This window comes from Zonotrichia leucophrys, chromosome 24 (genome assembly GCF_028769735.1).
Source record: "Zonotrichia leucophrys gambelii isolate GWCS_2022_RI chromosome 24, RI_Zleu_2.0, whole genome shotgun sequence".
Classification (NCBI taxonomy): domain Eukaryota; kingdom Metazoa; phylum Chordata; class Aves; order Passeriformes; family Passerellidae; genus Zonotrichia; species Zonotrichia leucophrys.
The window spans coordinates 315,860-386,272 of NC_088193.1; the positions used below are offsets into that span (position 1 = coordinate 315,860).

The 70,413-nt window shown below is 55.6% G+C and overlaps 1 protein-coding gene across 4 annotated transcripts; it reads right to left on the reverse strand.

The window, feature by feature from the left end:
- Positions 1 to 486: 486 nt before the first annotated feature.
- On the reverse strand, positions 487 to 54,773 carry ZBTB16 (zinc finger and BTB domain containing 16). 4 transcript variants are annotated; one of them, XM_064732098.1, is made up of 7 exons: positions 54,716 to 54,773; positions 52,663 to 54,004; positions 27,858 to 27,955; positions 19,042 to 19,128; positions 5,778 to 5,948; positions 3,492 to 3,659; positions 487 to 3,254 (listed from the first exon to the last, which is right to left on the reverse strand). In XM_064732098.1, exons 2-7 carry the CDS (start codon positions 53,928 to 53,930, stop codon positions 3,025 to 3,027), a joined length of 2,022 nt encoding a protein of 673 aa, XP_064588168.1. In that variant the 5' UTR covers positions 53,931 to 54,004; positions 54,716 to 54,773; the 3' UTR covers positions 487 to 3,024. The 4 variants fall into 4 exon arrangements, with proteins under 4 accessions (XP_064588168.1, XP_064588169.1, XP_064588166.1 ...); XM_064732099.1 differs by having other exon boundaries at positions 52,663 to 54,000; positions 54,716 to 54,749; XM_064732096.1 differs by lacking the exon at positions 54,716 to 54,773 and adding an exon at positions 54,487 to 54,554 and having other exon boundaries at positions 52,663 to 54,000.
- Between the last annotated feature and the right edge of the window lie 15,640 nt (positions 54,774 to 70,413).

A 70,413-nucleotide genomic window follows, 5' to 3' on the forward strand; every position in this document is an offset into this window, starting at 1 on the left:
GTTTAAATGAACGAGTTCACTTTCATTGAGGCAAACTTGCTCTGCTCCCTGGTGAGCCGCATGGGCAGGCAGCAGCACAGGCAGCGTGCTGGGGATGCTCCCTGCCCACGGGGGCACTGACATTCCAGGGAGACCCCCGGCCCGCTGGGGTTGGTTTAGGGATAGGACCTCCTCAATTTCCCCTTCAGAGCAGGCACCTCCAAACTCACCACTGTGGGCACCCCCATGGCTCACCCCAAGCTGGTGGGACGCATCCTTCCTCCACCTCCTCCTATTCCTCCTCCTCCTCCTCCTCTTGATGGGCACAGGAATGGGAGACAGCAGGCTGAGACAACGGAATTAACTTTATTGGTTGTTCTTTTGTTTTCTAACTGCAGATTCAAGGTATACAACTGAACATTGCTATTTTCCTTATGAGACTTATAAATAAAAATACAAAAAATGTTCACTACAAAAAAATCTACCGTTAGTAGGATGTAAAAAATATTCTCTTTGCTATAGAAGGCACGAACTTCACTTAGTGACACATGGAGAGAAAAAAACCTGCAGCAGTATATTCTTCTTTTTTTTGTCTTTTTTTTTCCTCTGTCAGAAACACTGAAGTCTTACAAAGAAATGCATCTGAATCTACACAGGACGAAGGCAGATGCGGAGAGCTGCAACTAGGAGACACCACAACTGTTTTTTTTTTTTTTTCTTTTTCTTTATTTTTCAGGAAACTTTTAGCTAACGGCATCTGTGGCTAGAGGACAGAAAGAGGACTCGCAAGCAGAACCGCAGGGGAGCAAACGGTGAGACAGGAAAAGTCGTACAAAAAATAGGAGCCGATAGATACTCTGAGAAAACCAAAGGGGAACTTGGGCACCTTCTGGGCCCGGGCTCAGAGAGGTGCTGAGGTAGACGGAACGAGGACAGCGACGGACCCGAACCACGAGCGAAAACACAGAGCAACGGGACGGGCAGGCGGGCGCTCACGACACTGACACCAAGCCAGGGGAGAGGGAGCCCGGGACCACGGGGCCCCGTGCGGCGCTTGGTCCTCACTGCTATGATACACATATATATACTTACATATATATATATGGAGGGGTGGCAGGGGCTGCGCCACAGCCAACGGTGCGGGGACGTGCGCCCGGGATACAGCAGCATCATTCCAATGCTGACCCCAACACTGTTGCAGTGGGGGCTGTGTCTCTGAGGGAGAGGGATGGTGGGATGGAAGGGGAGGTTAAAGCAAAAAAAAAAGCCACATGAGCTTGGCCACGTGCTCCATGGCACCATGGCACCCGTGTCTGGCAGCGCCAGGACACCACGGGGACCTGCCATGCACACGTCAGAAATTGCAGCAACTTTCTGTGTGAAAGAACTGTTTTCTTTTTTTTTAAAGTATTTTTCCATTTTTTTTCTTAGGCACAACAATGAAACGAGCCGTTCTCCACAGTCACATCCCGGATTGTACAGCAGCGGTGCCCTCCCTGCGCAGAGCAGCAGCTGTGCCACGCGCAGGGGCACACGCACGTGCAAAGCCGGACTGGGGCGCCAGGCAGGACGCTGCTCCCACAGCCCTATCCCTGCTTGGCACCAGGAGAGGTGGGAAGGGCACCCCAAACACAGAGGGGCCATCAGTGTCCCTCCAAACTGTCCAGACACTGTCCCACCACCCCCACCCCCAGCTCCTTTTCCCCCCTTTTCACCCAAACGCAGCAAAATGACAAAAAAAGAACCGTGGGATGGAACCACCAAGCCCGCGGCTGCGCAGGAGAAACACAACAAAAACAAACACAAGAGGTAGCTTCAGAACCAACACCCCCAGCCCCATGGGGCCAGGCAAAAAATACCAGTTTTGGTAAGGATAATGCACAACAGGAGTCTGGCAGGGACACCAGTGCCCCACCACCTCTCCACCACCAATGCTGGGCACGTGGCTGGTGCACCCCAGCCATGCCAACCCCTGTCCCTCCCAAATCAATAAAAGCTCATGAGGTCACAAAAAAATGAGGTAATTTCAAGTAAAATGTGCTAAATGCGGAAATATTCCAAAAGAAAGTTCAAAAAAACCCAAACAAAAAGCAAAAAAAGCGGCGAGCAAAGCCGCCTGCCACGGGGCACCCCTTACTTGTGGGCTCCTGTGGCTGAGGGCTGGGCAAAAAACCCCACACTTGGCACCTTCTAGGTGCCCCAAATCAGCAGAAGAAAAGAGGATCCCTGCATTCAGAGTGATGCCACATACTAACAGCTCCAACACTGGCACTGACTGCATATCACCAAACCAACTGCATCTCCCCATGAGGGGCTTCACCCTTGCCCCGGGAAGGCAGGGAAGGAGGGAGAAATGCATAGAGACATCTTTGGTCATGGGGAGAGCAGCAGCATCCTGTGCCCCTGAGCCCACCTGGACACCAGGCAACAGCTCAATGCAGCCTGGCTCCCAGCTGGCTCCCTGTCCCAAACACCCTCCTCTGGCCAGGATGCCCCCAGGACACTCTTGCCAAACCACTTGTGGCTCACAGGGCACTGTGCTCTCCTGCCTGCGATGCTGCAGCCTGGGAGCATGAGAACCTGCCAGAATGGGGCCCAAGCCCACATGGGAGCTCAGGGCCTCTGCAGGGCATCCACGGCAGGGTCTATGCAGTGACAGGACACCAGGAGTGAAAGCCTTCCCAGAGCACTAGCTGTACACACACTTTCAGGGAAGCGCCTCTTTCCTACATGGTCTTCCCAGCAGCACCAGTGGCCAATGCCAAAGGTGACGGGGGGCCTGGCTGGGGGTTCAAAGGGTGAAATCTGCCCTGCAGCAAGGGTGAAAGGGCAGCAGGCGCATGAGCAGCTGGGACAGCAGTTTGGACGGGGCGGGAGAAGGGGCCGGTGTGTCGCTCGGTCCGGCGTGAGCTGCAGGATCCTTCCGGCGAGAAGAAACGAATGAGAACTGAAAACAAACAAGGCCATGGATGCTGCGGGTTTGGTGGGATTTTTTTTTTGCCCAGTCATCTGCCACTTGGCCCTGCTGCCCCTCTGCCTCCTCCCTTAGACGTAGCAGAGGTAGAGATAGGTCTTCTCTATCCGCCAGTCAGTGGGGATCTCCTCTGGTTTGTGGCCCTTCATGTGCTTCTGCATGGCGGAGAGGCTGGGGCAGTACTCCAGGCAGATGGTGCACTGGTAAGGGGAAGCGCCATTGTGGGTCCGAAGGTGTTTGATCATGGCCGAGTAGTCCCGGGAGCGCTGGTGGCACAGCTTGCACTCGAAGGGCTTCTCACCTGTGGGATACAGGGTGTCAGTGCTAACCAACTGCCCAGCATCAATGCTGCCGCAGTGGGCACAGCTGATAACCCAGGAACGAGCAGCAGAACCCATGTGACTACTGATCCCTGTTTACAATAGTGACATGCCGGCTCATCGCGGGTTTGTTAGCCCTGGCTGCCACCCTGGTCCACATGCCAGCCCTTCCACCAGTCTGTCCTTGCCAGCCTCGCCACAGACACCCCAGCATGTACCTGTGTGGACTCGGTAGTGGGTCTCCAGCTGGTGCTTGAGGCTGAACTTCTTGCCGCAGCCGTTGCACTCATAGGGCTTCTCCCCGGTGTGGATGCGCTTGTGGCCCTTCAGCGTGCTCTCGTCCCGGAAGCAGCTGCCGCAGAACTCGCACTCGTAGGGGTGGTCACCTGCAAGCACATGCCGGGGTCAGGGCTGCCGTGACTGCTGTGCCACACCAAAACCAGCTCCAAAGCCTTTTTACTCCGGGCAGCCATCCTGAGGACAGAGCGTCCCAGTCTCCCCAGTGCAGTGTGCTGGTCCCTCCGTGCACAGACCCTCCTGTACAGAGGAGATGCTCGGGTCTCAGGCACGGTAGAGACTGGAGCGTGCTGCAACCCTCCCACCACCAATTTCCAGGTTTTTCACCCAGCAGCACCAGCCCTGGGCATCTCCCACACTCTAGACCAGGCGGCTGATAAATGAACTCTGGTTTGGCACCAAAGGCAGAATGATTTGAAGGAAAGGTGAGGGCTCCAGCTACTTATTTATTACAGCCGCGAAGGCAAGGACAATAAAGATAGATTGATCGTCCGAGACTTTGTTCATGAATATTTAAATATTACTGATTTGTCTTGTCACTGTAATTACAATTTCTCTGTGCCGCATATCCTACAAGCACAGTTTATGGTAAAGAATGGCGAACTGTATTTCACTTGTCCTGCTGCAGATGTGCGGAGCTGCCAAGCGTGTAATGTTCCCCGCATTTCATACATTTTCTTCAGCTGTGAAGGCTTAAGTCATCCACAATGACCTACGTTTTTTCATTATCCCCGTGTCAAACTGCACTCGTGCCTGGGCATAAATTGTCCTTCTCGTTATATACTCACATGCCTGTGCTTTCGCTTCCTCTTTAAAATGATATTTTACTCTCTCCCCATTTGCCGCAGCCCAGCTCTGCGGCCCCTCGCCCCTCCCGCAGCTGCTGCCTGGGCACCTGGGGGGAGGAGGATGCTCGGATGCAGCTCAGAGCCCCCCTCCAAAGGCAAGGCAGGCGGTGCCTGTGGCCGTTGTTGACTTTCCCCTCCTGTGCCCAGCTCCAAACTGCCACTTTGGCTTTTGATCCTACAGTCAAAGACAGATTTTTCAGTCAGAGGCAGACCGCATTTCTATCCGCCCACTTTTCAGGGGAGCCTGAGCCCCTGGAGCACCCTGGCCATGGGACAAGAGGGAGCATCGTGCAGCTGTGCAGGACGGCACCACACGGCACGATTAAACGCTCCTAAAGCGCCGATGATCCCAGTGTTTTTTCACAGCCGGGAGCTACTAAAGCAGCAGAGGTTGGGGTGGGACACGCGCAGCCCGACCCGCAGCCCAGGTCACCGGATTACTGGCTATAAATAGCTCCAGCACTCAGCATTAACATGCTTATCATCGACACAGGATTCCCATTTCCACATTGGGACCCCTAGCCCACGTGTGGGTCTGGCAGCTGCCAGCCACAGGCTGCGCACAGCGACCCTCTGTGACACCACCTGCACAACCCCCAGCAGCCACCTTTACATCCCTTTTGGAGATTGTGTGCATGGCCCCTGCCTGACAAGAGAAAGAAAAGGAGCATCCCTCCTCAGGATACATTTTGTTCCCTGTCAGCAACAACAGTGGTGTCAAGGAGGGCACATGAGCCTTGCACTTGTGCGGGCAAAGGATGGGTGAGTAGTGCTTCACGCAGGCCGCTGTGAAGATCCGTGGCACTGGCTGTGATCCTGCACGGTCCTGCTCATCCCCCAGGAGCCAGCTCTTTCAGGGCTGTTTTGTGACTGGCCCCGAGTGACGGTGCTGGCGATGTGGCCAGGACCACGGAGCTGCCCAGGGATGCTGTCGGAGGAGCTGAGGACACGGCGCGGGCGCTTTGAGGACACGGCGTAAGGCGGCCAAGCCGGGCTCTCCCGCTCGGCAATCCTGCAGCCCAGCCCTGCCCCAGTGGGGCCACGGCAGCACCAGCTACACGTAGCGCAGGTCGCCCTAATCCCATTAGGGCTGAGCACCAGCTGATTATGTGCATCTACCGCCGTAAGCTGATGAGGCGGATATGATCGCACACCCCCTAAGAAGGTCACGTGCCACCTCAGACCAGATCAACTTATTACACACAGCTTTTTTTTTTTTCTGTTTTGTTTTTCAAATCCAAGCCACTTCAGGCACCTCCATGCTTTTTAAACACAAACCACCTCTCTTCCCCCTATTTCCTTTCCAGGCGTGGGGAAGGAGCGCGTCCCGGCTGCCCCAGCCCGAGTCCCCTGCCGTACCTGTGTGGGAGCGCAGGTGCCTCTTGAGCGCGGTGTGGCTGGGGAAGGTGCGGTTGCACTCGCTGCAGATGTAGCTGCGCACCCCGGCGTGCACCTCCATGTGCTGCTGCAGGGCGCTCTGCGTCTGGAACCGCTTGCCGCACAGCAGGCAGAAAACAGCCATGTCGGTACCTGTGCGAGAGGAGAGACCCTGCTTAGGCACTGCCTGGCACCCCTGGCCCACCACCCCACTGTGGGGGGGTCCCACTCCCCCGTGGCAGCAGGGATGCTCGGGCAGCAGAAGGGACCCCAAGAGCTGCAGGGCTTTGGCTGCCATTGGGAGTCCCTGGCCACCGCGAGCCTGCTGACACTGGCCCAATGAGGGAAAGAGCCGAAGAGGAGAAGTTGCTCGCGTTGCACTGGAGGCAGCTGGGAGCCCTGGCGATGCTGAGGGACGCCCAAACACAAGGCAGCTGTTGGGTGACCGCAGCATCCCCACACACCTCTGAGAGCTGCTGAGCTCAGACCTTGTGATGCCCAAGGGAAAGGGAACCCCAAAAAGCACCCCATGACGCTGCCCTGGGGAGCAGGCAGGATGTGAGAGGGGGACGTGCCCACCCCTTGTGCTGCACGTGGCCCTGAGCCCCAAGGCAGATCCAAGCTCCATACCATCACTCTTGGGTACAAACCTGGCTGCAGCAATGCAATAGGGACAAAACCCCAAGCCAGGTGCTTGTACCCCGTCCATAAACACCTCAGACCTCTAGCCCTAAACAGTTTGTTTTCGCTTATGCATAGCTGATTGTTCAGAACTGTGAGTCACTGCAAATTGTATTACACAGGGAGATTAAGCAAATAAATGCTCGCTTTTTGGAGACATTAAAATGTGAGGACTATGGAAATAAAATTAGCTAGAAAATTGTATTAGCAATTCATTAGCAGCACAAGATGTTCAAGGTAACCAACAAATCTGTGCAGCCTTCAGGAACAGCAGGGGCAGAGGGCTGCTTGCCACACTACCAAAACCAACCCCAGGGACACCACCAGGACCGCAGCACCACGGGGCAGGGACACGATGGGCAGCAGCACTGTCAGCGGCACGCAGGCAGGGGACAGGGAAGGACGCTCCTGGGCAGACCCACACCTCCAGCTTGGGAGCCACGGGCAACGGGCATCCCGGAGGGCATCCTGGTTCACACATCACCTGCTCTGGCATCGTGCCATCACCCACCCAGGTGTGGTGGCACCTCGTGGTCAGCTCTGTCCTGCTGGGGACGCAGAGGCTGCCTGGGGAGATGCTCAATCTCAGCCTTGCACTGGGCTACCCTAAAATGCTCTGAAATCTGAAAAAATCCCCAGTGAAATGGGAATAAAAGCAGCCAGAGAGGTGGCCCCGCATGGGAGCTGCCTTTCTCCCTCAGCAGGGATTTATCCCGGGGGGTTGTGGGCTCATGTGCCCCCCACGCAGCTGCGGACAAAACGCTCCCGAGACAAAAAAAAAAAAAAAAAAAAAAAAAATTAAAAAAAGAAAAAAGAAAAAAAAAAGCAAAAAAAAAAAAAAAAGCAGGCAGCCCCGAACGGGCAGCGCGCAGCAAATCCCAAGAGGTATGTGGCCCCGCGGCCCTCGGCGGCCCCGGCGGTGACAGCAGGACGGGTCAAAGGTCCCCGGGGCTGAGCCCCCAGCGCCGCGGCCAGCTGCGGAGCGGAGGCCCCGGCCGGCGGGACGCCGGCCCCGATAAATCTGCCGCCAGCAGCCCCCGCTGGGGCCGGGGACAATGGGCTCCCGTGGGGGCGGAGGGCAGGACAATGCCGCCGGGCCGGCGCGCGGGGCCGTAACAAATCCTCCCTGGCACCGCAGGGCCCTCATTTGTGAAACTAATTGGCCCCCGCTTGAAAAAAAATAAAAATGGGCTGACTCCAGCAGCCACAGCGATGGGGACGAGCTGCGTCGTGCACGCATGGGGGACAGGGCTGCTCGCTGGAGCCGGGCATCCCCCAGGTGCTGCTTCCTGAGACCTGCAAAAGGCCAGGTTGATTTCTCCTCTTCTTTTTCTTCCTCAAGTAATGTATCAGTAAATAAACACCCCGGCCTGGGAGGTCAGCGTGTACTGGCAGGGCCTGCGAAGACGCACGTTTCCAGTTGAGCTCTGAGAGCAGAGCATCTGCGAGACACAAAGGCTGACACCGGCCGGGCGCAGAGGTGGAGCACTGGGAGGTGGCCCCGCATCCCAGCACCGAGCCCCGCGGTGGCACACGGGGCTCAGGCAGCGCTTGTTCCCTGCCCTGAGGCTCCGCAGGTGACTTTCTCCAGCAGCCGAGGGGCGCGGCAGGCACCACTGCTGGGTACCGTCCCCCTGCCGGCCTCCAAGGTGCTTGGCTTTCTTTAGGCTACATGCCAACTGTGTCACACCTCTGGAGGAAGGATGGGGAGTGGGGAAAAACGGCAAAACTCTTGAGAGGGTGCCACACTGCGTGCCACAGGACTCAGCCCTGCGTCCTGTCGTGAGTGCATGCCTGGGCTCCAGCCACAGAAGCCCCGAGCCAGCCCTCAGCCATTGGAAGAAAAATCACCCCTGATAAAGAAATGCTGCCGCCCCAAATCAGTGAGAGACGGATTTATTCATTTCCCTGACATTTTAATGGTTTCTCCCCTTTTTGCAGGAAGATGATTACAAATTAAGCAGCATTTAAACGCTTTTTACTGTCAACAATTAAAAGGGGTGAAGGCGGGCGAGCAATTCATTCCCCGGGAAACGCGCTGGCTCTCGGCGGGCGCCGAGGGCCCGTCCCTCTACTGTACACAGCACAATGGCCCCGAGCACGCCATTAATTTTGCAGGACGTTCAAAAGCAAATTAAAATATAAAAAGCCCCTGGGCACAAAGATAGATACCGAGGGAGGGGGCGGCGTAGGTCAAGCTCGCAGAATTGAAGTCTTAGCAACTGGGAAGGTTTAGGCACAGCCCCGCACGCTGCGTTCAGCTGCCACCTCTGCCCACCATCCCCAGTTTCTGTGTCCCTGCCAGAGCCAGTGCTGTGCCAGCAGCTGAAAGCCACCAGTGGGGCAGCTGTTAGCACTGCCACAGGGTTCCAAGGTGGAAGCTGGAGTGATTTGGGCATTAGACGCTCTCTTGGTAAGCGTGCTGGCCACATCTCGCAGGGTCTTTGGGTCAAAGTGGTCCCAAAACTGATTTTTAGTGGGGGATGCTTGATGGAGGGAGGGAAAACCCTATGGCTGCAAGGCCGGAGATGCACATCCCTGCTCTCCAGCAGCTCGGTCCCAAAGCAGCGCAGCCGGCAGGGACGTGATGACGAGCAGGACGTGTCACACACATACCGTGTGACAGCGCGCCCCGTCCGACCGAGCCACAGCGAGGGATGCTGCAGCGCCGCCCCCACCGCCGCCTCTGCGGAGCAGGAATCCGCCTAAAAACCGGCGTGGCTCGGCTCAGGGAGACACGGCGGGGTGGGTCTGCCTCGCACCGGGCCCTGGTGGAGTTTATGGATGCGGGAGGTGCACTGCAGGAGAAAGGCGACACGTCCCCTTTAAAAGGAAATATAATTTACAGTGTGCAGCCAGGCGGGCCATAGTTTCAATCTCGTTTACTATAGAGAAAACTCTGCTAGCTGTTCTCTATCCCACAAATCCGATTTAATCAGACAAGCCAGCCAGCGTGGCTTGAAGTAAAAACGGATAATTAGTAAACAGAGAGCTACTTCAGTGCTTCATTGGCATTCGAGCCGGGCTAGTGTGTCGCATTTAAAATGCAGTCTGATGAAGTTTACAAAATCAAACCATTTGTTACTCCTATTGAAGAGGCTTCAGGCCACTTGCAATTAAATTGGAATTAGTGCTTAGAATGAGATACAGCAAATTCATACTAAAAAGGGATCTGACTTTCAGACATTTGACTTCAAGTTTTTCCCCCGTGCTGGAGCACGCGTGCGTGTGCTGGCCCCCCAGAGCCCCTGGCAGCAGTGCCAAGCCCAGACCTGCTGTGTGCCTGGGAATGGGGTGACTCGGGGATGCTGTGGCAGCAGCGCAGGGGGGACAAAGGGAGTGATGCCACCATGCTGGTGAAGCCATCATCCCCACTGAGCCCCAGCAGGGTGGCAGCACGGGGCTGGCAGTCCCCAGGCTCGTGGCACCATCGAGATTGCAAACCAAACTGCCCCTCCCTGAGTCCTCTTCATAACGCTGCCATCTTTCCCTGCCTGCCCTCAGACCCATGTTATCAGACTTGAAAAATGAGCAGATCCATCCACTGCTGAAATAATCAGGAGCACGGAATGAAAGGCTGTGGAGGGGCACACTGGGAAGGCTCTAGCATTATCACGGGCATGAGCATGCTCATGTCTAAGGATGCTGACAGAGCCTGTTGCTGCCTCATGCACCCTGAAACCTCCAAACCCTCACCTCAGGTCCTATAATTCAGGATCTTTCACAAGGCTGCCTCCGTCACTGTGTACCTCACATGGTTCATGTGCCAGAGGTGACCTGACACTGCTGCTGTCCTTACAACAAAGGCGAGCGGCTCCGAAACATCCTGGCCATGCAAAGCAGGTGCCCAAAGGCTGTTGGCACTCGTGAGATGAGATTTCAGGGACATCTGATGGTTTTTGTCAGCATGTCAAAGGCTCTCTACCAGCCCCTACCTCCCAGCCAACGCTGCTGGCTGCTGCTGCAGGGGAGCTGCAGGAACAGCAGCACTGGGGACGAGGGTGCCACTGGCAGTGGGGGCCACAGAGGGGCACAGAACCCTCCCTTGAGGGGGCCAGAGAGTGGCACAGAACCCTCCCCCCAGCCCTGCCCACAGGAAGGCTGGCAGAGGCAACAGGGCTGCAAGGGGCCCATTGCCTGGAGCATCCTCTCACAGCTCCAGCACCCAAGCTCAGGCAGAGCTGGCCTGAAGGACAGCCTGAAGGTGCCCAGCTCAGCTTTCCACAAGGGACCCTGGGAACACGGTGCACATCCTGCTGTCACTGAGTTGAAAAGCAGGCACCAGCACAGGCCAGGGTAGCACCAGCACTGAGGCTGCAGGACTCACGGGATGTTGCCCCAGGATGATGGTGGATGCATGTGCAGGGTAAGAAAATCAGCCCAGTTTTGGATTCTGTTTTCAGGATGATTATGAAACCCAAAGTGGTGTTTTTGGTGGCAGTACCGAAGTGCACCCACAGGCAGGTGCAAAGGAGCCCTCCCTGAATGCTGCTGTTGGGACACAACACCTGCAGATGCCAGCCTGGATGTAGGGGTGTTGTGCAGAGCCGTGTTGTGTGGTGCCACCCACTCCAGTGCTATTTGAGAGGTGATGGCATTCATTACTGTGCTGAGTCAAACAGCCCCTACAACCTTCATGGGTCACTGGAGAAAGGGGGGAAAACCCCCATAAGATAATCACAGGAAATGTGTGCATTTTGTACCAGAGTCACCAAATCATCCCAGTTTCAAAGCCTGCCTCTGGACTCCACAGCTCAGCCAGCTCAGCTTCTGTGCTAATTAACATCTTTATGGAAGGCAACCTCTCCCAAGGGGGCATTTGTTTGATTATTATTATTTACTTAGAGATAGCACAGCTTTCTTCCCAACTTTAACCGACTACGGAAAATTAATTCTTAAAAAGCAGTTGACGCTGCCTGCTCTCCTGCCCCTGCTGGTTTTCCTCCTGGGCTGGATGTGGACACTCCACTGCAACAGGAGGCCAGGCCAAGCTTCTGGCACTGCCTGCTGCCTCCATGCCAGCTCACCCTTTCACAAACACTGAGGAAAACTGGCGTTTCAGAGCAGTCATACAACATTGACCTTGCAAGCACAGGGGATTAACAAACCCCCCAAAAGAAATGCCTCAGTTTTTGCTCCTGCAGTGATGCACAGGGCTGCTTCCCACCCAGCCACACTCCTGTTCTCTCCACAGCCCAGGCAGGATGCACATGGAGGACGTACGGGGTGCTGGTGCCCGCAGCAGCCTGGGCAAGGCGTGCCAGGCCCTGAGCTGCAGCTCTGGCACGGGCAGCTCATGCCTGCTGGGGGTGATTTATTCCAGGGGCCATCTGGACCTGGGGGACAATGTGGTCCCGTATCCTTGTGAACTGGCTCATTAGTCACACCCTCGTAGCTTGACCTCTCTCTTCCTTTGAGCAGGGTGGGACAAGAGCATCCCCCTCTCGCCTCCCTTTTGGTGGCCCGTTGCTCCCCCATGCCCAGTTGTGCCCTCCCCACCACCCTCCATCTCCATCACTGTCCCCATTGCCATCATCACCACCTTCCCTCACCGCGTTTGCTGCCATTGCTCAGGCACAGTCATTACAGGGGCACGTGCGGGGAGGGAAGGAGCCCGGCGACGATTAGTGGCGGTGGCTTTATGGCAACAGGCACACAACTCATTCGTTTCATGTTTTGCAGAATATAAAAGCGCCGAAACATCTTAATTTTAAATTCTTATCATTGAATTTACTGCTTTTCTCTCGCAATGATTTGTGTTGCTTTTTAATTTTTACAGTCTCTACAGAAGCCAGATGCTACTGCCTAGGGCCAAAATAATAAAAACCCGCTGCAGTCGCGAGTTACAGAACAAAAAGGAAACGCGCGGCTGACAGAAGTTAATATCTCAATTTAACAGTGCTGCTCCGCTAATGATCCTTTGATATGTGTTTATTTAGAAAGGTCTGATCTTGACCTTGAAAGCAAACTAAACCGCAAAGTCTTTATGAGAGGAGAGAAAGACTTTATTTATAGACTGGCTTTGCGTCAATCACGGCGGCAGCTGGACCCGCGCGGGCGAAGCTCCGCGCTGCCTGTGGGCCCAAACGGGGCCTGCAGCGGGAAAGCGCTTCTGGGAGGGTGTGGGATCAGCTGCCCTGGGGGACAGCAGCGCGTCCCCATCTCCAGGGCAGGGTGCTGAGCGCACCATGGAGGTGCAACCCAAGGGATACGGGCAGCCCCAGGCCTGTGCGGGATGCTCTTGGGGGACAGCACTGGTCCAGACACACCCCTGTCCCCAGAACAAGCCACCCGGGAGCGCTGCATGCCTAACCCCTTCTTCCAGCACTGGAAAGTGCTGCCTCTGCTCCCTGGGCTACTCTCTGAATGGGGTCCCCAGGCTTGGGAGGAAGGGATGTGTTCAGCATCACCCCAGCCCACACTGACAGAGCCTTAGCAGTGTTTCCTCTTCTTCCCGAAGAAACTGAGTGCTATGCAAGCCTGGCAGAGGGAGCTTTTAAGGGCCAATCCTTTTTATTGCATTTCCACCTCCTGGCTGGGGGAGGTGGGAAGCTCCTGAGCTTTTAATGCTTCTAGCCTGGGATTGCACTGTGGACACTTCACACCTATGGTGTGCTGTGCTCTCCAGCCCAATTTCCATTTTTTCAGGCCAAAACAGTTGTTTGAAGCCATTTGCAGTCCCTAAAGCCTTCTGGCCAAAGCTGGAGGCACATACTCCCAGCAAAGTAGTAACCCCAAAGCCTTTTTATTGTACTGAATATCTATCAAAATATATCAACACATATTAAACCCATTCGTTCAAGTAGACTCATGATCATCCTTGGCAAAAACCATCACTCAGTTGTTCCAGCCCTAAAGGTACCGATAGAAAAATGCCCCCTTTCCTGGCAAAACACATCACCTGGCCAAATGCAGTAACCTGGTATCTGAACATCTATGTGCAACACCTCCCTTTTGTGCTGCTTTCCCCTAAGCTCACACCATTCTGGAGAATGCCAGATTCAACCTTGCTATTCCCAAGGAAGCTGTGCACTGGGACACCTCTGCCCTTCCTGAGAACCAGTTTCTCTGGGGCAAATCACGGTGGCATTTCTGGCCACTGCGTCAGATGGAAGCTGTCACACATTCTTGTCATCACTGCACCAGCTTCACAGATTTCCTCTTCCCAGTTGGAAATTGGACTGAAATCAGCTGACAAAACAATCTGACTTTCTGCTGAAAACCCTGAGCTCTCCCCCACTACTTCTGAACTATTGTTTAACTGAAACTGCTCCATCTCCCAAAAAAAGAGTTTTGGTGAGGAGACCAAGGGGTCTTTCCATGGAGACCACTATCACCATCACCACTGCCATCATCCCACCTGGCAGAGGGCACCACCTGCCCACTGCCAGTCCATTCCACTCGCGCATCTCTCCTGCTCAAGGTGGCACCATTCTGGCACCCTCCAGTCCCACGGAGCTGTCACGAAGCCCTGCGTCACACCCCAACAACAAAATGACCTTTTTGGTGCTGAGGCGGCTGCCTGGCAGAGCCTGGCCACTGGAGCGACCGGCTGCCGTGAGGCACAAAGCCGGGACTCGCAGCATCTGCTTATTATTCCTGCACCCCCATCATTAAAAAAAGAGAAAAGATGAAAAGGCCCCATCGGCAAAGCCGGGGAGATGTGGAGCGGCACCGAGCGCGGCCTGGCCCCCAGTTGTTGGGGGTTTTTGTACAGCGGGGAGACGCGAATCCTGGGGGACAAAAGTAACTGCTAAGGTAAGTTAAACCTTGTCGAGATGAACTTTCCTGCTACTTTTAATTAAAAGTTCTTTGGAATTAAAAAGGACACTATTCAGGAAAGGCTGAAAAAAAAAATTCATTGACACCAGCCCGCCCCCCTCCCCTTTTTCCCAAGGAAAAGAAAAAGCTGTTTTTGTGTGTCTGCTCACCCAGCCCGCACTGTACAAAAGGAAGCGGATTTGCAGCAAGACACATGAGATGACCCCCTGACCCCGAGCCGCTGAAAAGTCCTCAATGGCATAAATACCAGATAATCAATCACATACCAGGAGGGCCGGTCCCCCTGCCCTCGCCCCCGCCGCCGGGTTTATGAGAGATGCACTGTAAACGGACACCGGCTCCTGACGGGAGGCCCCTCTCGGCATTCCTCTGCTGGACCAGGAGACCCCGGCCGCCTCTCAGACCGTGCTTCATCCCGCTTTTATAAAGCCCAGCATGGAAATGCCGAGCATCCTCAAGCTTGCCATAGCTGATCCCTTGTGCTCCAGAGCAAAGGGGGACAGAGACCCCTCTCTGTGCTCTGGAGAGATGGCCAAGCATCCTCTGTGCCACCACAGGTCAGCACACGGCCAGCACTGAGTTGGGCATGCAGAAACCAGGGAGAAACCAGCCCCATTTACAGAAGGCTTTTCTTTTTGGGAGGCTGGCTTTGTGAAGCCTTCGTGGGTTCTAGCAGTGAGTACCATGTCATGCTGTGTTCCCCTATGGGGCTCTGACCAGCACCCTGAATGCCAGCAAAGGAAGGCAGCCAAGCCAAGGCCCTCCGGTGCTCCAGGGCAACAATAGATGTTAAAGCTTTCAAGGGAGGGAGGGAAAAATCTTGCAGTGATACTGCACTGGTTTGGTTAAATGGGGAGCCACTTGGCAACTAAATTTGATAATGCTTTTGTCCATGGGTCAGAGGTTAAATATGTTCACACTAATCCCCTTCATCTAGAATTAAAGGACAAGAAAGATTTCTCCGTAGCTTAGTGAGAGGGCTTTTCTCATCGTGCTTTAAATAGTATTTGCACAGGAAAATTAAAGGCAGACCATTGGCCCCGATGCCATCGTGGCTGCACGGCTCCGCCACGCTCCCACCTCCTCGCTGCTTTTGGTGAATCCACCAGCTTGCACGATGCCTGGCCTCATCACATTTCCCCATGTGTGCACCCAGGAGCACAGGGAACTCTTGCTGCCATTTGCTGTCAAAGTGGCAAGGGCAGCCGTGGTTTGGGAGGCAGGGAGATTCCCGGCTGCAGGAATGCGCGCCAGGACTCAGATTTCAAGTGCTGTCACAGGACATTACTGTCAGACAAAGGGGCTCTGTGCTGCACCCCTAGGACCCACTGCCCCCAGACCCTCTGTGAGCTGGGGCCGGCACCTGAGCGTCCAGAATCCACTCTTGCACCAAGAGAAAATGTGCGAAGCATCGACTGTCCACGCACACGGCATCGCCAGCACACCCTCCCCCGCCGGGGCTGCGCAGGGATAATTACCTCTAAGCATACTTAATGCTACAGTGCGTTATCTCTAGCTATGGAGAAAAAGCACGATCCAGAGGCATTTCCCCCCAAAGTCTCATTGGGTTGCTCTCAGAAAACCCTCCTGAGTCCTGCGAAACAGTAACAGAAAGGCACAGGCAGCCCAGGAAGATGCCAGGCTGGTTTTGGTAAGGAAGTGTGCCAGCTGCTTGTGCTGGCTGCTTGTGCCATTGCTTTGATCAAACTGTGGAAGAGGATGCAGCAGGACAAGCCACAAACAACATCTCCCAAATCTGCTGCTGGAGCAGGGACATTGCAGATGGCTGTTGGTGGCCAGTGGCACCACTGAGACAAGCCCCAGCCACTGGCAGAGTCATGCCAGCATCCCAGTGAAGCGCTGGCCTGACCATTAATCATGGTGCCACACCGAGTGCGAGGCAAACAGAATTTGTTTTTCAGTGTGATTTATAGCTCACATCACCAAACTCACGTGTTATGTTCCACTTGCTCAAAATCTGTCATTTCCACACTGGAAGTAGCAGTGTGCCATACATCTGCAGCATCACTGCAAGGTTTTGGGCTGGAACCATTTTGAGACAGAGAAAGCAAAGCAAATGTGAGGAGATAAGACAAATATGTAATAAATTTGACTCGATGTACATTTGCCAAGAACAGGGGTGGTGCGTGCCCGTGTGACAGCTCCGGCGCAATGCCCCCTCCACCTCCTCCGGGCTCCCACGCATTCCTTGGCAAACCCAAGACAGTTATGGGGTTGCTGGGATGCTCTTCTATGGAAAAACACCAAGAGCACTGGCATAAAAAGCAAAAATAATTTAAAAATTTTTAAAAATCCCCGTGCGGTCGTTGAGCAACGCTTGCCATGGGAGACAGCGCGGGGGCATCCTGCCACCTCTGCTCCCGGGTTCTGCTCTCACGCGCCAGATCTTTCTCCCTTTGTACCTCCGCTTATACTGCACGACTGTTTTGAATCTCTAAAATAATGTGACAAGTTAATGATGGCACAATTATCTAAATGTTTAACAGACATGTTATCTAAGTGAATCGGATTGAGATTCCATCCCGCTGACAATAAACATCAATGGGAGAGCAGAAAGTGATAGGCAAATTATCGCCAACCCTGCAATTTCAATGCTATTAAATTTGGAGGAATAACAGCCCTGAGGCCTGTAAACTCTGAATAAAATAGACCCTTGTGTTTGGCCAACTATTAAATCAAAACGCTACCAACATCCCAGCAAAAGAAAAAACCAGGGGGGAAGAAAAGGGGGGGAGATATAGAGCTTTTCAATTTTCAGTTACATGTTGGTTTTATTAATTATTTTCTGCTACCGGTGTCTCAGGACAGAGGATACGAGGGATATGAGGATGAGAGTATGGGATGTAGGAAGGGAATGCATCCAGGGGATGGGGGCAAGGGAGTGTGAAGGGTCCTGCTCCATCCTTAGTGGCGCGGCCGGGGGCATGCCAACCCCACAAATCAAAAACTCCAACTACTTGCTGATGCAAACGTGCTCTATAGTGGGTGTTGCTCATGCCCACGCGAAACTGGGTCAGGAGTAAATCTGCGCTGTCCTGCTGACTGACACCGGCTGCCGTGCGCTAACTGCCTTGGCACACGGGAGGAAACTCGAGACGAGTCACCTCTGATATTTATAAACGTCGGCACGAGCCCAAAGCCCGTTAGCACCAGCACCGCTCGTGTGCGCATCCCGACTCCCAGCGGTGCTGCCTGGGGCTACTCAGGCTGCCATCTCAATGCATTCTGTTTTTTCCTCTACATTTGAGGAGAAGGGTAAGGAATTTTCCATGCTCTCTTCCCCAGCACCAAGCCTGTGCTTCTGGAAGATGAGCCAAAACAGTTGCTGCTTTTCCTATTGCAGCGGGACGGGGGCCAAGGACAGTGCACACCCGGAGAGGGCGTCTCAGCCCCGTGTCTATGGGGCTGCACACAGCCCTGCCAGCGCCGTGCTTACAAGTAGGAACTGTTTTTTAAATTTATTCTTGTTTTTTGCCTTGCCTCAGGAAGTGGGGTGTTAGTTTTCTGCTGTGGAGATGAGCAGTGCTTGATGCAGCACATGTACAACAGCCTGGCTTTGTGTTACCATCATTCAAAGCAGCTGGAGGCAATAATGACAAGCTCCCCTTGGGTCACTGTGTCCCCCTGCTCTGGTTGCCCATTGATCTTTGAGCTTTGGCACAACCCAGCCCCAAGGATTCACCAGCCAAAGCAGGTTCAATCCCTACAGGAATGTCAGGGTTGTTAGCCAAACTGCTCTGCATCTGCAGGATGGTTTGGGGTGCAGGCATCATTCAGCTCCATGGCTGGGCTCCCACTTGTGAGCCCATGATGCTCAGTGGGTCTGGGAAATAGAAGGAAAGGGGGAGCTAGCTGCGATTTGCTTTTTACTTGGCCACTTTGACCCCCCTGCCTGGGCTTGGGCTGCTCAGCCCTGTGCAGCCAGTCCCTCACTGTGCTGGCTGCCCTTCACAGCCTGTCTCCTCAGCCCACGCATAGAGGGCTTCAAAACAGACCTGGAATGGCCAAACCCAGCCTCCAGCTGTAAGGGCATGGACAGGGAGGGCAAGTACTTTAAGATTTATGGAGTGGTGTTTGGCCAGCACAGCTCCATGACCTGGTGGCAGCCGGTGACACAGCACTTTGCATCCGTCCTCACACCCCCAGCGTGAAGTCGGGCGGGTTCTCTGTGCCAGCCCCGAGCACAAACTCACTGCCAGTGGCATTTCTATCAGGGCTTTCAGCACTGAAAGATGAGCCTGTGCTCAGTTAAACTGCTCCCAATATAGCACAGGAGGAGCAGGCGCTCTGTCCTGCTCCAGTCTGGATTTGGAGGGTGAAGGGCTCCACCTGGGTCTGCCCGGCTGTGAATTCCCCCAGGCAAACCTTTCCCAAGCACGGCAGCTTTTGCAAGAGGCTGAAGAGATCCTTGTGTTCCTGATGGTGGCATCACTGAGGGGTTGGGAAGTGCCAGAGCAGAAACATGGCAGAAACCAACTTCTGGGAGGTGTTTGGACGGGAACAAGCTTTGCTTGCAAAGGGGGCAAACGACCTCACATTTGTTCTGTCATTGTTGCCTATGTTAATGCTGAGCAGTGCTGTAACAGCACTGCACCAACTGGTGCCTTAGGCTGTGCTTTAGTGTAGGAGGAGCTGGGGCTGCCTGGGCAGCACAGAGGCAGGAACTGCAGAAGGTCCAGCTCTCTGTTGGGCAAAGGGTGACAAAGGCAGCCCAAATGTTAGAGCCTGCACCTAAGTGAAGGTGGAAGGGGAGGCCACGTACCAGTGTGCGTCTGCCGGTGCGTCTCCAGGGCGTCTTCCTTCGAGAACTGGGCGCCACACTGATCGCAGACCAGGGCCTTGGCACCCGCTGGGGAGAGAGAGGGACAGCAGCGTTACTCCAGGGACAGAAGGATGCACACCTGAGCATGCACCTGCACATTAACCCTCCCGTGCATGGAGGGGTTTCATGTTCAGTGTCCCCTGTGCAGCCAGCTAAAGCAGTGCCTCATTCAGCCCTGTGCTCCTGTTCCTTGCACATCACAGCAAAATACAGAGCTGCTTGCCAGGAAAAGATTATTATTATTTTTTAAAATCATTACAATATCAATGCATTTCATTAGCACTGCAACTTATCCAATTGCAATTGGTTTCCTGTTCCTTCCCATCGTGGCTGGTGTTGCTGGTACCCAAAGATGCACCTGATGAGGGATGTGGCTGGAATGCAACAACTGAGCAAGAAGCTCAGAGGCATCTCAGACTATTGGAAAGAGATGTGGGATTTGGGGCAATTCTTAGAAAATTACAATCAATGTGCTGCTGGTTTGGGCAAGGAAAAACCCAGGATGCCCAGCAGCAGATAAGTAGCTTCTAGAAGAAACCAGATTAATGACACACCATATCCAACAGCATTGTGGGACAAAGCCACGGCCCCATTTCAAGGTTTGATTCATCTGTTGTGAGGAACTAAATGTTCCAGAGCAGGACTCAAGGTGAGGGCACTGCCTCGCAGAATGCTGTGCTGCCCATTTTCAGGGGTCCACACTGCCTCTGCCCTCTCCTTCCTACCCCACCGAGCCCTCCAGCCCACAGTCAGGGTGGGGTCTGGGGAAAGGTGGGCAGAGAAGGCGACAGGGAGAGAGGCATCACAAGATGCATTGGAAAGAGAATTCCTTTGCCTTTAAATTGTCTCGGTAACGGCTGGCTCGCAGGCAGAAATATTTGGCAGCGGTGAAATTAAAAGTGATAAATTTTCTCGCCAAGAGCTGATCGATAATAGAGGTCTCATCTGTTAATCAATATGACAGTCTGCCTGTTTACTGTGCATATGTTGTTCCCCGCCGCCCTCGCTGCGATGTCAAGTTTGCATTCAAAACAACCCGAGTGCACCTGGGCCGCTGGCGGCTCCCAAGGGGCAAACACACCCAAACTTTGGGGTGCTCCGGAGTGGCTCCCTCGCACTTGCCAGGGGACCACGCCAGCAGGGATGTGGGGCGCTGGGATGCGGCGCTGCCGGGGGTGCCCTCTCCAGGCACAGCAGGGAGAGGAGGAGTGCGGAGCGTGTCCCTGAAGGTGCGGGATGGGGAGAAGCGAGGGGCCGGATCGATAGGGCAGCAGCCGGGCCGCCCTCCGCCCGGCACTCGGCGCGGGCAGCGCGCAGCCCGCAGTTGCCAAGGCAATGGCTCTCCATGGCTCTCCATCGCCACTCAAAGCTCCGCCGGCCCCAGCGCCGCGATCCACGAGGATGTGGCAGCCCGCGATCCGTGAGGATGCAACAACCGCGGCAGCAACAGGTTCTGCCCGGGCAGGGCGGCTGCTGGTGCGCGCCCCTCCGAGCAGCTGTGCCCCTCCTGGGCTGTGCCCTGCGGGCTGTGCCCTGCGGGCTGTGCCCTCCGGGCTGTGCCCTGCGGGCTGTGCCCTGCGGGCTGTGCCCTGCGGGCTGTGCCCCTCCGGGCTGTGCCCTCCGGGCTGTGCCCCTGCGGGCTGTGCCCCTGCGGGCTGTGCCCTGCGGGCTGTGCCACTCTGGGCCGTGCCCTGCGGGCTGTGCCACTCTGGGCTGTGCCCTGCGGGCTGTGCCCTCCGGGCTGTGCCTCCGGGCTGTGCCCCTGCGGGCTGTGCCCCTGCGGGCTGTGCCCCTCCTGGGCTGTGCCCTCCGGGCTGTGCCCCTTCGGGCTGTGCCACTCCGGGCTGTGCCCTGCGGGCTGTGCCACTCTGGGCTGTGCCCCTGCGGGCTGTGCCCCTCCGGGCTGTGCCCTCCGGGCTGTGCCACTCCGGGCTGTGCCCCTGCGGGCTGTGCCCCTCCGGGCACTCCGCGCTTCGAGGGGCTCGCTGCACCCGCGGGCTGAGACCGAGCACGGTCCTGCTCAACACGGGGCTTGCTTTGCCTGCCCCCATTTCCACATGGGATTAGCGGGAGCAGGGACGTGCCAGTGCCCTCCGCAAGCCGTGGCCAGAGGGGCCGGGGGAGGCACAGCCCGGCGAGGCAAAGGCAGCCAGCATCTGGCTGGGGGGCGGGCGGACGGGGGGAGGAAAAATTCCTGGCGAGGCGAAAATAAACAGGGCGAACGCAGGGAGGAGCCGGGCGCACTGGCTTACATAAGGAAGCACAGTGTGTACCAAAACAGCGGACCCAAAAAAAGCCGGAGCTGTCAGAACAATGAGTACAGACGCGGGGCATTTACAGCAGGCGCTGCCGTACAGTTTTATTTACAGTACCTCTTATCAGCGCGGGAACAGCACGCCGCCTGCCAATTTCCAAAGGCCAGGACTGCGTGTTCTTTCCCTCAAGTAGATGTGTACTCCAGGCGGGGGGAGGTTGTTTTTTTTTCTCTTTTTTTTTTTTTTTTTTTTTTTCTTTTCTCATCAGCAAAACAAAAAACTGATACGGAGCCAGAATTCCTGTAATGTACACACGCCGGCGGGGAGGGGGAGGAGGAGGAGGGCGGCGATTGAATATGTAAATAGTTCAAGGTTAATTTTACTATGTGAGTCACTGGGAAAATGTCATCCAACATCTGAGCTTATTATAACAGGGCTCAGAAAAAAAACCACCACGGCTTGCTGTTTGTTATGAAAGGGAGCAGGACACGTTGGAAAGCGGAGCTCATGGCAGGGCTCTCTTCTCCCCCCCTCCTTTCTCCCTGCTTTAAACAGAAACCATCGGCGCAGGTTTGGGCAGGGTATATTTAGCCAGCGCCTCGTATCGCCTACAACGCACAGATATCTGCAGATGATCTTATCGATGGGCTGGGACAGGACTCCGCGTGCTGCCAAGTATCGGCCGTGTTTCGGCGCGAGCCTTGCTGCTGGCACCAGCCCCCTGCCGTACATTTATATCCGCACAAGCAAATTTACAGCCCCTGCCTAATAAAGGTCGCTGGTGCAAACGGGCGAGGAGCTGCTGCTGCTCCATCCTGCGCGGTCACTGCCGCCCCATGCGCCCCCAAGCAAGGCTGAAGCTGCCCAGGTCTGCAGGCCCACCAAAGCCACAAGGAGGGACAGAACTCAGGCTGGACTTCATGATCTTGGAGCTCTTTTTGAGCCTCTATTATTTAATTTCCCCTCCAAGAAATGTGAGGGAGCAGGCTGCCGGGCTGCACGGTGGCTCTTGGGAGTGGGATGCCCCATGGACCAGGACTTGGGCAGGGGCTGCAGCTCCCTCCCAACCAGCCAGGCCTAGCTCGCTGCGCTGGATGACAAAGTTCATCTTGTTATCCACCATCATCCCAACAGTCCCTCCCAATGCCCATCATTTAATTACTTTACTGGAGAGGAGGAACTTCCGTGGGGCTATGGAAGAGGCATGCTGAGCTCTAGCTCAGGAAAAGAGAAGGAATAAAGCAAAAAGAGGGACTGCTAGCACCTCTGGAGGAGGAGGAAGATGGCTAAGGGAGGAGGAAGATGGGAAATTGGTGAGGAGAGGGGTGGGGGAGGATCCAGCCTTCCCCACTGCTGGCTTGGCACAATGGCCCCATCAGTAGAATGTGACATCCCCTCCCTCAGCAGAAGCGATTAATAAAAATTTGGGATTGTATATTATTAACAGGCTGTAATTGGTGAGAAGATGGAGATGTGAGGGGGGAAATATGGATTAAAAAAAATCGGCAAGAAAATTTATGCACTGCCGTTGCTTTACTACCTAATTAATTCAGTAATTTCAAAAACAATTTTATTTATGTTCCGTTTACCACATCAGAAGTGCAAAGAAAAAAGCACCAAACCACAGTGATGCTAAAATAATACCTCAAGGCATCTATTTTTAATCAGTGAAAAAAAAGGGAAAAAAAGAGGAGAGCCAGCCCAGCTTCTATACAATCTCTGCTGGGCAGACCACCAACTCGGGGAGCGCAGCAGCCGAGCCCTCTGCGAGTGCCTTCCTGGCTGCCGAAAACAGAGCTTGTCAAAAAAAAAAAAACAAATCCATAATGGCCTGAGGCTCCTCTCCAATCTATTTTCTGCTCAGCTGGTTTTAAATGAAGTTATTATGAGTCATTAAAACACCCGCAAGCCTGTGGAAGTCAGCCAATTACAATTTTAAATTTAGCCTGTTCTCTATCCCATTCTCTTGTTTTCTTCTTTTGCCCACATCAAGCCGCTTTCGGATCTTTATTATTGCCATTATTATTATTATTATTATCGTTATTGTTATTTCCCTTCTCCCCTGTTTCACCCAAGTGGAAGAGACAAGTCATGAAAATCTCTGTGCTAAAAAAATACTGTAGAGAAACCCAAGAAGGGCTTAAAAAAGACAGAGCTGCAGAGCAGGCCTGGAGAGTCAACCTCAGCTCCTGCTTCCCAAAGTGCCACGGAAAGGTGATAACTAATATCAGAAAAAGTGAGGTGTGGGCAGCACAGAGTGAGGAGGGACCTTAGCTGGAGTGCTGGAAACTCGTCTGAGAAGGATGCTGTGGCATGGGCTGCCCTGGGGAGCCTTGGGAAAGCACCCGGAGGGATGGAGCAGGGGCTTGGGGCTGGCTGAGGTGGTGGCCAGCAGCAACACCATCACCAGCCTTGGCCAGGCAGTGCCACCAACTCCTGCGCCTCACAGGGACTGCTGGAGCAGGGAGCATTTTCATTTAAAAAAATAATAATAAAAATTATTAATGATGATAATTGACTTGGGATCCCAAAGTGGCAGGTTTTTACACAACCCCCTTTCCTGCTGCCCCTGCCATTGCCACTCTTTCCAGCAGCATCCTCTCCACAGGGAAAAAATTACAGACCCCATCCCTGGCAGCCCCGCACGGCGAGCGAGCACGGCGCGTACTGCACAGCCCATAAAACTCCAAACAGCCTCCAGACACTCCTGCAATCGTCCTCCATCAAAACACTTTGTCTTGCATACAGAAATGCGGCGGGGCGCCGCGCGGAATACCAAATCAGCCCGTGACGGTGCGGGGAGGCGGCTCCTTGGCAACCGGGGGGGCTCCGCCACCGCCGCCGCTCGACAGGAAACAAAATCTGTCAAGCCTGTTGGGCAAATGATAAACATTAGCGGTATTAAAAACAACACAAAAGCGGCGTAAATGGCTGGCGAGCGTGCGGGGAGGGGTGGGCAGGGACGGGGGGGCTCCTGCCCCTTTTGCCTCCCAGCCCAAGTGAGGGGGGTCTCCAGCACCACCGCCTGGGGGGAAGTTTGGGAAGTTTCCCCCCTCCAGCAGAAAGCAGGTGGGCAGTGATGGCCACGGACATCGTGAGGGATGGATGGACACGGGATGCGTGGGGTGGGCATGAGGGGTCCTGGCATCCCACTCTGCACCCCACCATCAATAACATCAATAACGTCAATAATGTCAATAACGTCAATAACAAGGGGCAGCCAAACCAAGGAAGCGCTGAGAGACGGTGGGTGAAAAATAAACGTATTTCATCAGGTGAGGGCGGGGAGAAGCAAGAAGCTGGCTTCAACCCAGCGGCCAGGTCCAGGAACCCGGCCAAAACAGGAGCTAAAAAGCAAACCATAATTTTCTGGTCTCAGTTCAGGCTCTTGAGGCAGAGAGGATGGGGAGGGGAGGGGTGGGGGCTAAGAGAAATGTATTTTTCATCAGCCAGTGTATAATTTATAAACAGCATTAAACAGTTTTTGTTTTCTTTCTTCCTCTCCCCCGTGTGCGCGGCTTGGCCGGCAGTCAAGCCTGCATTAATTTCTGCTGTGGGTACAGTGTGTTCTTGGATGCACATCTGCGGATGATCATAAACGCGGGAACGCTGGCAGAACATCCAGACCTGCCGGCAGGCCGCTGACATCACCCGGGACCGAGCGCGGGACGCCGGCCAGCCGGGCCGGGGGGGCGGAGGCGTCCCCGGGGAGCGCCGCGGGACCGGCCGGGGCGAGGGGACCGGAGCGCGCTCGGCCCGCACAGCCCCGCACAGCCCGCAGAGCCCGCACAGCCCCGCACAGACCCGCAGAGCCCGCACAGCCCCGCACAGCCTGCACAGCCCGCACAGCCCCGCAGAGCCCCGCACAGACCCGCAGACCCGCAGAGCCCGCACAGCCCACAGAGCCCGCACAGCCCCGCACAGCCCGCAGAGCCCGCACAGCCCCGCACAGCCCCGCACAGCCCCGCATAGCCCGCACAGCCCCGCACAGCCCACAGAGCCTGCACAGCCCCGCAGAGCCCGCACAGCCCGCACAGACCCGCAGAGCCCCCACAGCCTGCACAGCCCCGCACAGCCCCGCAGAGCCCGCACAGCCCACCCGCCAGGGGACGGGGCGATGCTCGCTGGGGGTGGATGGGCCGGGATGAGCCCCCTCGCCTTCCACTGGCAGACAGAGGCAAGGGTGGGATGTGGATGTGTCGTCCCCTTCTGTCCAAGGTGCCATCCCTACCAGCACGTGCGACCCCACTCCCCTGGTAGCCCCTGCTCCCTGGACAGCTCGTCCATCCCCCAACAGGACCTCGGGGCTTTCTTCTGCCTCTCCTGATGATGGAGGAGCGTATTTGGGTGGGGAGGGAGGGTGTGAAGCAACAGGGCAGGGGTCTGCAGGGCTGCTGCCTGTATGTCCCCCACGAAGCCCATGAGCATCCCTGCGCACTATCGGCTGTTCCCACCGTTCCCAGCCCAGAGTGGAGAAGGGCAGCACAGCCATCTCCACAGCAGCCATTTCTGCTGGTGGGGACAGACAGAAACCCCCTCTCCTCCCTGTCCTGGGGAACAAACCCAGCTCACAGCAGGTGCTGAGTAACCAGCACCCCAGGCTGAGAATGAGCATCACTGAGCATCAGCTCTGGCGAGGATGCAACTGAGGGAGCAGCAGTGCTGGGACCAGCCTCCCTGGTCAAACCAGTGATGCTCTGAACCACAGAACCAACAAGCTGGGTCTCTCACCTCACCTTCCCTGACAGTTTGCTTTTCTGGGAGAAGGGCAACTCTCCATCGTCAGCCTTAGAGATCTCTGAGAGTCTGTCTGCCAGCAGTGCGGGCAGCAGGTAGGGAAAGACTCTGCATGGCATTACAGGCTTTACATTTACACTTTATACTGAGAGTCAACATGGGGCCAAGTATTTACCCTGCACCTGCAAGGCTGTGGCACAGCAGCACTGTGTGCTCAGCCCAGCCCACCACAGAGCACCACAGCCCCCAGGGCTGCTCCCCAACCAGGTCCTCAGTAGGAACCTTTGCCATAGCCCTTTGCCAACCTGGATGGGGAAGCTGCAGATGTTAACCCCCTTAAGCCCTTTGGCACTGGGGCTGGAGAAGGGTGCCAGGGGACACAAGCCATCCCACTGCAAACTCCCAGTTAAACACAGGCTCCACTGGTGTGCAGGCAAAGCTGCCTTCAGAGCTGAACACGAGCCCTGCACCGCTCCAGCATAACCTCCCCGTGTCCAGGGCTGGCGGCGGGGGGAGGCGAGGGAAGAGGTGCAAAGGTCTCCTGCTTTAATAAATAACAGCGCTGGAATTCGCAGCGGCTGTTTGCGAGCTCGAGGCAGAGCTCTCCCCACCCCCCCAGTCCTCGCCGGATTTACAAAAAAAAAAAAAAAAATTAATCCTGTGTGATGACAAGCTTGGCTCAGCGTTCACTGTACATACTGTACCCACAAAGCTGGCTGCCTGCCAGGGACAGGCTGTGAGCCAGCGCGACCATAACAAACACAAGCCGTGCGTGCCACTGCTGGGGGAGCAGCATCCTCAGCCCCGGGCCGGGGGGGAACAGCATCTGAACTCCAGCACTCAGGGGAACAGCATCCCAGGGACCACCCCAGCCACCTGCTGCTGTCTGCAGCCACCCTGAGGAGCTGGTCCTGGCCCAAAAAACAGTGGGATGGGAATGGGGTCAGGATTATCGACCAAACATCAGAAAGCAGCAACTGGCCGGACGAAGTGCCCCCCTACCCCAGGAAAAAGAGGAAATGGGGAAAAAGAAATGAAAACAGGTAAAATATAGATAAAAGTGTATAACAGCATTTAAAATAGAATACAGCTTCACTGCCAAGCTACATGCAAGCAGATCTGTGGCTACAGTACCTGCTACCCCCCAGAGATCTGTCCTCAGAGCAGGAGGACAAGGACTCCTGATGGTGTTGGGGTCCAGGGGTGCCCGGGCTGTTTCCAGGTCCCCACATCAGACACCCAGCTGTGCCAGGACTGCACCCCAAGGGGAACATCAGCTGACACGGACTTGCAGAGCACAAGTCTTCCCTCCAGTGCAGCGCTCCAGCCCTCCCCTATCTATTTAATTAAAGGCCCTGCAGCCTGTGAACCTGCTACTTGGATTCATTAGTCAGAGAACGCCTAATTCTGCAGTTTTGCTAACGAACCTGCGGTGGGGGCCCGAGGTGGAAACAATGCTCACGCTACAAGCAGAGCTGACCATGAGTAGCTGCGTGGCATGTAGAGTTTGTTATTCCAAGCTGCTTAGTCTGGAAAATATTTCCACAATTAAGGAACTGAAAACAAACTCCAAAAAAGAAAATTTAAATAAATCAAATTACTGGGCACTGGAGAACAAGTTTGCAACGTGCTGCCCGGGGAAGGGCGCAGCCGGCGCTGCACGTGTCTGCTGCAGAGGAGACGTGTGAGCTGGGCAGCCACAGCATCCTGGGTGGACAGACAGAGCAACCCCCGTGCCCAGCCCAGCAGCCCCTCCCAACCCACCTGAGTGAGCCAGTAAGTGCATTCGCAGCCGCAAGCTGTCCAGGAACCGCTTCCCGCACAGCTCGCATCCGTACGTCTTCATCCCACTGTGCAGCTTCCTAGGGGAGAACAGAGAGGGGTGAGTCCTGGGACGGGGAGAAGTGACCCAAAACAACACCCAGAAACTGCCTGGTGCTTCCTGCAGCCCCCACATCGCCCAGAGTCAGAGCTGGCTTGAGAGGGAGGGCACGGATGGGGGGTCCCACGTGACTCCCCAGGACTGAGGAGACAGCCCTCTCCCCACCAGTGTTTGTCATTGTTGCTATTGTTGGAGTCTTTTAATAAACTTGATAATTCTGAAATCTGGAGTTAAGGCAAAATCTGTGTTGGCAAACTCCTTCCCCATGTTCTGAGTGCTTTTTAAAAAGGCACTGTACTCCAAAAAAAACCCCAACCACTTTAAGAGGTTGTTTGTGTGTATTTCTAACCAAATCCCAATTTCCATCCAAATTCAGCATGACACAAATCACAAGCAACAAACAGAGCCACCAGCTCGCAAACAGGAAACATGCCACTCACCGTTTCCTGGCAGCCCCAGGTACACAGCGAGCTACGCCCAGGCAGCATTGCACAACGCCGAGTGTGCCTCCCACCCCACGGGGGGCTCAGCATCCCCCACATCCTGCCTGCAGGGGCCTTTGTGCCCACGGCACTGCCCACAGGCACTGATCACAGCAACGGGTGCCAGGCTCGGCCACGGTGGCCAGACTCTGCATTATTGCCCGTTCCTTGCTGTGAAGGCATCGATGCTCCACCTCTGGGTGACCAAGCTCTGGACCAAGTGGAATGACCTTTAATGGAGGCAGCATTGCAGGAGCACTGTCCAAGCCTGAAAATACCACCCCAATCCCATCTCCTTTCCAAGACATTGCTGCTGCCCCTGGCATTCCCCCCAGACCCATTTCCCCTCCCCTTTGGGACCAACCATTGCTCAGCCCCCACCACCCACCGGGGAGCACCCTGAGGCTCGGTCCCCACAACAGCCTGTGCTGCCAAGGGGGCACGGAGGGACACAATGCCCAGAACATGAGGAATGGGGGCTTGGTGCTTTATTTCCCCACCTCCACTGGTGACAAACAGACTCTTTGCAAAGCCACCTGGCTCTGTGCTGCACAGCCAGCTGATCAATGCCCCTGAGCCCCAAACGCATGGGCTGCTGCTCTCGGTCACCCTGAGCTGCTCAGACCTGTGGCTGTGGCTGGGAGGACTCGGGACAGCAGCACGTGCAAAGTTTCAACATCGGATGCTGTAAACAGAGAAGTATTTGTGTGTGTTGAGGAGTAACACAGCCCATAGCTGTGTGCTGACCTCTGCTCGCAGCCACCATCTATCATCGCGCCGCAGCAGGACGAGAGTATTTCTATTGCCTTGCTGCCAAAGACAAAACAGGAGTGGTCCTGTCCAGGGCTGGATGTGGCCCCTCTGGCGGGAGGGCTCAGCCCCAGCTGTGCAGGCTTGCGAGGACCATGTGCCTGCGAGCTCCTGCTGCACCTCCCCGGAGGTGTAAGTTTTATTGGAGCAAAGCAGCTGCTGCTCTGACTCCAACAGGATCACCCCTCACTGCTGCACAGAGCCAGAGCCCCAAACCACCCCTGCCCCATGGGGCTCAGGGGCTTGTTCCCTGGCTGCCAGCCCCACATCCCACCCTGCAGGATACTGAACACCAGCTTGGGAAGAGTTGAACATCACCCCTGATGTTCAGCAGCGAGTGAATGCTGCAGAGCAGAGGGGAGAGGGAAGGAGCAGGAGCTGTTTCAACTCTCAACTTTGCTGTATAATGTAATTATTAATCAGGCTTGTCCTGAATTCACTGTGTCATAGCAGAGGATTAGGAGTCATGCACGAATTCAGGCCAAGAAGGTTTACAATCCAAAGGATTTATCCGCCTTGCAAAAATAAATAAAACACCAGCCTCCTGACAGGGCTCCGCTGCCAACGAGCAGCTCAATAAGTGACAACCTTCTCATTTTGCATTTTTAATTTGGGACATGCCTGTCACACTCCCTGGCTTGGGCTGAGCTCACTCCTGCATTCAACACCAGGCTAAAACCACTTTGTTAGGAAGACCCACGTCATGCTGTGGGTCCACACTGCCCCTTCTGAGGCCAGAACACCTTTCCCTGAATTACAGTCTAACTGGTTAATTTTTTCAAGTAAAACATGGAGGGTTGGGGTTGTTTTAAGCAAGTCTCAAGAAACAGAGAAACAGAAGGACAAGCTTCCTTCCTCTGCATCTCCCAAACCTATGGCTGGCTCAACCTCTTCTCCCATTTTCCCAGCACAGAGTGGGGAAATAAGGAAATGAGGAGACCCCCAACCCCACTGGTGTCACAGTGCCCTGGAAATCCACCTGCCACTGCCCAGGGCACTACCACGTCCCCAAATCACATCCTCTCTGCATTGTTTCAATGGGGCACAGGGGTGCTCAAAGAGTAATTTAGTTGCAATATCTCTATCAACAAATTTCAGTGGCAACAAAAGTTTTCCGCTCGGCGCCTGCTTCTAGGACGTTCTTATCACTCGCCATCTTGCACGGTCCCTTTCAACAAGGTCTTAAAGAGCTTTATCTGCTCCATTTCCCGGTAGCGAAATATGATTGAAACGTTCTATTTCTGCTCGCCGGATTAAGGAGATGTTGCAAAACTGCACAAAAACCTGGCAGATGTAAGCAAGGTATTACGGCTGCTCGGGCTGTTAAGATCTGAGGGGAAAGATCAATATGTGCTTCTGAAGTTGTGCCTCCAGAAAGAGGGGGCGGGGGAGTGAAGGGTGTTAAAATACATGCCAGCGCTGCCCAAACTCCGTGCCAAAAGATAAACCATGTTTTATTATTCTGACATGAGGCTGCAACTGTGCTTCTTTCTCCTGCAAGGTCCCTACAAGCACATCAGCCAAGAAGGCGCCCATGGGATGGAGAGCAGAGGCAAGTGGGAAAAGTGCCTTTTTTGTAAAAAGAAGGTTTTCCTCTCATTCCTACACAATGTCCCTCTTGAAGTGCGTGGAAACAAAGTCAGCCAAAGGGTCCAGGTGATGAGATATCACTCGAGGATGCTCTGGCACAGAGGGTGGCCCAGGGCGATGAGGATGCCCAGGCAACAGGGATGCCCGTGGCACACAGTCCCAGGCCTGGATCCAGCCCTGCCCGGGAGCCCCAGCCCAGGCTTTGGCCAGGGGCTCTCCAGGCGGAATGCAAGCCCAGCGATCCCCCCTCCCTGCCCAGCCCCGCAAACAAAAGCCGGGCGAGAGGCTGGCCCCTCGCAAGCTGCCGGTAATTAAAAAGGCCTGTAAATGCCCCACAAAAAGCACTTCAAAGGCACGGCGACTCCAGCGAGACTGCGTGGTGTAAAAATTATGAGTTTTCCCCACAGGGTGCTTTGTGTGAAAAGGCCGGGCGCGGTGGCAAACGCCGCTGACCAGAGCTCGGGGATGCAGGGGCTTGGCAGGGCCTGGCAGGGCGCAGGGGTTTGGTGGAGCACACTGGGCATGGGCACGGGTGCAGGTCTGGCACCTAAAGACCCCTGCAAGTGTCCCACTGACACCACAAGCGAATCTCTGCTCTGCCTGCCTAAAACCCTGCCTAAAACAGCCTTCTGCTCTCTTTACTTGAGGAACTCTTGCATCCCAGCCCCTCCCCAACCCCTTTTGGGAAGCAGGGGAGACCCCCTCCCCTCCCCTCCCTCTGTGCTGAAAAAGACACATGGCTCTTGGCTGTTTGATTACTTTTAAGTGTGTATTTTTCCCCTCAAACAGAGTGAATACAATGGTTAGGAAATTTGACAGAAAACTATTCCAAGCCATTTATTGCCTTAATGCGCACCTTTGTCCAACAGGCAGTTTTGACAGGAGCGATAAATTCCAAATTTATGTCAACAGAGCATATGTTGAACACCTCATTTCTGAGCTAAAGCGGCATGCTGCCCCATAAATCACCCTTCTGTTTGAAATGAAAGTAGATTACGGGCCCATGTTATTGAGCAGTTAGAGCCATAGTCATATAAATCAGAACTTTTAACTCCAGGCGATCCGTTCTGCAATTAACTAAAGGGCACTTTGTCATCTCCGGGCCAGGGCACAGCTTGGCAGGGTGGCCGGCTACCGAGGGAAGGCAAGAGCCCCTCGCTGCCCAGGAAAGGCACCGGTGCAGCTGAGGCTCACTCGGTACCTGTTGGAGCAGCGTGGGGCTGGAACAGCCTGGCATGGGAGACCCACGGCCGCAGGGCTTGCACATCCCTGCCCACGGATCCTGCCTGGTCCATGTTCTGGACACGAAACACAGTGGGGGAACTGAGAGGATGCATGACACAAGAGAAACAGCAGAGTCTAAAGCCAGGCAGAAACACGAGAGAGTGCGGTGCTCAGAGTCCTGTCCCTACAGAAATCCGTACTTGGGACTTCCACAGTGGTTTTGCTGCGTCCCCCAATGCCCAAGCATCAGATCAAGATGCTCAGCCCACTGATCTCCCCCATCCATCCTGCTGCATTTCCCTGGTTTGTTCCCCTGCATCTCCCAGGAACGCCGTGCCATGGGACAGGGCTCCTGCGGGGCGTGGGGCTGGCAGATGCTGTGGGCAGTGGGACCAGAGGATGCTGTGGGGCTGGGGGACACTGCAGGGGCTCAGCCCCGTGAGTGCTGGCAAAGGGTGTGGGTGCGAGGGGCAACTCACACCCATGGGAGTGTCAGAGCTATAAAAAGATTCAGACACTAAGTATTTCCTTTCCTATAAAATATTCATTGCTGCACACCAGTGCCAGGGAGCACAAACCTCCAGTGGTTCTAACTTTGTGCCGCAGCAATATAAGGGAGTTTTATGGGAGCCTTCTGATTTTATTTACACTGGGCCATCACAGTGGTGCCCTGCCAGAGGGGCAGCCACCAGCCAGACATGATGCACTGAACACTGGGCAGCCAAAATGGGACCAGCGCCACTTGGCATTCCCCAAAAATCCTCCCTGCCACCTCCTTTTCCCTGGTGTCTCCCTTGCCCAGGTAAATCAATATGAAATTGATTCATCCCTGATCTATTTTATCAAGATTAAGGCAGTGGTGCCACATCTCATTTCCAGTGGGGACAGAGCAGGGGAAGCCAAGGTCAGCGGGCACCAAGTGGCTGCAAACCCCACATTCTCCACCCTCCGACACCAGCACCACACCTGAGCTGCCAAGAGGGTGATTTTGCCCCTGAAGTGGCTATTTACAACTCTTGGTGATGATACCGGATCGGGCCCTGGTCGTGGTGGCTCCTGCAGTCACCGCTCTGCCCTCAGCTCCCAGCCCAGAGGATTAAAATAGCAGGGAGAGCTATTAAGGGCACAGGGAAGGGGGAAGGGAGCTGAGACCTTCCTTTCACTTTAATAAATTAAGAAGAAGGAAAAAAAACAACCAAAAACCTGCCCTCAAACCACCACTGCTGCTAAATATAAACAAACAAATAAATAAATCTTACAGAAGCTGGAAATAAAGATTTTACTATTTCTGAATGATTTAATATAAAAAACCCCAAACAACCAACCAGGGGGAGGGGACAGCTATCAATAGAGAGCACTGAAATTCCCTGCCTGTACAATATTTATACTTACCATGAGCTAATTTACGAGTTCAAACCAGATGCTGCGGAGTGACATCATTCCACATGATGCCAACACTTCCCCTTTGAAAAAAGCCAAGGGAAGGATCCTGCTGTCCTGCCTTACCTGACAAGAACCAGCCACAAACACCCAACATACAATTCCAATCTTTTTTAGAGCCTGTCCACAACAAATGTGAGCAAATGCTGCCAAAGGGCTACGACACTCAGAATTTGCTGCTGGCCTGGGCCAAGCACGTGCGGCAGCATCTCCCACCCGCTGCTCCAGCATCCCACTGGAACGATGCTGCCAGCTCCACGGGTTGGGAAAAGACAAGACAAACTGCCCACAGCAAAAAGGGCAGCATACAGATTTTTTTTTAATGTATTCCAAGGCCCTGGTTTCATACATTCTCTGTGTTCAATATTCGTTACTGAATGGAACTCCCCAGGAGAGAGCTTTATCCATGTGAACATCCCCTTTGTGTGTCCCAGACCCCCAGGCAAGAGGGCCCATGGGTTTGCCAGAGGTGGGACAGCACGGATGGGAAACCATCAGCTGGATCTCATGGATGCAGCTGCAGTGGGAAGCTTCCCCTGTCCATCACAGCAGGACAGGGGGGCACAGATGCTGCTGCAGGTCCAGAGGTTTGAGATCTGCAGCTTTCAGAAGGGGATTCAGAATGCAGCCACTGCACAATTCACTCCAAGAGCACTGAGGGATGGCACTGGGTGTCAGCAGCTTCTGCCAGCCCCAGGATCAGCCCTGCATCTCTGCTGCACCCCGGGATGATGGAGACTGATGTGAACAGTTCCACGATCCCCCACCGTCACCGAGGGGTTAACGCGTGGCGATGCACCGGCCCTGCTGGGAATAACGGGCGCTGATGGCCCTCCAAAATCATTGTCCCCATTCTTGGGGCATCTGGTGACAGTGACATGCTGAGCACTGCGAGAGGAGCTGCGCTGGGCAGCCTCGGCCCTGGGCTGCTGGGCACGGCGCTGAGCCGACCTGACACGGGTGTCAGAGGAGAGCAGGGGGAGCTGCTCTGGAATCATCCAGATCTGTGACATGGGTGTCAGAGAACATGGGAGCTGCTGCTCTGGAATCATCCAGATCTGTGACACGGGTGTCAGAGGAGAGCACGGGAGCTGCTGCTCTGGAGTCACATGAGATCTGTGACATGGGTGTCAGAGGCATCAGTGGAGCTGCTGCTCTCGAGTCACACGAGATCTCCACAAAACAGCAAAGTGACCTTCTCGCTGAGTACATCTGCTGCAGCAGCGGCGTGATTATGCAGATGTTTTGATTCCTAATTCAGAAATAATAAGCGGTTCACAGATTCCAAGTTTAAAAATATATTCATCATCTGGTTTCCGTAGCAGCACGTGTGCCATTGGAGCACCAGCAAAGTGCTGGCCTCGGCCACTCCTTCCTGCCGACCTTCAGCATGCTTGGGACACCTGGCTCTGAGCAGCCTGGGCTGGTGGAAGATGTCCCTGTCCATGGCAGGGGGCTGGAGCTGGATGAGCTTTAAGGGCCCTGCCAACCCAAACCATTTTGGGATTCTGTGACACAGGAAAAGGATTCAGCATCATGCATCAGATGCTTTCCAGAGACAACAGTCCTGGGATGGTCCAGGCAGCATCGTCCTGCTGCTCCCCAGGGAAGGGGGAGCCTGCAGCTCCCGAAGCCCCCAGGAAATGGCAAAAGTCCCCCCAGAGCCAAAAGCAGGGAGACAGGGGAAAGTGGATATGCTATTAGGGTGCTGGAGCACAGAGAAATTTAAATGAGGGGCAGAATTTTAGGGTAGAGGGAATTTTGTTTTAATTTGCACTCTCTTTGATGACCTGACCACAGGGCTAAGGCTGGACATGCATCAGGAACAGGGTGGTACCCCAGAGCTGCCTCAGGGATGAGCTGGGATGGGCCAGGAGCTGCTTCCCTGCACTGAGCTCCTCTTCAGGGAGTAGGAACAGCCCCCAGGTGCCAGATGGAATCCATCCACAGCTTGGCTGCTCTGTTCCATGAGGGGCACATGTGCCTCCCACCCCTCACCTCCCTGTGGAGATGCTGACGATGCTGCTGCCCCCTCCCTGGTGCCTCCCTGGCTCCTGCCCCAGCTCACCCGCCTGGGAACTGCCCAGGGAATGGGCACCAACCCCAGAGAAATGCTGCTGCTGCTCCCATGAGCAGCCTAGATCCTGAGGAGTTTTATAAGGTAATCAAATATGCAAGAGATTCAACAAACTAATTTCAAGCACACACCTGGGGTCCTCTGATAATGTCGGCTGTGCCTATACAGCGCAAGGATTAAAATTTCATAGAGTCATGATTTCATCAGTCGCTAAACTACAAAGGATTAATTAACAGCCAGGGAAGAGCTCATGGCTTGGAAATACAGTCTTAAGGAAAATATCTATCTTGGCTCTCCAGATGTCAGCACACAGACGAATAAAGCTTTGATGAAAACACTTTCTTATTATTAGCAACTCCAAAACATTGTGTTTTTGTAGCTGGAATTAAGGATGCCCAATTCCAACCTGCCACCGCCTGGATCTGTGCATTGTCACGTGCCTTTCTGGAGGGCTGGTTTGGGCTCCTGGGATGTGTCTGTCTGGCACACACCGGGGTTTTATGCCTGTATTTTGGGGATGGGCAGAGACACCTCCCTCGGAGAGGGGATGGGAGAGCCCCAAGCATGCAGGAGCCCAGCCACGGGTCTTGCCTTGCCTTTGCTCTGAGCTGCCTGCCCTGTGCTCACTGGCTCCCAGAGAGTCTCCCAAAGTATTCCTCATGCTGGGCTGGCTGCGCTTCAGAAGTTTGGGAAGGAGAACGGGCGATGGCCTCAGCACTGGCAGCGCGAGTGGGAGCAGCAGCATCTTCTCTCCCCTTCCCTGAGAAGATGAATTAGGGAGCTGTCAGCGAGGGACAGGCGCAGCAGCCGTGTTGCTGTACGGGGGCACTGGAAGTGTCTTTGATTAATGAAACTGTAACGCTGGGCTGTTACACAGTCCTTCTGCGGCAGGAGAGATGCCCTGGGACAGGCTGGAAATGCCGGGCTCCACTTGGATTCCCCAGATGCTTCCCCAGCCCCGGACTGGGCTCCTCCCGTCCTCTGCCAGCACCATGCCTTTGCCCAGGTCTGTGCCGCCTCCTCAGGAGTTCCCAGGGAGGACAAAGAACTAATTGTTTCCAATTACAAGTTGGGAAGTGAACATTATGTACCTTATCAAGGCAGCAAATTAACAAATCTGCACTGCACCGGGTTTTGGGGAGCCCCAAGGAAGAGGAGGTGGCAGCAAGGGAAGCACCTTGGCAGCTCAGGGACTGGGGTCACTGCTGCCCATCCAACTGCACAATCCCCCTCGGAAAACACGTATTTTTGGGAGAGACTGTGGGAATGGGAAGTGCCAAAGGAGCTCTCCCAGCCGGAGCAGAGCTGTCAGCACTGCACGGTGCAGCACGTGGGGCTGCTGTGCTGCATCCACCGTGTCCAGGCTGGCTCTGCTCCCAAAGCCACGCGAACATCTGTGCCCAGGGATGGGCTGGAGCCACGCTGGAGCTGTCACCCCATGGCAGAGCTGCGTGGGCAGGTGCTGCTGGCTCTGCAGGGCCCTGCACCGGGGACAGCAGCAGGGCAGCCTTCCCTGCAGTTTCACCCTCCTGCACCGGGTCCAGTGCCGGCGCACCGACAGGAAGACGCTGCCTCAGCTCTCCATAATTAGTTTTGCTCAGTGTACAACATGTTTTGATGAAAAATAAATAAATACCTTCCTGGCGAGCCAAGCTGCGAGCGGGACGCCAGCACTGACAACACGCTCCACTCCCCGTGGCCCCGGCCAAAAGTACGCGGCGTCCCGAGGCCGGGCGTTGCTGAGCCATCCTGGCACCCTGGGACCTCCCCGAGGAGCCTTGCTCACCATTAATTCATTTATGAGCAGCCTCACCCCCTCCCCAACATGCACAACAGGTTCCATGCAAATTCGGGAGCTTTTAAATTATACCGTTAATGAAAGCAAATAAAGGCAGTTAAAAGGCAATTTGCTCAATTGGTGTTAATATTTAAGCACAGCATGTGCAAAAACAAGATCGCAGAATTTGGTTTTTCCATGAGAAAACTTTTGGTCCCGACTTTCCCGAAGAAAGGATGGCTCATGCCAGTGAATGCTGTGCCCAGGATCAGGTCTGGAGCCCTCTTGGCAGCAGCCAGCCTGTGTGCCCCAGCAGTTCCACAAAATCCACAACACTGGCAATTCCTCCTCTGTCAAGGGGTGCAACTCCCACCCCCTTGGGGGCCAGCATCCCCACAGCCCTAGTGCCCTCCTGCAAACCTTTCCTGGGGGCAAAACCACAGGGACAGTGGGAGCCGTGAGCATCCCCTGTGGGATTTGAAACACGTGTGGCGCCTGGGGCGTGGGCAGGCAGGGGTGTCACGGGTGTCACTGCCCGCACTGCAGCCCCAGTGCATCCCCAGCCCAGCACACCGTTGTCACCACACATAAACCCTCCATGTGCTGGGAACGTGGTGGCCGCTGTGCCAGCAAACAGCAAGGACACACCACCAGGCAGCACGAGCTGCCCTGGCACCCCTGAGGCACAGCATCCCTGCCAGGCACACTCTGGCCATTGCCTCCCGCGCCCAGAGCGTGATGTTGGTGTCGTAACAGTAACACATTCCTAAATAAAACTGGAAACAGGGACCTGGCACCAAATTACCACAGGCAAAAGCAGCTGATGATGCCCCTCAGAGCAGCCCCACTCCTGGCCATGCTCTGGCTCAGGGGTTACGATGCTCTTGCATAAATTCCCTTTCAAAACAGGAGCTGCCAGTGAATGAGACCTCGATTTCTAATGGTTGGAAATATTTTGTACACTCTGCTGCTCCCTCTGTACCCCTTTGTCGGGGCTGAGGGCTGACGGCTAAAGCGGGTACCAAAAGACCATCTGTAGCTCCCGTCTTTACAGAGAACTTTAAATAGGGGGATGAATGAGCACAGGAATTAATGAATGATAAAGCCGTATGGTCCCAGTCAGCCTCCTACGCCGGGATGTGGCATTCAAACCCTCCCAGCCTTCTGCCACAAAGAGAGGTTTCTAAGCTACAAAAAAAAGGGAGGAAAAAAGGGGGGGGGGGGGGATGGTGCATGCAAGTTTTTAACAACAAATGCAGCGCCTTGCCTGCAGGTTCCCACCCGATTTCCCTGTGCCAGGCTGGGGGAAGGCACGTGGGAGGGAAAATTGGGGCTTCCCCAGAGCCACCTGCAGCTCCCCTTGATAGAGCAGTTAGAGGAGGGCTCTGGGGCCCATCCATGTGCTGGGTGGGGGCTGCAGAGAGAGACAGCACCCTGGGGTCTCACACCAGCAAGGGTGGGCAGATTCTGGACAGGCTGTCTGGACTGACCATGCTGCATCCACTTGGCCAGCCTCTGCAGCATCTGCAGCATCCCCCCACCTCATCCATTTAAATATGACTGGTAAAAACTAAAGAACCTGGAAAGGCTGAAGGGTGTTTCAGGTGAGGGGTCAAAAGTGAGGGTGTGCACAGAAGCACATCCATTAGAAACCAGCTCTACCAAAACAAGGTAAAAAAGATAAACCACGGCTTAAGGAACATAAATGAAGCCTGCTCACCAGAGCCAGAGAAAAGATGCTCCAGCTCACAGTTCATGGCTGGAGATTAACAGGTGACAGCCAGGGAAAGACAAGGACATGGAGGGAAGAGTTGCTGTTGCTTATGGAGGCTCCTGCCAGCCCAGGCACACCAACAAGGCAAAGCCAGGATCAAACACCCCAAATCAGTTCAAATCCTGTTCAAGAACCAGGGTCTGCTGGGAGGCAATGTCTGTCTCCAAAACAACCCAGAAGAGGCAGAGGGAGTGTGGCGCAGGACTGGAACACTACTTGTGTTTTAAAAGCTGTCATGTGTAAAGCATTAGTGGTTTTGAAATTGCATTCTCGAGTTAATTAAATGGACAATCTTTTGTACATAAAAAGTGAAAGCACGCAGTCAAAAGCTAGGGAAGAGGACGTGTCTCTTTGGAGCAGGGTGCTGCCTCTCCTTGCCCGCTCTGCTGATCCAGGTGTCCCACGGGAGCCGCTGTCCTGGTGTGCCAGCACAGTGCCAGGGAGGCTGTTTGCGCTGTCCTGAGGCATTCAGCATCCCCAAGCCCCTGCCTGGGCACTGCACTGACCCATCCCATGGGCCAGTTTACCCACAGGCTCCACTCAGGGGTTCCCTCTGTACAGGGAGGTTTTACAGGCCGATGGCAGTGTGAACACCCGTGGCAGTTATCTCTGCTGCAGTAAAACACCGACCTTCAGTTTTAGGCAGGAGGTAATGTTCACCATTGACTGGATCCACCATAAACTGTTGATAATTACTATTATCTCTGAGTTAATCTTGTGAGAGGTCAACAGTTTTATAAAAAACTTGCAAGCTGTATCTTTTACCTTCCAACTTCATATCTGGGTCAAAAGGTCAATTACTGCAGCTTGCTGAGTTGCGATTTCAGAAAAAATGCCTGCTCCCACCCCAAAGCCCCACTGGTGCACGTGAGCAGGCACCCACCCTTGGCAGGCAAAGCACCCAAACTCTTGGGCTGAGAAGGGGAAGAGTTTTCTCAGCCAGGGCTCTCCCTGTTCATGAGCGGAGCTGGGCTGGCTGCCGGCAGACCCAGGGGTTGGGGCACATCCCGAGCACTGGGATGCAGCCAACGGGCCCTGTGTGTCTCTCTGGGGAACGCACAGCCCCTGCCTCGTGGCACGGAGCTCGGGAGATGCCAACCCCACCCGCAAAGCTCGGTGTGTGGGCAGCTGCCTCCCTGCGCCGCGTGCACAAAATGAGCGTGTAAACGCCTGGGCTCTGCTCCCACACCTACCCATGCAGGTGGCACATGGAACCAGAGCAGAAACCTTTGCAGGGGCTGGGAGAAGCCCCAAAAATGGATGAAGCTGTGACCCCGCTCTGATCCTACTGCCTCCCCGTGCTCTGCATCACCAAAGATCATCTCTGCTGTTATTTTACCCCCTGGCAGGATCCTGCCAGGCAGCTCTGTGCAGTATCTCTCACTTGGGAAGCACAAAAATGCTTTGGTGCTGCTGCAGCCCCTCCCGTGAGCGCAGCCCGGGCCGTGGAGCATTGCTCAACTGCTCGGCAGGCAGGTGTCATAAACAAGCAGGCACATGGCAAACATATCGATTTCCCCGAGCTTATCGCGCAGCAACCGGTGCTCAGTTACCAGGCTACTTTAATATGTAATTTACTGCGAGAAGGGAGAGCGGGGCTGAGGCTGGCTGGAATATTTACTGTGGGATGGACGGGGAGGTGGAAGGTGTGAGCAGAAGGGAAGCACGGTGTCTCCTGCCTCCAGCCATCCTTAGTATTTTCTAACTATTAAAAAAACCCAGCCCCTTGCTGCTGCGATGGAGTGTTTACACAGATGCCATTAATCTTCTTCTGCAACTGCTTATACTATGAAAATATAGTCTTAGCTGCCTGGGCTCACCATCTCCTTCATTTAAATTCAGATGCTTAATTTCTGTCAAAACAGAGCCCACCAAAATTACCTTCATCCCTTTCTGGTGCTCAACTTGCCTCACCATCTGAGAGCTGCCTGTCAGAGCGGGGAGGGACTCCAGGTGGGAGCCTGGAAAAATGGGAGAGGGGTGGCATTTCAAAGGCTTCTCCTCTCCAGCCTAGATAGGACCAGATGTGACAGCCAAAACCAAAGCCCAGCCTGAGACAATTCTCCCACCCTGCATCCAGTCACCCACCGGGAGGGGGGATCCTTATCCTTGCCCTGACTCAGCACCTCCACCTGCCTGGGGAGGTGTTTTGCCTGTCTCCCCAGCCCATCAGCAGCGTTTTGGTGGGGACAGAACCATCCTGTCTCCCTCCGTGCCCGGTTCTGCATCCCAAGGTATTTTGCAGACGTGACCCTCAGGAGAATCCTGGGATCCACGGGAGGTTGGTGTTTTCAGGGCACAATATTTTTAAAATCCTTCTTGTACAGTACCTCTCAGTAGAACTTTTGGAATTTACAAGATAAATACTGGTAATTTGATTCTTATCTTCTTCAAATCCAATTCTAAGGCAATTCTGTGTAAAGGACACTAATTATAGCCCAAGGGGAAAGAAAAGGTAACCCATCAGCGAGAACACACTGGAAACGTTTAAAGGGGAAACGTTTAAGGGGGTACAGGGCACTGAAAAGTTAAATAGATTTCAAATCTGCTCTGGCAAGAGCAATAATATGTCGGGTGGAAATGATGCTCAGCACCATTCCAGCTGGTCCTCCCCGTGGGCAGCTCAGTGCTGTGCTGGAAGTGTCAGCAGCTGGGGCTGTGTCCAGGATGCTCTGCACGTCCTTTTGGGAATGCCTGGCCACTCCAGAGCTGGGCTGGGACAGGCAGCAGTGCAGGGACAGCCCCGTCTCTGTGCCCACACAGTCATAATGCTTTTCACCCTCATTTCCCTGGCATTATTTACTAAGGAAAAGGAAAAGTTTATACACACAGGGAAATGCAACCAGCAACAGACACTGAAAATGACAAAACCATTACTTGTTAATACAAGTATCATGGATTTTCCAACAAACACCCCTAAACATGGGATATTCTGGCTGCAAAACACATCTGGAGGCAGAAGCCCCCACATGCTCCAGCAACCAAAGAGTTCTCTGTTCACTGCTGAAGAGCACCCTGAGGAGGAGGAGGATGGTGGGGAGAGCACACTGACCACTGCCACATGGCACAGCCTGATCATTACAGCTCCTATAAAATAATAAAACCCCAATGCCAGGATGCAGAGCCAGGATGAGGCAGAAGATAATGCAGGAAGAATCAAAGGGATCTGGCAATCCAAACGGAGTCTTGTTTAATGAGTGCTGCCACAGGCTGTCGTTCCACAGGCATTAGCATCCATCGTTACCGTCCCTTCGAAGGCGACACGGTTATTCCCTTTAACACAGTGACACTTGCAGCTAACTCATGTCTGACCCAGACAGCCAGGGCAGACTCTGTGTGAGAGGTGACCAGAGGTAATTGAAAATACCCTCGCCGCAGACCGGAGCAGAAGGGCTGTCTCAGCAGCAGCCCTCGGCGCAACAGGTGACAGCGGTGGCACCTGGAGGATGACCGGCACGGGCACATGGTAAATCAGCACTTTGCTGGGGCAGAGCTGGGCTGCCCGGGGCACGTGGAGCGGCAGAGCCACGGTCCCTGTGTCCCTGGAGCACATGGTCACCAGAGCACACGGTTCCCAGAGAGCAGGGTCACCAGGGCACATGGTCACCAGGGCACACAGTGCCTGGGTCCCTGGAGCACAGGGTCCCCAGAGCAGGAGGACCACGAGCAGCACAGCTCTGGCACCTGGCTCTCCGTGGCCGCGCGCCGCACGCAGTGCGGTGCCGATGGAAGGGCCCTTCCCCGACACACACACGGGTTGCTGGCAGGAAGCTCGCCGTGCACGGCCGCTTCGTTCACTTGGCAACAGAGGCGCTAACGAGGGAGCGAGCTGCTCTCCACCTCCAGCCAGAGGAGGATGAGGCACAGCTGCCAGCGGTGCCACTGGCCCAGCCTTTGGTGCCCCGCCATGCGGCACCATGGGAGAAGGTGAGAAGCATCCTGAGTGCCATCCTCAGGAGATGCCCATCTCTGTGACCCCTCACTCAGCCCCCCAGCACCATGGTCCCCTCTTCTGCCATCCCCTTCCCATCTTCTGGCCAGGCAGAGCTGGTCTCTCTGCCAGTGCAAGGTCCAGTGTAAGCTCTCCTCCCAGCGACGCCTGCACCCTAAACACACAACCCATGAGAGGCCCCAGCACCCATGTGCTGCCTGGTCATGGCCCCCGCTCCAGGGCAGCCTGCCACAGAGCCCACCCTGCTAAATAATGCATTGGGCAGTGCTCACTGCTGCAAGGGAAGGATGATAAACATTTCTGCACTGCTCTAAGTTACATTTGGTTCAACGCTGAGGGAAGAGCTGCCTCCAGCTAAAGGGTCAGAGAAGCCAGAAATCAATAGAGGCGCTTGTCTGTGCATCCTGAGATGCCAGTGTCCCTCCCCAGACCTGTGGGCAGGGTTGGGCTGGGGGAATCCCACAGGCAGGTCTGGGGGCATCCCCTGGCAGCCCCGGTGCTGCCCCACTCTCAGGTACTGCTGACTCAGCACCCTGCAGGCTGGGAGCTGCCAGTGGCCCAGTTCCCACCATAACACCCACTTCCTACAGCCCTGCCCCACATGCAATCTTCCCCACAGCCCCAGAAATGCAAACCCCAAATTCCCCCAAAAAAACCCCAACCAAATGCCACCCTTCAGCCAGGGTGATGATGAACTGAAAGGCTAGGGGAGGCATGGCAAAGTCAGGATAGCATTTCCCCATCCCTCACCCAAGGAGCAGACAGGAAACTGGGAAGCAAAATCAATTACTTTTCACTTTTCTTCCACTGGGAAGGTCTTCACCCAAGTTAAAATGTTCCTAAGATTATTCCTGCTACAGGGAAGCAGGTTTTCTGCCAGTTTCATTGCACATGCTGGTTCTCACCAACACAACTCTGTAAGAGAAGGCAAGGGCAGTGTGTGGGCAGAGCTGCCCAAAGAGGCTTCACGTGTGACAAGCGCCTCTGGTCACTGCTCTTACTCGCAGGAGTGCCCTGCCCTGCGCTCGGCACTTGGCATCGTTTCTACGAACAGGGGGAAGGAAGAAAGAGAAGAGGAAATCAGCTCGTTCCTGGTACAAACAGCAGAGCACCCTGTAGGGGGGGAGGTGGGCGGGAGATGCGGAGGGTTTCGGTTCTGAGCACGGGGCTGTTTCGCAGAAAGGGGCCCAAGTGCGAGGGTGGCGGCTCTGTGCTGTGCCCTGACCACCCGGGACCCTCCCTGGTGCCGTGGGGCTGTGGTACTGCAGTGGGGCTGAGCAGCGGGTGCTGCCGGGGGCTTGGTGCCGTGGGTGCTGTGGGTGCAGGGCCAGGCAGGCACTGCCAGGGGCTCGGTGCCGTGGGTGCTGTGGGTGCTGTGGGTGCAGGGCCAGGCAGGCACACACGCTCTCCCTTATCTCTCCCACGCACGGGCCGCTCGCGTGCGCCGTGCAGCCGGCCGTGACCGCAGCCGTGCCCGGCCCTGATAAGATCCGTCACCACGCTGCCTGTGCCGCGCGCTGGCAGCCCGGCTCACACAGCCCGAGAGCCACTGGCAGGGTCTCTCTGCACCGAGCACCCCCTGCACACCCTCTCTGTGCCTCCCCTCAACAGGGAGCCTTTTCTGCTACAATTTGCACATCCTATTCCAGACCTGTGGCAACAGAATGGCTTAGATTGGGAGGGACCTTAAATCTCATCCCATTTCAACCCTCTGCCATGGGCACAGACACCTTCCACTATCCCAGGTTGCTCCAACCCCTGTCCAGCCTGGCCTTGGACACTTCCAGGGATGAGGCAGCCACAGTTTCTATGGGAAGCTGTGCCAGAGCCTTATCACCCTCACAGGTAAAGGTAATAGCCTGAGTTCACAGCCCTCTGTTCCTACAGGACAGCAAAGCCCTGAGAAACCAACGGAACAGCCAAAGACACTTCCAGTGAAATCTGGAAGGCAACAACCTGCCCCAAAAGCCTTGTGCTGCCATGCACATGCACTTTCAAGAAGGTCGCTTGGGTTTTGGTTGAGTTTTTTGAAAACACAGCCTGTGCTGTGGTGAAACTGGATTTCTTGGAGTCATAGCCTTCCTGGGTTTACTCTGTGCACGCCAAAATTAGTACAACCTGTCCCTAAATACCATAATAAAAAACACGTAGTAAGCGCTTTGCCTTTATTTATGTCAGTGGTGGTTTCAAGCAGGATGAATCATGCTTCCTCCTTAGCACTCCTTTCTAATATGATTTACTATAAATACTCCATGGAGACGAGAATGAGGGAAGGTGACCAAGGGCAAAGCATGTGGAGTCCAGCACCATCCCCAGACTCAGTGGCAAAAGCATAAAAGCACATTCAGTAGTTATGATGGAGTGGAAAACCACATGTGGGTTGTAACGGTGCAGTACCTGATGTGGAAATCATAGAATCACAGAATAGCCTGAACTCAAAAGGATCATCAACATCCAACTACTGGCACAGCACAGGACAGCCCCAAAATCCCACCATGTGCCTGAGAGCATTGTCCAAATGCTCCTTGAACTCTGGCAGGGTCGGTGTTCGGGAATCACAAAGGTTGGGAAAGATGTCTGACAGCACCGAAACCAACCGTTCCCTGGCACTGCCAAACCCACCATAAAACACGTCCCCAAGTCTGGCGATGGACAAGGCCTGGTGCTTGGGGCAGGCGGTTTCTTGAGTTTCTCTTTGTTTTTATGCTGTTTCCCTTCTCTACAGGTCACCACGGTGACAGCAAGCCCCCTGCTCCGGCCCAAGCTGCAGCTGGGCGGAGGTGCATGTTCTGCAGCAGGGGCGCACCGCGGTGCCGCGCAGCCCGGCAGTGGCGCGGGCACACGGTGCTGCGCTGAGCGCGCGCGGGGTTATCAGCGCGGCTGATACACGCCGATAAGAGCCCATCTCTGCGCTGACACCCGAACAAAGCACGGCGTTTAACGCTGATTTATGGCGGCCGGCCGGCTCTGGCTGGGCTCTGCTCTACGCGCCTACGTGGAGAGGCTTTTCCTCAATCGCACATCGCCCGCTTGTTTGCTAAACAACGTGCCAATAAAACAGCAATGAGACAACCAAGGCCGATGGAAACCTGAACCAGCACAGCAGGGCGCGTATCCAACCATAATCTACTTAAAATCAGTTAAGAACACTACAGCGAAAATGATCCGGGCGGCCCTGGCCGCTGGCCAGCGCGTAAGCCTGGGCCACAAAGGCTCGCTCCCGCAACCCCGATTCTAGGGCAACGCTCCCTCCTTCAGAGGCACAGTGACCTCTTGCCAAAAACTGGAATCGACCTCTTGCGAGTGACGTGGTCCAACAGCACTGGTGCTCTTCCAAAGGTACCTGCTGCTCTGCTGTCCACACAGAAGTTACCCAGAGCGCTGCCACCGCGAACCAGCGCGTTCCACACCGAAACCAAGGGCTTCAGGCACGCCTCAGCCTGGATAAAGCTTATCCAGAACAGACACAGAGGTGATGCTCCTGAACACCCCACAGCAGCTCTGAGCAACTGGGAACAAAAGTAGATGTCACGACTGCACTGGAAACTCATCAGCCGATGTGACAAAGGTGTCTGGCCACATGCAGACTCCCTGGCCATGTCTGCATTTATTCCAAACGATGCAAGAACCTTTCCCTGTTGCTCATATGATATCCTGTCTGAAATTCCCTTTGTGCCACCCTCCCTGTTTCAGCTGGTACCTGTCACACCACCAAACTACCAGGGCGAGGGTGCACGCCAAGCTCCGTGCAGGTCACTGGCTGCAGAGCCCCTCCAGCAAAGGAGGGAGCGATGCCCTGCAAAGGACTGATCCCACCATAAAGTGCTGAGCCAGGCCGGGGAGAAGAACCCCTCACCGGCAGAGTGACACAAGCCAGGACTGCCGGGTGAGGAGGAATGAATGGAATAGGCTAATTTACACAGGAAGTGAGCACTTACCAGACCCTTCATCCCAACACACAAAACCCTCTGCCATATCTGGAAGCAATTACACCCAGTTAACATGATCTGCCTGCCACTAAAATTAACTGCAAACAGAAATATTTTTCACTTTTGCAACAGGAGATGCCATGGCCCCGTGTTTGGCTGCCGGGAAATATTTAGTAATTACTCATTTAAAGCCTCTCTTGAAGCTGTCAAGGGGGGCAAGGGGGGAATAAAAGAAAAATCTTGCTAATTGCAGGCAAAAAGGAAAATGCAGATCATTTTGCTCTATCCAAGGAAAACAGATTTACAGACTGGTGTAACTAAAGAGCCAACATCCCACAGAAGCAGGGAAGGCTGCAGGAATGCTCCGTCACCAACAGCCCAGGCTGCTCTGCACCACTCCTATGGCCCACAGGGCAAGGAAGAAAGGGTGGGCAGAGTCAGCCCTGAACCAGCACAGTCTCTCTGAGGGGCCCTCTGTACAATGCTGCAAAGGCATTGTAACCAACAGCACTGTATGAGGTGTAACGAGGACTGAGGATGCTCTGCAAATCTCATCGAGCCGTGCAGCAACAGCCAGCTCTGGGGAAAAGCCCCCCAAGTGTCCCCAGTGTGGCAGGTTCAAGCATTGGGGTCCCAGCCCTGCAGCCAGTGGGGTCCTGGTCCCTGGGAACTGGGGGGTGCTGGGGAAGGGGCAGAGAGCAGGCAATGACCCCATCACACCCCTGCATGTCCCTCTGCAAGGTGTCAGAAGCACCAGGCATCATGGCCAGGAGAAACCAGAGTTTCACTGGGCAGAGGGAAACAAACAAACAAACAAACAAAAAATACACAGAAATAGGTGCTTTCTGATGGGAACCTCAGAGCTTCGCTTTCAAATGCAGTGCATGCATTACTAAACTGATGCAGAATAATGGATGGAATTATGTGGAAGCCAAAGGGGGCTTTTCTCCCTCCACACTCGGAGCTGAGTATGGAAATGGTTAAGTCACCCACTGAATAAATCAAAAGTTCAAGGCTGCAACATACCACGTTGTATTCCCCCTCTGCCCATGACAAGAACCAGAGAGCCCCCGAAATCCCAAGCATCCTGCGCGGGGTCTCGGCCGGCGCTCACAGGTTACACGCTCGGGGTCAGCGCCGTGGACCTTAGCTGCAACATTCATTTCCTGAGCGGGGCACGTCCCCCTGCCCATAAAGCTAATCAGAGCTTCCTCGCCCGGCTGCCCTGCGCCGCGGCCCGGCCCCGGCAACGCTGGTTTCCATTAGCCCCTTATGATGCCAGGTGCCGCTAATAAGGCCCATCAGTGAGAAACAAGAGCTGCCAGGTCATCCTCCAACTCTGGAAGTAATCATGGGCAGAGTTTGGGGGGCTGCTGCCCTGGCTTTGCCTTCCCTCCCCCGCTAGCTTTCCATTTTTCCTCCTTTTTTTAAAAGTTAAATTGCAGTGGAACATAAATTGACAAATGCTTAAAATGAAATAAAAAACAACTACTGTATTCGGCTACTGAAATTAACACTAATAACATCTCACAAAGCACTTGGGATCCGATTTATCACGTTTATTGCTTTAATGGTACACTGCATCTGTTTCTCACTGTGACATGCCGAGCAGTGCCAACGTGCCTAATGGCATTAGCAGTACAACGCTCAGCTAATCCAGGTGGAGAGAGGGGAGGTGAGGCTGCCAGAGGAAGAGCCAAAGGCTGGATCCCCATGGGAAGCTGCAGTTTTCCCAAGCAGGAGCATTTCAGACTGTGGGAGCATCGATCCCTGCCCTGAACACTGGTGCTGCTGATAGCAGACAGGCAGATCCACTGCTTTTCTGTCCTTCAATGGGAAAAGAGGGCACAAATCTGGAGTTTGGGGTACAGTGGCTGGCCAGCAGCCACTGGGGTACAGCGAGCCTCCTCACCCTTGCCCTTAAACCCCCCATTGGTGCACACACTTCTTTAGCTGACAGCTCAGCCATGGAACCTCACAATGCAGAACAGACCTGGCAGCCGGAATGGACGCCTTCCCCAAGGTACATCCTCCCCACATGACATGAGGGCAAGCACCTTCCACCCAAAGCCAGCCCACGAGGAGCAGTGCCCCACCATCCCCATCATCACCTTTTCTCTCCAGCCCAGCATCTCCCTCTCGCAGTGACACACGCGCTGCCCGCAGCCGCATCACCGTGGTGGGGAACTCGTGGCCAGAATCCCCCGCTGGCTTGGGGTCCTTGGCTGTGCCATAAATGAAGCATAAGGGATCACATCCCCACTGGCAGCCTTCCCAGTTGCTATCACTTTATAAAAGACACGGTTTCATTTTCTTAAAGTTTTAAGGTGTTTACCTTCCCAGTGACAAATTATGCCAGGCTCAGCTGGCAGCTCGGCACAGCTCTCACCTTACAGCTTGGAGGTATTCCGTCACAAAACAGCCCCCAAAAGGGCCACTGAACTATGGCTTTTTTGTCTGCAATTAGAAGTGACGATCAATACTAACATTAGATTAAGTTTGAACTTTGCTGAACCCAGAAGGAAATCTTTTATAAAAAAAATTAAAGACTCGACGACTCAATCTACACTCAATTAGTCAAAATCATAAGCTCGGTAAGGGAGAAAGAAAATGGATCATGCAGCAGCCAGTGGGTTCAGGGACCTGAAAACCCTGGTCAGAGGCAGTGCCCAGGCTTGTGGCCACTTGGCCCCCCAAAGGTCACAGCTCAGTGCTCCTGGGTATGACAGGGCACAGGCAGCGCTGCCACGAGGCCAAGGAGTTGTGTTACCACACTGGGCCAGGGCAGATGACTGTCCCTCGGGCACTGTCTGTCACCCAGAGCCAGTGGCCCCCTGTGCTCGCCGAGGCCAACCCAACCCTCTGCTCTCCTTTCTTCTGCACGTGCTTCCCATACTAATGAAGACAGGAACAACACTCAGAAGGCTCCAAGACTTAAACATATATGTTTACACTTCTATAGGCATGTGTGTGTGTAAACAAACAGCCCTGCCATATGCATGGGCTGCCTGTGCTCTGCAAACAGGCTCGGCACGCAGAATGAGTGGCACTGGTGCTGGGTGGCTTCGGGCTCTGTCACCTGCTGGGGCTTGGCACGTGGGAGCTGTCACACTGGCAGCCAAACGCCCATGGAACAGAGAGGTACCCCCGCCCCTGCCCCCTGTCCTGGCCCCCGGCTCGGCACAGCTGGGAACGGCTCTGATCGGGCACCTCCGCCTCGCATCGGGGTCGGAAAGCAAAACCACAGCAGCGAGAGCACGGCAGAAGGAGGTCAGCGAGAGTCAGCGAGCGACAGCGCGCTGCCCCCGGCACATCCTGCCCCTCCAGCGCTGGGGAGGTGCTGCCCAGACCCCAGCACAGGGCACAGACCCCCGGCCCCCTCACCACCAGGCAGGGAGAGAAGAGGAGCCCGCAGCCAGCACGGTGCAGCTGCCACCAGAGCTGCTCCGGCAGAGCTGCAGATCCCAGCCCAGCGCAGATGCTGTTTAACAGCTCCATGAATACAATAGGATCCCACAAATCCTCCCCAAATGGTAATTCTCACAACGTATTAGAAAGCAAACACTATAAAAAAGCCACATGAGACCCTGTCTACACACAAACCGCCTGGGATTTCGACTTTGGGGGCCGGGGAGTGAGTTCATTGGACTGTTACCCAATGCCTTTCAACACGGACGGTCTTACAGATCAGTTTAAACACGGCTCAAAGGATTTGGCTAACCCTGCAAAGTTTGCCAGCGCCAGGTAATCGGTCAGAAAGCAAGAACAGACAAACAGAGTTTGGTGCTGGCTTCAGCAACTGCCTTTAAGGCTCCACTGGCAGGGGCCAGCGCTGAGCTGCATGCTCCAGGCAGACCCTGGAGCATGGCGTGTGCCCAGGCTCACGCTAAGACCATGAATAAGTGAGAAATAAGCTACGCTTGCAGCCGCGGCTGTCAAAGCAGGCTGAGCCCGGGAAGGCGCTGTGAAATAGGGGCTGCCGTGCTGGACAGCTGGGCCATGCTCCCTCGTCTCTCGACCCCGGGGGAAGGACCTGACCGCGCAGCTCTCCCTCCCTCTGGACAGATGCACGGCTGGCCACAGGAGCCTCCGGACAGCCCCAGCATCGCCCCCACCGCGGCCACAGCAATCGCTGCTCTGGGCTTGGAGGGGGAAAGGGAGAGCCTTGAGACCGTGGCAGAAAGGCACGTTAAAATTCTCCCTGAGCCCTCACTGCAGCTCTCCCGGTGACGTTCGGTCTGCATCACCGCACGGCCGAGGCTGCTTCGGGGACGCAACCAGCGCCAGCCCGGCTCTCCCGCTCGCCGGAGGGGGAACAAAGCCGAGAGCGGCCGTGCCCCCGCACGGAGCCGAGCAGCCCCGAGGGGTCCCTGCGGCAGAGCGAGGGGCGATGCTGGCGGCGCCCGCGGAGCCGCGCAGGGCGGAGGATCCCGGCCCCGCAGCTCGGCTCCCGCACCCGGAGCGCGCCGGGCGGAGCGCACCGGGAGCCGCCGCTCCGGCAGCCGCTATCCCGCCCCGCTGGCGGGCGGCGAGCGGCACCGGCTGCCCCGCCGGAGGCACGTGCCGGCACGGACACCGGCCCCGAGCCCTGTGCGCATCAGCACTAATTAACCTGTTGATTCATTAAAACCTGACAGGCTGCGCAGCCAGGGGAGGCAGGGAGATGCTACGGCAGCGCGCCGGTGATGTCTTCCCTAGGCGGGACGCTGCTGTCCTGTCGCGGGGCTGCAGCCACAGCGGGGGCCAGAGCAGCACGTTCAGAGCCATGGGATTTGACTGGTGACGCCGATTTTGGTGTGGCAATTAACGTGGCTCCCTTCCCCAGCCAAATGAGGGAACAAGCCCCGGTCCCTGAGCCGCGAGCAGGAGGCAATAAACAGCGGAGCACTGAGCTCACGTGTCAGGAGCCACCACCCGCTCCCAGCCCGCAGCAAGCCCCGGGTGCGGGGCTGGGAGTGAGCACGGACCCCCACCCCGGGCAGGGCAGCCCCGAAGCCGCTTCTGCAGCCATTGCAGGTTCAGCCCTTCACCTTCCCCGCAGGGACAGACCCGCGGCTCTGCGGCAGCCCGAGCCCTCTGCGCTCGCCCCGGCGTTACCCAGCCTGACCCCCGCGCCACTTTCCGCGAAGTGTAAATGTTTCATAAACCGGAAAGCCGAGCGGTACAAAACCCCCCAGGCTGGCAAGTCACCACATGTTGCCACCACTGCCCGCGCTGGCGTGCCCCGGCACTGGCACAGGGGGACAGCTCTCAGCAGAGCGGGCGAGCGCTGCCTGTCCCCACTGCTTCTCTCCACACGCAGATCCCTAAACTCAAAGGGTAGCAACTGTGAGCTGCTTGTTTGATGCCAGCCAGGGAAACTGGTGGTGTTTGTGCTCGCAGGAAACACCGACGGCCTCAGCTCATCCAGGCCGTCCCCAGCCAGCATTCATTGGAAGGAACCTTCTGGCATGGTGACAGACCTGGGGGAGCTGCAACAGCCATCCCTCTGAGAATGCTACTCCACAAACTGGTTTTGGGGTACATGATGGAAACTTTGCACCAGCACGTTTGACACTCAGCCAGAAACCGAACCCTCTGGCGAGATCCCGGCTGCCCGGTGCAGCATGCCACGGCACGGCCTCGCACTCACCTGTGCTGCTCGAGGGTCTCGTTGTCCGGCAGCTCTGCCCCACACACGCTGCACTGCTCACCCAGGGCTCTGCTCTCTGTCTTCATGCCAGCTGCCAGCTCCCCCAGCTTGCTGAACAGCTCCCGCTGGATGAAGCCCTGGGGCAGCAGCCCACCATAGGCGCTGAAGTCCATGGAGACAGCCAGGGCCGGCTGCACGTGCAGGGCGGACGCCGCAGTGGGCGGCACGCCGAGCACCGGCTCAGTCTTGTGGTTCGGCAGCAGCGAGTAGATGCCCAAGGGCTTCTCTCCCGGGGCAGCGGCGCACGGCTCCGGCCCCAGCGGCAGCCCCTGGCCGGGCTCGGGGGGTGGCTCGGCGCCCTCCTCGCGGGTGTAGTGCAGTTCACGGGCACTGGTGATGACACTGCTGCGGGTCGGGGTGCCAGGCCCTTCTTTGCCCTTCTCGTCAGGCTTCTCCCCACTGGAGGCACCGGGCTCGGCGGTCCGGGGGCTGTCGTGGCTGGAGGCCTCATCCACCTGCATTGCTTCAGTCTTGACTTCGGCGAGGCCAGCGGGGCGGCGGGCGGTGGCAGAGCGAGAGTCCTCGGGGGCACTGGGTGGCAGGGCGCTCTGCAGCAGTGACTGCCCGATGGTCATCAAGCTGTCCACCGCCGCCTTGGTGGGGCTCATGGAAGAGAGGGAGCAGTAGGATGCGGAGGCTGAGGGGCTCTGTTCCACTGTGGCTGCCAGCAGACTCTGGCTGGCCATGCCAGCATAGCCACCCTCCTCACCAGCGGGCTTGGAGATGAAGAGGCCCTTGATGTACCTCGACTTCTTCTCCTCCTCCTCCTCAGTGGTGGCGGTGGCACCTCCATCAGCCATGGCGACCTCGGTGTCATTGTCCTCGGAGGCCTGTATAGTCTCCAGGATCTTCAGGCACTGCTCCTCCAGGTACTCAATTTCCAGGATCTCGGCAGCATAGAGCAGGTCATCCAGGTCCTCGACCTTGGCTTGTAGGGTGGCAGTGTACGCGTACTCCAGGATCTGCTGGAACGTCTTTGGCGAGAGGAAGTCCAGGGTGTAGTGCTGGCTGTTGCGGTGGAAGAGGATCTCGAACATCTTGCTGGTGCAGGCCAGCACGGTCCTGTGCGCGTGGAACTCCTGGCTGTCCACCATGATGACCACGTCGCACAGCGTCCCCGCCAGGCGCATCTGGTTGGCTTTGTGCAGCAGCCCGGTGGGGTGGCAGGGGTTCTGCAGCTGGATCAGCCCCATCTTAGTCAGATCCATGGCGCGCCCCAGGCTCACACATCAGGGTGTCTCGCCGTCGCTCAAATCTGGGACCAGCTTTGTGTGCCGACTATCTGCGAAAACAAAAGGCGGAGGGGGAGAGGAGCAGAGTGGAGCGGGAAAGGGGGAGCGGGGAGGGAAGAGACGAAAGAGAGAGAAAAGGGGAAAAAAGAGAAAAAAGGAGGGGGAGAGAGGAAAGCCGGGGGGAGAAAGGAGAGGAGAAGGGAGCAGGGAGTAGAAGGGAGTGGGGAGAAGGGAGCGGGGAGGGAGAGGGAAGTTAGCCCGCAGCCCGGCAACGACTCGCCCAAAAGTTTCCGCGCTGCTCGGCGGATCCGCAGCTGCCGGAGCCGCGTTCCCGCTACCGCCGGCCGGGGAAGGCGAGGGAGGGAAGGGAGAGGAAGGTGCGCATCCCCCGCCGCCGCCCGGCTCCAGCCCCGGCCGCCCCGTCCCGCCGGCAGCGCGGCCCCATCAGGTGCGCGGCGAAGCGGCGGAGCCGCAGCCCCGCGGCGGAGCCGGCGCGGGGGTCCCGGTGCCGCCCCCCCTCGCCCGCACTCACGGCGGCCGGCGGCTGCTCCGGCAGTTCGCACTGCCCGCTCTCATCGCCGCCGCCGCCGCTCGCCGCGCCGCGCAGCAAATCACGGCGGCGCCGGCCCACGGGCCGCCCCGCGCCCGCGTCAGGCCGCCCCCACCCACCGCCCCCCGCCCTCCGCCCGCGCCCCCCGCCCGCGCCGAGCTGAGTGCGGGCGCCCCCGCCCGGGCCCGCCCCGCCCCGCGCAGCCCCGCACCTTGCGGGCAGCGAGCGGCTGGACAGCGCTGCCGACAACAAACATGGAGGAGCCGGAGGCGGCGGCACCGGGGAGCCCGGCACCCGGAAGCCCGGCGGCACCGGGGAGCGGCACCGGGCCCGCGGCGAGCGGGGCTGCGCGCCCCGACGGGCTGCGCCCACCGCCCCGACGGCTGCGCCACCGCCGCGCCCGCGCCAGACAAAGCCGCCCCCCGGCCGCGCCTGGGCGGACCCCCGGCCCCGGGGGTGGGGACGGCAACAACCAACCTCGAGCCCACTTTGGGGTCCGGTGGCGGGTTCCGACCGGGAGCTGCGGCGCTCGTGACATGATGTGACACCCAGCACGTTGTCGCCCCGACGAACCTGGTTTCTCTTCCCCCCCCCACCCCCCCGCGATAAAATAGTGACGCCGTGACGGCACCGCTCGTGTGTGGGGACGTGGCGGGTGCCCGCACCCCAGGACGGGCCATGGGGCTCTGCCGCAAGGGTCGCCCTCGGGAAGGGAGCGAGACACACGGGGAGCCGCCAGCCGCGCCGCGACACCGACAGCGGCCCCAGGCAGCGGCACGAGCAGCGGGCCGCGCACCGAGCGAGCTCTGCGTGCCCTGAGCATCCTCGAGCGAGGACGTGCTCAGCTCCTCGCCGGTGCCCACGCTCAGCGCACCCGGAGACCGCTGTAATCCTCGGGGCAGGGTGGCAGCCGCACAGCGCTCCCTCCTTCCCTCCCTCCCTGCCGCACCCGTGGCACAACACAGCCAGCAAGGGCCCGGTGTCTTCAGCTAAAACAACAAACGCGGACGGCATTAGTACAAAGATACCCTTGGGGTAAAGCAGCGCAAATGTAATCTAAGGAGAACGTTATGGGGAAGTGTGTTTATAATTATAATGGGATTTAATGTACTTTGGGACCAGATGATAGCAGTCATTTAACGAGAACAGCCTAATAACGGAGGCCTCGCGATGCACGGCGGCGCTGCGCGGGTTATTAGACGCGTGTGGTAACGCCGTGCTCGCCGTACTATAGTTAAGGGTAAGGCATCAGCTTACTCCCATTTTTTCGGGGGTTATAACTCTGCTGCTGTAATTGGCAGAGAGCAGGGATGCACCGCACAGGCAGCCAGCGTTCCTGCAGGATGGGGGTTTTTAATTGTCTCAAACTGCTTGAGTTCCTCCCTCTTCCAGACTTTAAAATCCAAACAGCTGAAAGGGGGAAATAGTGAGACACTGTGGTTTCAGGTATTTGTTTACCCTTCTCTAACTTTTAAAAGGCTTGATTTCAAGACTGAAATTTTGCAGGCAGTTAGAGGTATGTTTTTAGTGTAGCTCACATGAAATTAAGCTGCATGAGTCCCATTAGCAATAATGGAAATCCCACGGCTAAATTCCCAGGCAGCATCCTGAAAATTAACCCCCCAGTCCTTCCTGTCAACTGGTGCGTTGCACTTTTTGTTGCTCCTCTAATACATATAGTAAAAGCTACTGAATTGTTTAAGACATCAACTTCCCAGAGCCACCGTTTGCTGAAGGCAGAGACCAGCTTGGTGGCCCTGAGCAGGGACACCCCACATACCCCGGCCGTGGGGCTGCCCAGCACCTGCAGGCCACAGGTGAGGCCCACAGAGATGCTTGGAAAGCTACAGCCATGGCCTTCAGGGTCATTTCCCCATGTCCTGGCATGGGAGTCAGTTCCTTGTCACTCCTCCCGGTACCTTCCATTTCCCTCCCATCTCTCCCCATCAGTTTCCAATTTATTTACTTTTCTGATCTTAATCCCCACCTTGTAGTGTAACGTGTTTATTAGAAAGGCACCAGCAGCTAAATGAAGCCAAGCTGGGCTCCGTGTTAAGTAGCAGTCACGCCCAAGTGCCTCTCCATGTGCCATTACTCCGAGTGATTGAGGCAATTTCTTCCTCCGCCACGAGTTTCACTTGTAAATCTCTCAACCAGATACGGTGCAATGATGTGCTGCCTGGTGTGATTATTATTAACCTCCAGCATTAAACCCCTGAGCCGCTGGTTCCTCAGGAAGGGCTTTCTGTGTGAGGAGGACCAGGTGAAAGCATGGACATCCTCCCCAGGAAAATGAGGGATCCATTCAGATCCACTTCTAGCCCTCAGCCTTATCAGTTACTTGGACAGGGAGACACGAATGTTTGCTTCCCCAGTGGAAATATCCCGGCCAGCAGCATCAGGTCTGTGGGAAGACAAGGACTGGGCAATGCAGCAGCCTGCATTTCAAGGGATGATGGCAAGGACAGCCTTGGGATGCTTCTCCAAGAGGCAGCTAGTGCATGGAGACTAAAACCAAGCAGTCTCCACAATTACAGTAAGAAAGAAAATTCCTTTTTCAAGATGCTTAGTCCACAAAAAGCATCCTGGAAGAAAACTTCAGCCAGAAGGTGCCCCAGCATCATCCACCCTGTATGAATGGGAAGGGAAGAGGAGCAGCAACTCTCCACCATGCCCAAACCAACATCATCTTCCACTCTGCAGACAACTGCCCATTTCCATCACACACACTCCTCCAGTGCTGTTAGACACATAATCTCCTCATTCCACCCCAGACAGGCACACAAGGACACAGCTCCTTCTCTGGCTTTCTAGGCCCTGGCTTCAGCTGTGCCCACGCCCTGTTCCCCCTGCTCCTGCAGAGAACCTACAGGGTGGGGGACAGGCACATTCCCATGTTTTCCTAGGACTAGCTGTGTTCTGCTTTTGATGTATTTGGAGTTTTCCAGTATACTGAGTTTTCCAGCACTGCTGATGCAGAGATGAATTATGGAACACTGGAGCAAAGATGCTGTGCAAAATAAGATCTGTTTCAAATTCAGTGAAAAATCCATAACTTTCAAAAACTGATTTTTGATCTCACCCCAGACCCAGAGGAGAGTTCACAGCTCCTGAGCCCCAGTGTGCACGCTCCCAGGAGCAGGATTTCTCCAGGCATATTTGCTTTGCTGGGAGCCGGGGCAGAGCGCGCTGCTCTGCTTTGGCGCGCGGCAAGCTGACAGCTTATGAAAAGATGATTAAACGTGTTAGACTTTATTTAAAAAAAAAGCCTAAATGCACAAAGCTGTTTGCAAGGGGGAGGGCGGAAGCCCCGGGAAAGCTGCTCAGTGTGCAGCCACGGTGCATTAAGCTTCCTCTGAACCCCACTGATGAGCACCAGGCTCCGTCCGAGCGCGGACACCGGACCCGCGTGCGTTGTGGCAGCCCGGGGGAGTGGAGGGGCCAGGAACAGGCCCCTCATTGTGCCCTGCCTGCTGCACAAGGGGAACCTGAGAGTCGCTCTGAGGATGCAACTGGATGGGGGGGGCTGTCGCCTGGGGTGGTGGGACAGGGGCTCTCTCTCCACACTGAGTTGATCCCAGAGTAAGTTATTTTGGAGTCAGCTGCAGCCAGCCCAATGGAGCTGCACAGGAGCTGCCTGCTCTTGTGGGAAAGGAGAACTGCACAGCCTGAGAGGTCTGACAGAGCTGAACTGGACATGTGTGGGCTGTGACACTGCAGAAACCCTGTCTGCCCTTCCCCACACGCCTGTCAGCCACCCAGCCACGCTCGAGCACGCGACAGAGACACGGCAGCAGCGACGAGGATCAGCGTGTCACTGCCACGTGAGCGGGCAGCCAGTGTGACACTGTTCACATCCACAGCTCCCAGTGTGACACTGCACACATCCACAGCTCCCAGTGTGACACTGCACACATGCCAGCGTCATTGACATGCACACACAGCTCCCAGTGTGACACTGTACATGCACAGTCCAGTTGACACTGCTCACATGCACACGCTCAGTGTGACACTGCACCATCCACAGTCCATTGGGCCGCAACTGCACAGCGCCCAGGTGACACTGACACTGCACGCTCCGTGGACACTGCAACATGCCAGCCCAGTGTGACACTGCACCCAGCCACAGCGCCCAGTGTGACACTGCACACATGCACGGCGCCCAGTGTGCTGCCACATCTCAGCTCCCAGGACACTGTCACATGCACCGCCCAGTGTGCACTGACACATGCACGGTCCTGTGACACTGCACATGCCAGCTCCTGTGACACTGACATTACAGTCCAGTGTGACACTGCACACATGCACGGCTCCCAGTGTGACACTGCACACATGCACAGCTCCCAGTGTGACACTGCACCCAGCCACAGCTCCCAGTGTGACACTGCACACATCCACAGCTCCCAGTGTGACACTGCACACATGCACGGCTCCCAGCAAGGCTGCTGCACCCAATGCTCTGTGCACAAACCCCTTCCTGCTCACGAGCACTGCTCCAAGTCACAACTTTGCTGGCACACAGGCATTGCGGAATCAATGCCATCCCACTAAGGAGTGGATCAGTATCCCGCTGGGGCTGTTGAGAGGTGGGTTGTGACGCACAGAACGCAAGTGCCAGGAGATGCAGCTCATGGAGCTTTGTCCCTCCGTCCTCCCCCCTCCCCGTGCTAGGTTACGGATGCTGCAGCCCTAAGACAATGAGGCTAATTAGTGGCTTAGGGCCCTGAGCCTGCCAGGGCTGCAGGATGAGCTGAGCAGTGACTCAGGAGGGTGGCAGCCTGGGCCAGCCTTCCCACATTCCTCCCCTAAATCCCCCACACAAAGGGGAATTTAGCCACAGTGACTCAGCGAAGGAGCACAAACTTTACAGCCGGGCTTCGAGGGCTGTGTTTATGTATTCCCCCCAGCAACGCGCTGCTGGACTTGTAATTAAATAAAAATGTCTCCCTCTAGCAGGCTGTGACCCAACCATCAGTACAGGACCTATTTTTAGTGTTACCCTCGGTAGGTATTCGAGGGAGATCCAGCCAGAGGTAGCAGCTTATGAAGCCCTAATAAGTGGGAGGGGGGTGGCCTTGTTTAATTTACTGTGTAATTATTTTTCCTCTTTTTCTCTTCTCTTAACCTGACATACTTGATGTCTTGCACGGGACAAGGGAAGAAATGTGCCGAGGCATTAAATGTCAGCCCCGACTTTATGGTGCTGTGGAGGTTGCGTGTGTGTTCAGTAAAGTTCATCCTAGAAAAAAGTCCTTTAAATAGAGCAGAATCTACACCAGGACCTCTGGTCTTCTGGGGGCTTGTTCTGCCTCTCAAAACAGGGGATACTCTAGTGAGGGATTGTGTTCCAGTTTGATGCTGCTTTTCCTGTCTCCCTTTGGTTTTGACTCTCCCCAGGAAGGATACAGCACTGGGGAAGGAGATGTTAGTCTGTCCAGACACCTTCATGCTGGTTAGTCCCCTCAGGAGTGGGGTACAGGGCTGCACCTCCACCCAGTTCCTTCTCCAGTAGGATCACATCCAAGTTTAGACACTAATAGGAATTCCAGGTGAGCTAAACACTCATTGCATGCTTTTCCGAGCATAAGATCAACACTTAGAACTCCCTTCCTTTAACAGGATGGTTCCCAGGAGCCCCTGAATGGCTTTAGAGTTCAGAACCAAAAGGTGATCCAGGACCACAAGCAGCACCCCCAGTCTCGCTGGAAGCAGGCAGTTTCTGTGCCCCCATGATGCTCAAGTTCATTTGTGGAGGGAGCAAGCCACCTCCCGAATCCCAGTGACTCAGTGAACACCTCCAGCCCTCATTCCATCTCTCCATCTCCCATTTCCAGCTGCACAATCCTCTGCTCTCCCTTTCCAAGGGAGAGGATATTTATATGTATTTGTGTGCTCTGTGCGTGCACAGAGAACACGTTACTGCTTCTGACAGGACAAACAAAAGCCCACACTCACGGAAGACTCCCCCCCTCCTTCCCCTGCTCTTAACATATCTCTGCATTAAATATTCACACAAAATGCCTTCACAGCTGGGGAAACTTCTGCCAAAGGGGCTCCTCCTCCTCCTCCCCTTTCTTGCACCAGGACAAAAAGATCGAGTGGCTGCATCACACATGGCACAGACCTCATTTCTGAGATGCTCGAGCTGCATAATGATGGTATTTTAGGCTCAGATTAAATTCCTGTTCATCTCTTCCATCATTCCTAACAGCCCTCTAAACTGTACAACTCCTGAATGTACAAGAGGGGCAGAACGAAGTCTGAGGCTAAATGTTTTGGTCTAGGTTCAAGGTTAGATATTAACTGATTTTATTTCCTTAATAATTGCCAGAAGATACAATAAAGCCCTGGTATCTTATCTGGTCACAGATTCCTCAGTGACCAAATCAGATAACAGTGGTGCAGCAAGGCAGCTCGCAATCTGCCCTTTCAGAGTGGATATTGATGAATCCTTCCCAAAGGTCACGAGGAATTGGTGTGTTCCAGCCTGGTCACACACGCGCCCATGGACACAGGATTCCCATTCCGGAGTGGTGGGGCGGCGGCAGCGGGGGTCAGGCTCACGGGGCTCCAGTGCCCTTGGACCTGCAGTGTTCATGCTGGAGGGAGCTTGGCAGGTCCCCCTCGGGCCAGGGCACATTCCTAGCTGGAACAGCTCGATCAGCCTCCCAGGAATGAAAGTAAACACTCCTGCAAAGTCATTCCTGGATAAGACCTATCTGCCCAGGGCCAGAGGCTCCACGTGTCCCTGCCAGTGGCAGGGATGCAGAGGGGGGAGGCAGCAGAGTGTGTGACACGGCTGTCACCGTGTCACAGCTGCTGCCACCAGCCCCTGCTCCTCTCCAGGTAGTGACTCCCTTTGGAACCCAGCCATTCTTCCTCATGGTGTGCCTCTGCTGCCTCACGTGCTGCATCCTTTGGCTGGGAAATGCCAATTCCACCACAAATGGACCAGAATTCCATTTCTCTCTGCTTCTCCATTTCTTCATTTGGAAAACAGTTCTCCCTTCACAAAGAATTCCCCCTGAAAGGTTCAATGTTGCTGTGCTACCTACAAAACCAGCTATGGCATCAGCAGATGGCCAAGGGTCCTTGCAGCTGTGCAGAGGGACCAACAGGGCAGGCAGGGAGCAAAAGTGCTTGGGGAGGTGGGGCGAGATATTCCAGCCCAAAGGCTTTTGAGGGGGCACATTTTGGAACATCTCCTCAGGAGAAACGAGGGGGAGAAAACCAAATCACAACTCTCATGAAAAAGCTGAAAGGAGGACGTGGAATAGTGAAAACTCAAAGGTACTGGTGGTAGGTAAGGGAGCTGGCAGACTCTGGAGAGAGGCACTGAGGCTGGCAGAAAGGGGATGGGCATACAGTGACTGTTTGGGGACCCAGCTCCATCTGTGGCCACACTCATCCTCCCATGGAGCATCTCTGTTCTCAGGACCAGCTCTGACTGTGTCACTGCACTGTGTGCCATCCACTGCCGTGAAGAACGAACCAGAGGGGCTCCCAGGGAAATGCCTGTAACCCCAGGGGAAGCAGCACTGTGTGAGCTGGCAGGTAGAACACTTCACCCACACTGCCTGAGAGGTCAGCTGAGGTGATGGGAAATAATCCCAGCTGCCATTAAAGCCCGTGGGTTCCACAGCAATACAGCTCTTGGCCACATCCCTCCCTGGGAAGAGCAGCCCCAGCAGGACACAGGCAGCTCTGGAGTGACAGAGCAGGCACAGCCAGGCTGCTCACACAGCCAAACACCCAACTGCCGCCTGTGCCCAAAGAAAGGGCAGGTGCTCTGCACCAAAGCATGCTGAAGTGACCATCACCACGGCACTCATCCAAGAGTGCTACTCTGGGCAGGAGGGCACCGAGCCCTGGGGCTGCCCTGACCCACCTGATCATTGGCTGGGAATTGGGGAGCCGGCCCTGCGCTGCTGCCTGTGCTACCTGTGCACAGAGCCCACGGGCAGGAGCCCAGAGCCATCCCTCAGCTCACAGGCTGGAGGAATTGTCTTCCTGCAAATCAGAAACTCACCCAGGAATCAATGAAGAGCAGAACCCAGGAAACAATCTCACCTGGCACTAAGCAAGCACTGCCTAGGAAATCTGGCAGCGGTGCTACCTGTGCCTGAAAGCTGTCTTTCTGACCCATTTCTGGAAATTCAGAGGTTTTCACAGGATACTGTAACAGGATCACAGTGCTTTCAGTACTACTCTGATTTAAGTTGCGCTTCGCAAAAATCACCCTTTGGATGCGTTTATTCTGGGAGAATCCACTCCCAGAACAGGAATGGAGAAACACAGTACCAAGAGGAGACAGTCCAAGTCCCTGTGACCTGAAATGCTGTCCCTGGCTCTTGTAATCCTAATCCTGCTGAAAATAGGAACCGAGTGTGGTGTACCCGGTGTAACGCTCGCAGCCTGGGCTGTAACAGGTCCTGATCTCCTCCCAAGAGCACTAAACTAACTACAACTAGGATTTTCCCCTTTTCAGGGTCAGAACACCCAACTTCATGGTCTGTCTTTGGGGTCCCACCGAGCGGTTTCTGCTGGTGAAGCTTTCCCTCCTACACACACAGATATGCACACACTCCCTCCTCTGCAGAGCAGCAATCGATGCACCCCGGGCGCCTCGGTGCAGTGCCCAGTGCTGGAGTTTGGGCAGTGGCAAGGATGGTGCTGGATAATTAATCCAGTCCCCAAGAGCTGCACACACCAACGAGCTGGAGCCATCAGAGGAAATAAAAGTCAGGAGGCATAAATGCAGCAGGATCAGATGGAGGTGGGTCCTTCCTGCCGGTGCTCGGAGGGAGCGAGGGAAGGAAAGGAGATGAGTGAGCACGCTGCCTGCTGCAAATATTGACAGAACCATTATGGGCATGTATAAAACTCCCATTTGCGTGATGCAAGCGGGATAGTCTTTGAATACTTCTGTCTCGAGGAATTCTTTATTTTGCCATAGAAGAAAAATGTTTTCATATTCTCTCCTGCCGTGCAGACCTGCAGCCCAGCGAGCCCTTTTGCCCTTGAGAGCCATAACATTATTTGTTAACATCTTTATGATGCCAAATGGTCTGTGCTAGAACGGGTGCCATTCTTTAGCTGGGAAACCATATGGCATGCCGAGTAATAAATAAGGTATTGTGATAGTTAATGAACCTAATTGCCAGCAAAGGCTTTAATACAGGGAATGTGCTGCTGAGAATTTAGCACCACATTAGAGATGCAGCAGAGCTCCTCTGACTTCTGAGGCTTAATTTAAGTTCTATATTGCAAACTCCAGAAAATAATTCCAAACCCTCCTGCTGGAAAAGCAACCTGCTGGTAGACTGTGATTATACTGAATTACTAAAATCGCAATCAATTTTATACACTCTGTTAACCCTTGCTGGGGAACTTGGCTCTCCAGGAGTGGAGGGGATGCCACTCCAAAGAGGCACCCGAGCCAAGTGAGTTGGAGCACCGTGGTTTTCATCCTCACCATGACTGGTCCTCTACCCTGGCATACACCCCTTTCCCTGGCCCATCTGCCTGCCAGCCAAGCTGACTGTGGGCAAAGCTGGGAAGAAAAGTCACAACTGTGAAAGGTCACCACTATTCCTCTGTGACCAACCAAGTAACTGCTGTTCCTGCGTCACGGTGACACAGCATGGCAGAACTGCTGCTGCTGCCACTGCCTCGTGGCTCCCAGGAAATGCTCCTGTGGGCAGAGCAGCATAAACAAACCTAAAAACACAGTTAAACTTGCTTTTACTGCCTCACCTCAGAGCAGGGAGAGCTCTTCTGGCCTAACAGAATTCCTGGCACTGCTACAGACTGGGAATGTGACCACAAGAGCCCCTTCAGTTCAGAACACCCAGGGATCACCTGCACAGATGCCAAGATGCCTCCTGGGCAGGGAGAGGCCACTGGTCCTTCATGGGGTCTGTTAGAGCAGCAAGCAGGGAAGCCCAACACCAAATATTCCCTGTTGGGCTGCTGTGCAGCACACAGAAATCCTCAGAAAGACAAGGGGGGTATACTGGTGTTGGAGGGCTATTTCCAAAGCCTGCAGCAATCCCAGTAAAACCTGGACCTGCTATCCATGGAGGAAGGCTGTCCCTTGGCACAGGTCAGAGCTGTGCTGCAGCATGCCTGCACCTTCTCTGAGGTCTGCTCTGAACGCTCCTCAGCATGGAAACCTTGGCTCTGACTCTGCACACCATCCCCTGAAACAGCCTTTCTGTAGGAAAAGCTGCCCCTTTTTAGGGATTCATCCTTCCCCAGAGCCCCCTGGCTCCGCAGGGAGACACGGATTGCTTGGAGAAGAGCAGCGCTGCCCTCCGGAGCGGGCAGGGGAGGTTATTGGTTTCTTCCCAGCTCTGATTGTGCTCGGCTGCCCTGCAGTCACGTCCTCGGGCAGCCCGGCCCTGCCAGGCAGGCACAGCCCGGCTGGAGGCGCCGGGAGGGAGGGCAGCAGGGCTCCCTGGTGGGGCTGCCCCCTCCATCGCTGCCCGCTGGGCTCCCTGGTGGGGCTGCCCCTCCATCCCTGCCCGCTGGGTCCCTGGTGGGGCAGCCCCTCCATCCCTGCCCGCTGGCTGCAGCCGGTCCTTGGGCACCTGCAGACCCCTCCTGCCCCGGGCTGCAGGCAGGAGGCACAGGGGGACACAGGGATGGCCAGGGCCAGCACAACGGCAGCACAGAACGGGCAGAGAGGCGAGATAAAGAGCGGCGCAGGGCGGATTTAATACTGTACATAAATACACTTTACAATCTGGAGAAGGCTCAGTGCTAAGAGGAAGCCATTGGAATATTTTATCGTGATGCAGATCGAGTGAAAAGACTGTGAATAAATAAAAGGGAAGATAATTATTTGATGGAGTTCTCTTAGGATATGCCACAGCGGGGAATACTTACAGAGAATACATATTACTAGAGAGACTCAGCTATTCAAGCATCAAACCAACCTATAAATTGTCAGAGGAGAAAATTGGAGGAGAGGAATGGATGGGGGCTTGGGCACCGGTCTCATCAGTAACGCCGGGTTGCGCTTTCCACCTTCCCCACTGCAATTCCCCCTGCCCGAGGAGCCACAGCCCTGGAAAAGGGAAGGCTGCCTCCAATAAATGTCTTTCAGGAATTACAGCCGAGCCACTACAGTACGGAGATGGTGTCGTTTATCTCCTGCCATCTGCACGGGCTCGTCGGGCCGGGGCACAGCTGCCTGCCCCGGGAACCTCGTCTCTGGTGCCCCTCAGCAGGGTGAGCCCAGAGTGATGGTTTGTCCTGAACGATCCAGCCTCTCCAGGCACCACGCTCCTGTGTCTCAGCACATTCTCCAGAGCTGGCACTCACCTTGCCCCGTTTCAGAGGGTACCTCTGCACAGGAAGGGGTTCCTGGCTCCAGGACCAAGCTGGTGCAGCCCCATAGGGCATTTCCCAGAACCTTCTCCCTCGAGCTGACAGACAGCTGCCCATCCCAAGTTCTGCCATGCTGGAATCCCTCGACCTCACTTCTCGCCCACTGCCAAGCCAAGGCTCTCCAGAAAAGGCACCGTGCCCGGCCTATGGATGCTGTGTGCTCTCGCAGCTCTGCTCGGAGCGCTCCTCCTGGTTTTCCTGAGGTCAGAGTGCTTCCTAGAGGCGAGGGAGAGCCCGGCACAGCTCGCACCAGCCCTGCCGCCGGCACCTGATCGCTGCTCCCGGGTCACAGTCCCTCGGGAATTCTATAAAGATGGCACAGACAAAACCAAAACCGTGCTGATACAGGGTCCGTGGAGCACAGCTTGTTTAATACGGTACCACTCCTGTGCTTTTCTCTTTCCCCCCACTATTCTTGGCCCTGCTCCCTAGGAAAGCGCCCCCAGACCCATGCCCTCCCTCCTGGAGGCCGGTGGGACAGGGGTGAGCACCGGCAGGGAGCTGGGCACGCCCCACTCCTGCCAGCCTGGCACCAGCCCCGGGTCTGTGTGGGTGCCCGCAGTTCACACCCGTTCCTGAGGGCCTGATGCCATCAGCTCTGAACACCTCCCATCCCTCTGGGACCAAAGGGAACCTTCGGCTCCTTTGTGGGATGATGTAAGCGACAGCCTGCGGTTCAAAGAGGCAGCCTCAGGTAATTAGCAGAGGTTATTTTAAGCGAGACTTGCCACTGCCTCCAGAGCCCCGAGCAGGAGCAAAGCTGGTCTGGAGCACGGGCTACCTTTAAGGCTGGCTCAGACAACACAATCAAAGGCAGCCTGACAGCGGCAGGTCTCCCTCCCTCCGCCTGCCAGAAGGGAATTGCTCACTCACCTGCACCCAGAATAGGACTTTGTCCCTGTTCCTGTCATTAATTTATTGCCTGTGAATTAGTGGGGCCCCAGAGACGCACAGAGCCCACCTGTTCCCCTGCCTGGCTCTGACATTTGGAGCAGGTACTGGCAAATGGTCCCATAAAGCATCCGCCAGCGCGGGCTGCCAGCGTGTGCCCGCCCTGCCCTGCTGCAGCCCGGGGCTGGGGGGCACCCGGCCTGCCTCTGGGGATGGGCACTGGCAGCCAAGGCTTTTATCAATAGCTCTCCTTCTTCCCTGGAAAAGCAGCCTTAGTGCAGTGCTGGTGCTCAAAGGGATGAGACAAAGCACCCCGCTTTGGTGACGGGCAGGGCACACGCAGGAGGGACAAACAGCAGCCCCCAGCCCGGGTCACCCTTTCAGCAGGGGTCACTCCCACCCTGGTGTCCCTGCATTTACCCCAAATGCACCACGCTGCTGTAATCACTGCCATTCTGGACTCAAACAAACCGGCCCTGAACGCTTTTCTGTTCTGTTAAAGGGACGGGAGGAGGGCGGTTTTGAAGCTGCCATCGCTGTAATGCAAGGAAATTACCATGTAGGGTCTGAAAGCTGCACTCAATATCCCACACCTTTCCCATTCCTTTGTGTCAGGACAGCCCCAGAATAAGGGCAGCTGGCTGGGGGCTGCAGCAGGAGCCCCCACTCCCCCTTAGGGCCACCAGCACTGCAGCGGTGCCTGGTGTCCCCTTCCCAGAGCCATGCAGCACACAGAGCCCTGCTTGCCCTGTCCCCCTCCCAGAGCCATGCAGCACACAGAGCCCTGCTTGCCCTGTCCCCTTCCCAGAGCCATGCAGCACACAGAGCCCTGCTTGCCCTGTCCCCTTCCCAGAGCCATGCAGCACACAGAGCCCTGCTTGCCAGGTGCCCTGTCCCCCTCCCAGAGCCATGCAGCACACAGAGCCCTGCTTGCCAAGTGCCCTGTCCCCTTCCCAGAGCCATGCAGCACACAGAGCCCTGCTTGCCCTGTCCCCCTCCCAGAGCCCAGCAGGACCAGCAGCACACAGAGCCCTGCTCTGCCAAAGAACAAAGGCACTGGCATTGGTGTCTGCAAGCCTGACTGGCTCTGGCCATGGACACCTGAGCCTGTGTCAAGCACAGCACTTCTCCAAAGTGTTCCAGAAAATGGGCAGTAGGGTAAAGGAGCTCCTCAATGTACCCACAGAAATAAAAACTATGGTTAGAAACAACACAGCCAGGTCAGACCTAAACCCACAGGAGCCTCAACATCTGACTTCTTCATTTTTTGGCTCTTAGAACAGGGAGAGCAGAGAGACTCCATGCAAACCATAGGTAAAGAAAGTTGTTTACAAATACCCTGCAAACAACCCATAGGAGAGGAAACTCTGCACCCAGGACAGCCTTGGCTCCAAGGCTCCACAAGGGCAGTGCCCAAAGCCACCCCAGCTCACCCTGAGCTCTCCACAGCCCCTTCCACACCCCCCAGAGCCACAGGGATGTGCAGCTGGGGCTGGAATGCCCTGGCTGAGCGACCTGCTGCTGCCAGGGCTCCTCTACAGAGCTCTGCACCTTTGGGCAGAGGAGAGACAGAGGTTTGGGATGAATCACACCGCGATATGCAGGCAAAGTCCCATTAATGGAACGACTCCGAGGCACTGCAGCTCCTAGTCAAGTGCTGGGAGCTGGAAGCCATATTTATGAGTGAGATATATCCGCAGAGGGAGCAATAAACTGCAAAGCAAAGTATGAAGGTTTGCAGCAAACGCTGTAAAGTTTTACACTCCCGAAAACTGGGAATAAAAGATGTACCCATTTAAAGCAGAGTGGATGGAAAGGGTTTGCACAGGACTATAAAACAGCCTTATAACAGTTAATTGCTACTTTCTTGTTGCAGCCCAGAGAAAAGAAGGGCTTAAATCCCTGTTGAAGAGTGGGAGCACAGAAAGGAGAGTGAGAAGCAGGGAGAGGGGCGCAGGGAACGGGAACCTTTTGTTTGGGATCCTCTACAGCACGCGGAGAGGAGATGCCTTTTGTTCCTGGCACTGGGCTGCTCCCGCTGCCTCTGCGGGCAGAGCCTCTGGGCAGCCAGGCCTGGGCAGGGCCAGCAGCACGGCCAGGTGTTAATTACTCATCCCTTAACTAAGATTCCATTGATGCCCATGCAACAGAGACTCGGCCAAACGTCCCTTTGGGAGGAAAGGGCACAGCAGTGGGTGGATTCCCCTGACTCTGGCAGGAACCTTGAAGCACAACATTTCTGACCTCAGAATTACAGGGGAAATCTCAAAATGTTTTCTGCAACAACTGAAACAACCAGCCACCTTCCACCAACCCCCACAAAAGCACCAGCACCCACTCAAAGGACACCCATCCTTACCACAGCATGTCCCCAGGCCAGTGCTCCACTGCACGAGCTGGCTGCTCCCAAACCTCCTCAGGGACACCAACAGGGGCTGTGCCCATGCAGAGACCATGTACAGCCTCATCCAAAGCCTTGAGGTGCTGCAAACACCAAAACACCCCCCTCCAGCTCCCTGTGCCCTTTGTAACCTCCCAGGAGCTGCACAGGCGAGGGGACGAGGCCAAGGTGCTCCCCCACAGGCTGGGAGGGCTCCCCTCCTCCCTCCCCAGCCTTCTGCAGGCGCTGCTCGTGTGTGTGTGCTTGTCCCTGCCTGCAGTGGCAGATTTTGTGCGAGATCCAGGAAAGCAGAGCCATGCATTGCTCCTGTAAACACTGAGATGCTGTTTCCACCCATCAGAGCAGCACTTAGGTGGAGATGACAATGGAGCTCGTGCAGCCCTAATCACACACTTTGATTGAAATAGGAGTACGGGGGGAAAATGGAAATCAGATGTCTGGAGCCAGGCTCTCATGGGGATGGGAAGCTGCAGCCTCAGAGCCATTCTGGGCACTGCCATGAGCCCGGGGGTGCCTCTTTGGGCTGACCTAATCGTGGCCTTCTAGTGCCTGAAGGGAGCCTGTTTAGAGTTTCTGCTATTTACAGCCTGCAGTGACAGGACACGGGACAAAGGCTTCACACTGACAGAGTAGATCAAGCATTAGGAAAAAATCCTTCCCTGTGAGGGTGGCAGGCCCTGGCACAGAGTGCCCAGAGAGGCTGTGGCTGCCCCTGGATCCCTGGCAATGCCCAAGGCCAGGCTGGATGGGGCTTGGGGCAGCCTGGGACAGTGGAAGGTGTCTCTGCCACCTCTTTGCCACGTTCATCTTTCTAGCTGAGGTCCTTTTTCCGCCTGATATGCTCAGCAGAGGGTTTGGCAGCGGCAGGCCTGGCTCGGTGAGGGCGTTTGTAAAGCAAACACACCTTGGATCCACACTCACACCGCTCGTTTGGCGATGGTGCCGCAGCTCCTCTGCTGTCACTTCTAACGGTGGATCCTTAAAAAAGCAAAGGCCAATTACACAGATTTGGAGCCGGTAATGAGCCTAAAACCGTTTGATCATTTCGGCTCCAGCTGGGCGAGTGGGAGGAGGACGAGATGCTGCGGGACGCGCCGTGCTGAAGCGCGGGGCTCTGCTGCCTCTGTGCGGCGGGGATGGCGAGGAGCGGTGCCCGCCGGTCCCGGTCCCCGTTCCTGTCCCTGTCCCTGTCCCTGTCCCCGTCCCTGTCCCCTCCGGGCGGC

Coding starts and splice junctions, on each gene's coding strand:
- ZBTB16 (XM_064732098.1), bottom strand. CDS start 53,930: ATGGATCTGACTAAGATGGGGCTGATCCAGCTGCAGAACCCCTGCCAC. Junction 19,129..27,857: donor GCACTTACTGGCTCACTCAG/GTGGGTTGGGAG, acceptor CTCTCTCCCCAG/CGGGTGCCAAGGCCCTGGTC. Junction 3,660..5,777: donor GCACCTGCGCTCCCACACAG/GTACGGCAGGGG, acceptor ATGTGCTTGCAG/GTGACCACCCCTACGAGTGC.